We start from the raw sequence: 72,089 nt of genomic DNA, 5'->3' as shown, positions 1-72,089 counted from the left end.
CAGGCAGGTCAGTAGTTGGAGTAGATACAACAAGACATTCCCCACTCCATTCCTTTTCAGAGATGAAAAGTCTTTGGATATGTTACAGGTATGTCCTCAGAAATCTCATTTCCCACCCATCTGCACTCATTTTTGACTTGTTTGGCTTCTCCAGCATGCCCCTAGTAAACTCATCAGTAGGCAATCTCATCATCTTGAAAGATCCCAGCCTTGTTACACCTCGTCAGTACCCTCTACCCCTTTGCTGAAGCCATTAACTCCTCCATTTAAGGAAAGGGAACAGGACTGGCATCTCAGACATCTCATTTCCTCCTGCTGCTCCCCACATTGATTTTAGACTTCTCTGGCTTCTCTGGCAGTACTCATTTTGGACAGCATTGGCTTTCTTACCATTCCCCCAGTCTGAGTCTCCCCCACCCCTTTTCAGCTTTGTGTGTTGTCTTCCTCCATTAGATTGTAAACTCCTTGAAACCAAGGACTTTTTTTCATATTTGTATTCCTAGCACTTAGCACAGTGCCTGGCATAGAGTGCTCAATAAATGTTTATTGACTATTAGTATATTGTACCTGTTTCCAGAATTTTTCCAACGTACTGATCAGTTCTGCTGCTTTTTCCCCTCTTTTTTCTTTTTTTTCTTTAAAAAAAATATATCACATGGGATGACTTTTGGGGAGAAATGATGGGAAAGGATACAGGGACAAATGTTAGTGAAGTAAAAAAAAAAAGATCAATAAAAATTTTTTTTAAAAAAAAATCTACCTAACTACATCATCCAGCCACTACTCTTAGCTCTGCCTTCAGCCTTCAGGCACATAACAAAACAAATCTAATCACTATTCTGCATCACAACAGTTCAAAACCTTGAAGACTGATGCCATGTCCCCCCATGTTCTTTCTCCTGGCTAAAAATCCACATTTCTTTCAACCTTTCTAAAATATGCCCAGAATTGAACCAAGTATTCCAGATGTGATCTGACTATAGTAAAGCATAACATAACTATTTATCCTTCCTAATTCTGAAGTTTACCTAAATTATTTTAATTCTGACATAACCTCATGTGGGAGGTAGGAATTTCATTTAATACTTTTTAATAATAACAAATATCAAACTGGAATAATGTGTTTGACAAAGTCCTGAAATTACTAATGGACTTCAACATACATATTGATGTTCCCTCCAACACACTAATTTCCCGGTTCCTCAATCCACTCAATTTCTGTAATCTACTCCTTTCACTCTACTTCATAGAGATGGTCTTATCTTTGATTTTGTCATCACCCGCAAATGTTGCATTTTCCTATTCATGAAATCCAGAAATCCTTTTACCTGATCATAATCTTTTATCATTCCATTTTTCCCTTTGTTTTATGGCCCCTAACCCTTTTCTGTATCTTCACTATGACCTTCAATGCCTCAAACCATCAGTACTTTCCCAGGCCATCACTGTCTACATTCTCCTTCCTTCCTGATTTCAACCCCATGGTGAGTCAATTCCACTCTAAACTCAAATCCATTGTCCCCCACCCTCAATTATCAATTGCCAAAAAACCCACCCCAGATAGTTTCCACTATCTTCCTCCTTCAACCTTATTCACATGCTGCTGAAGAGAGCAGGAGAAAGTCACAAAACCATGCTGATCATTTCCACTATAAATTTTGTGTTATCTAATCTCAACTGGAGGAAGGCAATCCTTCTACTTCTCTCTAATTGAATCACTATTCAGTATAGCAGATGTTCCAAACCTCTTATCTCAAGCCACCTCATCTCATATTTCACCAAAAAATTTGAGGCCATCTGGTGAGAACTCCTCCCCATCACATCTCACATTTCTTATGAAGAAGCAACCTATTCCTTTGTCAATGCCAATCTCTCTACATGTCCTTTTTTTTTTTTTTTGGTGAGGCAATCAGGGTTAAGTGACTTGCCCAGGGTCACACAGTTAAGTGTCAAGTGTCTGAGGCTGGATTTGAACTCAGGTCCTGCTGATTCCAAGGCCAAAGCCCTATCCTTCCCTGATTACAAACATGCCCATGTCTCCTCCATTCTCAAAAAGCCCTCACTTGATCCTAAAATCACTGTTAGTTAATGTCCTACAGCTTTCCTTCCTTTCTCTGATCAATTCCTTTAAAAAGTCATCTATATTCAGTGCCTATACTTTTCCTTCTCTCACTCTCTTCTAAACCCATGGCAATCTGGCATCCAATCTCAAAATCCAACTGAAACTGCTCTCTTCAAAAGTATCAATGATCTCTTAATTGCCAAATAGAATGGTCTTTTCTCAACACTCATCATTCTTGACCTCTCTGCAGCATATGACACTATTGATCACCTCTCTTTCTATATATTCTCTCCTCTCTGGATTTTTGTGACAGTGCTCTCAATTCTCATTCTACCTGCCTGATCTCTCTCAGTCTCCTTTATTAGATTTTTATCCTTGTCATTTGCCCTAATTATAGACTTCCTTCATTCAAGGTTCTGTCTTTTCTCTTCCATATCATTTGGTGTTCTGATTAGCTGCATTATCCTTTCTATGCAGATAATTTCTCAATCCAGCCCTAGTCTTCTCTTCTGAATGCCAGTCCTGTACCTCCAAATGCTTGTTAGACATTTCAAACTAGACTACAGGCATCCAGACTTAACATACCCAAAATACAATTCCCCCAAATATTCCACTCTTCCAGAGGCATGGTCTCCAGAAGAAAACAATGTATGCCCAACACACTTAAGTTTAATCTGCATTATTAACATTTTCTCCATCACTTTAAGTCTAGATAATAAAACAATAAATCAAGCCATGATTTATAGTGTTTACCTATTTCCAAAGTGCAAATGATCACACTAAAAAAACTTAATCAGCTATCGTAAGCCAGTACAAGTTGCCTACAGCACACTCCTGCCCTCTTCTAAACTTCTCTATTACTGTTGAGGGTATTCTCTATTCTCCTAGTCACCTAGGAGGTCAATATCTTTGATTCCTTTCACTCACCCCACATAAGCAACCCCAATTATGCCAAATCTTGTTCATTTCTATCTTTACAATGTAATTCATATACTGCCTCTCTTTTCCATTCATACAATCCCCACCCTAGTTCAGGCCCTCATTACTTCTTGCCAGGACTATAGCTTTCTAACTGGTTTCTCTGCCTGAAGTCTTTATTTACCCTATTACATCTTCCACACAGCTGCCAAAGTGATTTTCCTTAAGTTTAAGTCAGACCCACGTCACCTTCCTTCTTTGCTCAATAAACTGCAATGTCTCTAATATCTCCAGCATCAAATAGGAAGTTTTCTGTTTGGCACTTAAGACTCTTCACAACATGGCCCTTTCCTACATTTCCATTCTCCATTCCCTCTATAGTCTAATACTATCAAACCTACTTCCACTTCCTCTCACATAGCACTCCAACTCCCAACTCCATTCCTTTGTACTAATTGTGCCCCATATCTGAAATGCTCTCCCTCCTGATCTTTGCCTCTTGGCAACTCTGGCTTCTTCTAAGACTCAGCTTAAATAATACTTTGTACAGGAAGTCTTCCCAGTCTCCCCAGTCACTTGAGCCTTTACCCTTTAGGTTACCTTCCTTCTACCCTGTCTATATTGTGTACAAACCTCTCTACATATTGTCACACACATTAATACAATGCCTGACACATATTAAGTGTTTAATATTGTTAACTGCCTGACAAAATATACAAACTCCTTGTACTTTTGCCTTTCTTTGTCTCACCTTCTGAAGACTGGCATATCCCCTTCTTCTCTATAAAGCATTACCAGGAGAATATTGGAATTAAAGAAATGAGCTTTTTGAACAAATGATTAAAGGACAATGGAAGAGTTCATTATGGTTTTAGGCAGGTTGTAGCATCCTATGAAAAACAATAAGTATGAAAAGTATGTAGTGAATGGCATCATTAAAGATGTGTGAGAACTGAAAAAAGATGGGCTATTCATATGACAAAAATTATTAGAGAAAACAGGTAGACAGTCTGAATGTCATATTGGTACTCTTACAATAGTAAAAGGACTAAAGGTCTCAAGTGTATTATGTGACTCCTCTGTGGAGGATTTACAGAAGAACATGGGAGAGAATCACACAGGTTGGGACAGCAAGATGAAAGCAATATGTACACATGTACACACATGTGTGCTTCTAAGTATTTAAATAATAAGAATTATAAAATAAAAAAGAACTAAGTAAATTTCAGTATTAACACTCTAGAGTTGTATGCTCAAGTGTGAAACAGACATTTTACCAACTGGACTGTGTAATTATCAATCCAAATTATAATTGATAACCCTTACTAATTTTAGTCTCAATATAATTTCAGTTAGAAATTTGGTTCTCCCAATCATTTCAATAGAGTTAGATTATTAGAAGGTTTTCTAAGAATTTATATAGTTTTAACATAAAAGTGCTCATGGTAAACAATGTTATTAACAACCTTATTGAATATTGAACAAGACCTAACCAGAAATTCAGAAAATAAGTGAATTATTGAAATACTTTTTGTTGTTCTTAAGTCTTTGGAAGCTAATCCATAAGAATTACTTCTTTTGTCTCTACTAATGCAGCAATAATTCTGAATAGTGACATGAAAAGAACTGAAATTTTCTGCCTTTTTCCCACAAAAAAATCTTTATCTATATAGTAACCAATGAAACTCATACACAAAGAAGATATTTTCTGGTTCTGTTAATTTGTATACCATAATTCAATAAAAATGAAATCGAGTTTGTATACATCAGTGTTTTAGAGGTCAAAGGAGAGGGGAGATGATATGCTGAATAAGAAGTCATGCATTTGTAGAAGTTAGAATTTTGGCATGTTTCCTCCTGTCTGTCTCCCATAGCTACCAGTGAGAACTAGATATAAAGTTCTTACATAAATCTATGGTTTTTTCAATGCTACTCTTTGGCTTTTGAAGGCTATGATGGTGGTCAAGGAATAATGGCATCAAAACACTAATTTTTAAAATAAACCCTAGTAGAACACAACATGCAAAAGTATAAATGGCAATGAAATAAAATCCAACATATTTCTGCCTCTTGATTTGTAAACCTCATTTTTCTATTTAATTAATGTTAATTATTTTCATTCCAAAGTACTGATGACAAATGACACTGTCAGGAGGAATCTAGAAAGCATTACAAAAAAATTAGGATGCTTAAGGCAGGAAACTGAAGAATTTAGAAGCACAGGTGGTGTTTTCATCACTGCTGCCAATCAAAGCAAAGCTTTGGGTGGGGGGGAGGATGCAGATGTGCAATATGAACAACTAGTTAAGAAGCTGGTGTCTGAAAAAGAGATTTGGATTTCTGGACTACATCTTAAACTCTCTGAGCCTCAATTTCCTCATTTATAAAGGAGGTAGGAGAGAATAATAGTACCTCACAGAATCATTGTGAGTCTCAAATGAGATAATAGACATAAAACATATGAATATCAGTTATTATGTGAGGAAATTCAGGAATCAGAAGGCATGAACATGACAGAAAATATTTCATTGAAGACTGTCAGAGTCACAAACAGAATCAATACTGTCTTCAGAGACCACCTAGCTAGAAATAGGAAATACATAAATAATTTAGGAAACAAATCATATTGTCAGCATGGAATTATGCTATAAAAGTAAAGAAAGGCTTCAATTATCTAGATATGTGCTGGAGCAAATAAGGTCTCTCTGGCCAAAGTGGAATATCTAATAATTTCTTGACATATTGTAATGAAATTTCATCCTTCAAAAGGTGGAGGAATCAATAAGGGAAACTTCTTATTCTCATCAATAAGGAAATGATTGCAGCAGTGGAAATGATGAGAACCTTGAAGAGAAGTAACCACCAAAACTTAGAATTTGTGATACAAATAGAAAGAAAGTCAAGCACTGGTTGATACAGACTCTAGAGTTTGGGAGAACAAATATCAAAGTGTTCAAAGAAAGAACACCATGGAACAAAATTCTATAAGAAGCCATCATGTCATAGGAGGGGTGAGAAGTTCTCAATGATAGAGAAATAGTAAAGTTAGGGAAGCAATTCTGAAGAAGATGAAAAGGAGGAAGTGTCTAAATAGACAAATTTAGAAGCACAAGGAACTCATCAAGCAACCTAGATTTTTTTTAAAAAAATGTAAAATCAATCAACCAACAAGCAGTTGTTTACTACATTCTAGACACTGTATAGATTGAGCTCACCATCATCATCACCAGTGTTCTATATCCATGATCTGAACCTCAAATTTCTCTCTGACCAGGACCACTTATCCCTTCTATTTCTCCCTTTGCCTTACTTCCAAACATATTCTTGATCCTCACTATGACCACCAGCCATTCCACCCCTTACTGTTCTAGATAAGCCTCCTGCTTTCTTACTTTTCCTCTTTAGTGAATTTGACCCTATAGCTATCCAGTTCAACTATATATAGTCCTCTATGTTTGAATCTCTTGCTCCTTTTTTCTATCACTATTCATGTTTTCCCAAACTATAATCAACCCTGAGTTACCCCACCATCCACCTTCTCTACTCCTAACTGAATGCTGCTGAATACTACTGGAGAAAGTTGCACAACCATGCCAACTGGGCCCACTATAAATTCATATTATCTAATCTCAACTGGGCCATTGATGCTGCACAGAAATCCTGTTATTCTTCCCTAATTGACCATCTTACTTCTCCTACAGTGGCAATTCCAAACATCTTCTCTCAAATGGTTCAATATCAGATACATTAAAGAAAGATGTATTACCATCTGTTTTGCCACTACACACCAATGACATAAAGCCTTTATACTTAACTTGCATCTGAAACCTGCTATACATGTCATCTCTCGCTGTGAGAATATAATTTCCTTGAGAACAGAGAACATCTTGTTTTTCTATCTGCATCTCCAGTGCTTTGTACATAGTTTAATAAATACATTTCAATTATTCATTTCCCAGTTTTCCTAAACTATTGGATCCATTTTTCTCTCAGCAGAGGTCACAGCCTATTTTATCAAGAAAATGAAGGCTATCAGTCATGAATTAGTTTTGGATCATTCTAGACCTTATAACCCATTCAATATTACTATCCATTATTTCCTTTTGTGTGCTAGTCCCTGAAGAAGAGTTGGATTTTTTTTTTTTTTGCCAATGGCCAACCCATCTACTTTATACTCTTGACCCCATCAGACCAGCTGACTCTCTCCAATTGTCACTCTCTCATTCTCTCCCTTGCTACTGGCTCCTCCTTCCCTGAAGACCACAAAAACAACCAGGTAGCTGTTCTTAAATAACCTTCACCTGACCTTGCCATAAGCTGTTGTCCTTTTTCTTCTATTTCTCAAAATTGAACTCTTAGGTGGGGGGGGGGATGCCTCTACTTTGTCTCTTCCCCATCACTTCTGAACCCCTCATAATTTGGGTTTTGACTTCATTACTCAACTGAAGCTTTATTCAAAATAACCCAAAATTTCCTCATTGTTGAATCCAATGGCCTTTCTTCAGTCCTCACCCTTCTTAACCTTTCTGAATCATGAGAAACTGTTGAACCTACCCACCTCTTCCTCCTGAGTACTATCTCTTTCCTCTGTTTTAATGTCAATGATATCTTCTGGTTTTCCTCCTGCTATCAGTATTCTCCTGCTGTAGGTATCCTTAACTCAACATATCCCAAACATACTTCATTATCTTTCACCACAAATCCATCACTGCAACTATATTGAGGGTGTCAGCATCCTTCTTCCAATACTGGCATTTGTATATTTTAAGTTATCCTCAACTCTTCCCTCTTCCTCATTTCTAAATCAGTTACAAAGTTTTGATTCTACTCCCATCATGTAATTTGCATCCATCCCCTTCTCTCCTCTCATATAGCCATTAAGCCCTTATTACCTCTTGCAGAGACAACTGCAGAATTCTAATTAGTCTCATTGTTTCTAGCCACCTCTTTCTAATACAGCCTTCACAACAGACAAAATATTTAACCTTCCTGGAGTACTGTATATCTGAAAGTGTCAGTACCCTGCTCTACAAAATTCAATGGCTCCCTATTTATATACAAACTCCTCAGCTTAGTTTTCAAACTACTTTACAATGTAGCATCATCTTACCTTTCTAGTTTTTTTAAACCTTAATTCCCTCCATGCATCCTATATTCCAGCTAATCTGTCCTATTTGCCATTCCCCAAATTTGTTATTTCATATCCCAACTCAGTCTTTGCACAGACCATCCCTTGTGCCAGCAATGTGCTTTCAGTTAGCCTCAACCTGTTGGTATCCCAACACACATCATTCATTCCAATCAGGTTGGTCATCATATTGTGCTGCAAAAATAGCTCATTGTTACCTCTGTTTCTTTACTCAGGGTTTTTGCATCCTACCCAGATGCTCTCTCTCCTACTTTTACTCTTATCTTTTAAGTTTTACTCAGTTCATGTCATGTCTCTTTGGATGATGTCCACCCACAGTGATAGCTTTATTTTTAATGCCTTTTACAGGTATTTCTAGACCCAAACAATAATACATATTTTACTACATGTATGACTTTGGGCAATTCACTAATCACTGACTGGACTTCAGTTACCTCATTTGTAAAACTAAAGTTTTAGACATTACTTCTAAGATCACTTTCATCTCTAGACCTTTGGCCCTGATTCTATTCTCTAGTAAGACAATGGTGTTCAACATAATACTGGCTTATTCACTAATTATTTGATAGGTGCCTCAGTGGCCCAACTATATTGTAGATTCCCTGTGAGCTGAAATCTTGTCTTTTTCTTCCTTTGTAACTCAATACCACTTAGCAGCAATAAATACTTAGCATGGAATTTTCGAGAAGGAAAATGACTCATTGATAACGTTCTTCAGATTTGTGTAAGTATCTCAGAAACCTATCAATTGACCTGAATACATTTTGCCTGTTTGGGGTAAAGCTAAACCAGCCTGCCACCCTGGGAAACGCTTTGCTATTTATGCTAGAGACATAGCCTGCTTTATTTAAAATATAAAAAACAAGCCTGTTTGTAAGAACGTTACTTAATACTGAATAACTTGCATGCATATTTGGAAACTATCAGTGAAATCACAGGTCCAGTCCCTATCCCTATGCTAACAGTGAAAAATTAGTGAAAGGTGTAGGAGCGGATTTGAATCAGAGGACCTAAATTCAACTCAATTCTGCTTCCTTTGTGACCTTGGATTAGCCACTTTCGGCCTCAATAAAATGAAGAGGTTGCACCAGAGACGAAATGATCTTTAAGGTCTCTTCCAGCTCCTACAACCTACGATCCAATTCTGAGTGATCCATCTAATAGCATATTATGTTGTCTGAGGCTGGACCGGCAAGAACCAGGAGCCAGAATCTGCCTTACAAGAAGGAAATTGAGGTCTTGCATGCATGTTCCCGGGTCTGCTCAGTTTTGCTTTTTCTCTCGGAGAATTCTTGGCCATTGGGGACTTTCATGAAACTAGAGATGAATCAGAAAAGTTTTGCCCTTGTTTTGAGAACCTAGATAACGGCATAGACACCAAAGTCCCTAGTCCTGCTCTGGCACCGGGAGCCCCCAGAAATTAGCCGGGACCCGCCAAATCCTGCCGAGGCTCCCGGAGGCGGCGAGGGGAGTCCGGCCGGCGGCTCGGAGGTCAGACAGACCGGCGAGGCGAGGGAAGAAGGAGGGGAGCGTGGGGCCGGGCCAGCCCGCCACCGAACGGGGCTTTTCCCCAGGGCCTGAGGCCGGCGGCCGCTTCTCCGTGGGGGGATGGAGGAGATGGGGGCGGAGGGGGGGGGGGGCGCGGCTGTGACTCTTGTGCCCGGGAATGCTCTGAGTGCCTCCGCCGGAGCTCGGGCCCTGCTCTGCCGCTGTCCCTCAAGAAGGAGCTATCTGACCCGTGGAGTAGACGCGCTGAGAAGAGAACCCGGCGCCCGCACGGAAGGCTCTGGGGGCGGCTCTCCGGGCCGCGACCGCCAAGGCAGCGACTTTGCCCGGCTGCCCTTAACCCTGCGGCGCCCGGAGCAAGAGAAGGGCGCGTGACGGGATATCACCCCTCCCCCACGCTCATCTCCCTGTGCTAACGGTCAGTCGCACGAGGCGCGGAGGAGCGTGAGGGAAGAGGACTCCCCCCTCCCCACTCCTCTCTGCCATCTAACGTGTACATACACACTCACACTCACACACACAAACATACACTCACGCACGCACGCAACTCGGTGAGATAGGCGGGAGTGGAGGGGAGAGGAGGAGACTGGAGGGAGGGAGGGAGGATAATAAGCTAACGGCTGGCTAGGCGCGAGGCGCTGAAAGGCTTTATTTGCCTGGAGAGGAGCGCGCGGGCTCGGAAGGCGGTTGGAGGGGAGGGGGAATTAACGGAGGAGACCAGAAGTGGCTAGGGGAGGGGGGAGCGGAGAGCGGGGGAGGGACACATGCGCAGAGGTGGCATAGCCGGCATGCGGCGCTCGCGCTCACCTCTTAAAAGAGCCTGGGCTCGGGGTGACCGCCGCTTCATTCCAGCCCGAGCGGCTGCTGAGTAGGGAGAAGCTCCAGGGAGTGCTAATGCCCGAGTAGGACCTGCATTGAACTGACGCTCCCTGGGACCTACTGGAGCTCTTAGCCCCCTCCGGCTTACCCCCTTGTAGCCGCTCCCCGACTCTAGGAATCGGCTCTTCTGGTCGATGGGACTGAACGCCGCGGAGCCGGAGGTGACGCCCGTCGAGGGGCTCCGGCGGCCCCCTAACCTGCCGGGAAGCCCAGGCATGGCTGGTCCGCGAACCTGAGGACTGGGGGAACGGCTCCGCCCGGCAAATGGGGAAAACGCGGGGCTGCCGCCGGGCCGGGCCGTGAGACGCCTTCTCCCCCAACGGTCCTCCCTCGTCCCCTTTTTAGCCCGGGTCCCGGCGCTGGGGCTTGGCCGGGAATATGGCCCTGGAGAAGCTCTGCTCCGTCCTCAAAGGTAAGAGCCAGCCCGCCTCGCCCGGGCGGGAAACGGCGCCCCCTGCGGGCCGGGCTGGGCCGGGGCCCCGCCGCCGGCCGCCGGAGCTGTCCAGGGTCTAAGGGACCCGTCCGGGAACAGGTGCCTCCTCTTCCCTAGCCCGTCCCGCCTGGCAGCCCCGGTCCCTGCCCGACCCCCGGCTCCTCCGCTGCCCCTTCCCAGACCCCCGACTCCGGGCTCGCTTCCGTGGCCCTGGAGCGCCCGAGCTCTGCGCCCATCTCCGCTCCTGCTCTGCGCCCATCTCCGCTCCTCCTCAGCGCGCACTTGTCCCCGCTCGCTCGGGGAGCACTGGATGCCGGCTATTCTCTCCTTGTCCTAAGGGAGGGACGGCGGCGGCCGGCCCAGCGTACCGAGACTTTGGACTGAGCTCCCCCTCGTTCTCCTTTTCTCCCTCCCTGCCTGTGCTGCTGCTGCCGCCGCCTCCGCTGCCGCCGCCGCCGCCGCTGCTGCTGCTGCTGCTGCAAGCCGCCTTTGTCACTCCTAGTGCATGCAGCCAGAAAGGATGCCCAGAGCGGCGCCGCTGGAGCTACCCTGAGCGAATGCACGCTTAAGCTGCTGTAGCGGCACCTCCAAAAACCTAAAATGTTTGCTTCTTTAAAACCACTTGTACCAAAGTGTCTCAGTGTAATTTAAAAGCAATCATTTTTGAACTCCTAGTCTAGAAAAAGATTATTTTGAGGAAAGCTAGATTAGTGATTGGAAGTGTCTGTCATTCCACGATTTACCATTAAGAAGTGGGTGTTTAAAACTCCTTTCAATGTCTTTGATTTTCATGAGATTTCTCATTTGAATATACAAAAATACTAGGAATATGTGTCTCAGTAATTTTAGATATTCCATTTATCCTGATTGTTGATGTGCCTTTCAGATCACTGTTCTCTGTGTTGTCTGTATTCATACTATCAAAGTAATTCTGTACTTAACACACAGTATTTGTTATAAAATCAAGTGCAATACGTATATGTATTTTTTCTGTGGTCACTTCTCATCCAGAGCAAAACCAATAAACACAATTCTAAGCAATTTTCTTTAAGAAAAACATTTCCATAGCACTACTTTGCTACATAGATAAGTCATTCAAAAAAAAGTAAGCTTCCTAGTTGAGGTTTAGAACATGGCATTGATGTTCTAAATTCATAGTATTCAGAACGTTCTTGTATTTGTGTGTAAAATGCTCATGTGTTTTACTTCCAGCCAGAAGCAAAATATGTAAAGTCAAACCTGTAGAGCTTATAATTTTCAGTCCTCTGCTTCTCAATTCTGAGTGTCGTATGTTGATGAAAGCCATGCACAACTGACAGACAACAACATTTTCTGAGACTGATTTGAAACCCAAGTCATATTGTCACTTGTGGCTTATGAGTATAACATTAGAGAAGCTGGTTGCACTTTAAAATGTGAGGGGTTTCCTATTTGTGTTTCTTTGTCCTTCCTCTTCATGTCTCTAATCACAGTAATACTCCTTGATGGTGGTGGTAGCAATAGTGATAGAGGAGGAGAGTTGGGAGGCTGCGACACCACTGCAGGCTTTCCTGAAGTGGAGCTCAGCCAACGCTGACCCGTTTTCTAATGAGGTACAATGTCTCTGGGGAGTGTGGCTTCTTTCAGTCTTTTACACTGGACTTTTCCATGGATGCCATCTCAGTTTGACAAAGTGATATTCCTCCCTATATTTTGAGTGAGATCTTAAAACACAAAGCTGTTGCTGTTTGGTTGTCTTCCTCATTTCTGACACTTAGAATTAAAATAGTCTCCTTGCCAAAACTAGTACACTCAGACAAAACATAGTTATTTCGAATTTTCCAAGAGGTAAAGGGTCTGTGTTATGTGTTTGGTTTTTGTTTTTTTTTTAATAATTAAGGTTGTTCCTCAAAGTTGCTTATGAATTTCTTTCTAATTCTCAGAGAAAAACAGCACAAGGAACCAAAGGGTTTCTCTGTCCCCCTACTTCAAGTAAAAAAGTGGATTTTGCCTTCCTTACACTGTTGTAACCTTTTTACATTTCATGAAAAACTTGAGCATTATATCAATGTTTTCATCAGTCTCTGTTTCCATCAGAAGCTTGTGCCAAATTAGGAGGATTTTTCTTTCCAAGTCAGGTCACAGTGAGATAAAAGTTAGTTTGTAATGAAAACAAGATAAATTTTCAATTAATGACCTTCAAATTAGCAAAACTTTTGTCAAATTGATATTGAATAATTAGCAAATTCAGTGTTTTAACGTAGTTAATAATTTAGGTACCTAAAAGTTTCCTAAATTAACAACTGAAATCTCTTTACCAAATTTAAATAATTCCATTTGATTTCTTCTTGCACAAGCAGTTTGCAATAAATTAACAAGCAAGACTTTTTGGACAATGAATATTTACTTATCTTCCATAATCAGATTTTCAGAAATCTGAGAGCATATAAACCATATGTTCATTTCCACTCCCTAGATTCTGAACTATTTCTTATTGTGTCTTAGCTATAATAAATAGAATAATCACTTGTAATTTTATTCTGTAGTTTTAAAAATATGCTTAATTTCTTATTAATTTAAGTAGAAGTTATATATATAAAAGTGTTATAATTTATTTGTATTCTTTTTATAATAGAGGCTGTGAACTTAAATTCTTTACAAATTTAAGGATAGATTAATTTCAACAATGTCTTTTGATAATCATCTTAAAGTAATTAAGAGGCACTATAGTACTCTTAAGGCAGCATGGGACAAGTTCTTGAAAGATTGAAACAGTATTAATAACTACTATTAATTTAAATTAATAATAAAACATTAAATGAAGAGTTAAATCATTGGCCTGGAAAATTAGGAGTGGGTACAAGATAAGATGGAATTTGATGGGCTAGTAGTTAATTTGTTATGCTCATTTTCTAGGCATGTTATATGTGTGTGTTTACACATGTGTATATATATGCACATATATATGTTTACACCTCTATATGTATGTATATATATGAATAGGCATATGTGTATATGTGCAATATATATACATGCACACATTCCATATGGTAAAACCTAATGTGGCAATGGTATTCCTTGTAAATATCAGGAAATATTACCAGAAAATAAAATTCAGTCCCACCACCAAAAAAATAAATTCTTAGGTTTTCTATAATGCTACCTGTTTTAGTTTTCCATATTTCAGCGATGCTTTTACCTTGTGCCAATGCACTTTGTCTTCTTGGGCCACTAGAAAAAAGAGGAGTCATTATCAGTTATCATACCTGTTATTTCTTTTAATTACCCATTTTTATTTAATGTAGGCTATATGGTAGAGTAGAAAGAACCCTGAGTTTAGAGTCAGAGGACCTGAGTTCAAATCCTACCTCTGCTACTTTCTTGTCCTTAGTAGTCTATGTATGCTCCAGTAGATTCCCATCAAATATAGCAAGTCAGCCAAATTCTAGATTTCAAGTTATAAAATTGTAGTTGCATTTGTGATGTTGATGTTACAGAGGAAAAACAACTTTTCACTGGCACTATTAAAACACACACACACACACATACACACACCCCTACCTTGGAATGTGATAGACAATCAACTTTTTATTCTACAACCTTAAACCTTATTTAAAAAAAGAAAAATTTAACCTGTCACAATGACTCAGAAGAGTAAATCAGCTATATAAGAGCAATACCTAAAATGAAATTGTTGGGATACAACTTCAATTAAATAATCATTTACTAAGGGCCTGTAATTTGCAATACACTGCACTAGACCCTGGTGTATACAATCCTGGTTGCCTTGGTTGAAAGATGACCTGTTAACATTGTTATGCTATAGGTAACAAGAGCAGGAAAGAGATTAATCTAAAACCTCAACTTTTCTTCCCATTCAAAATAACTAACATTCATTTATATATAACTTCTGTGATTTGACGGAAAGTATAAAGCTGGAGGTTGAAGGAAAATAGAGGCAAATGTTATCTAAAATATGATTTAGTATCACAATAATGAGAAGGTAGTCCACTCTTGACTAAGGGTGTCTGAGGAAGAATCTGTGGTAATTACAGTAGGAAGACATGCATAACTGTCTTCTCAGGAGCACTTTTAATTTCCTACAGTGGGGTTTGACAAGGAGGCTGTCAGATTTTTCAGAAAAGAGAAGGCACCACTGCTACAAGCTACCTTTTTTTCCTGGAAGTGATTGGCAGTGTGATTAGCAAGCATATGCTGGGATTCAGGGATTTACAAAGTTCACTAAGCTTTGTATACTTCCTGACAAGTAGATGTTTAACTACCATAAGGAAGATTGGATGGTAAGGTTAAGCACCTTCTTGTTATCAGGTACATAGTAAAACATTTTTGGACCAATATCTCCTATTATTTAAAAAAAAATTACTACAATGACTGAATATCTGCAGCTCTTGATACTTAAAAATACAGACTGGGCTATAGATGGAATCTCCTCTGTTTTCCATTGAAGATCCCTTTTTACATTCTGGCTTAATAAAGATTTAAAAAACAACAACAACAACAACAATGAAATCATGTTATGGAAAGTGGGATTGACCCAAAGCTGTGACTAGGCAAATGTTGAGTGATATCTCAATTCCTTTGCTCTCAACCCTCTTCATTAAGTTCTCAAAATAAAAAAAAAGAAATAAATATGCCTTCACTGTGGTTCCTAGTGGCTTAGTATTGTGTGCTAGGCAGTCAATAGATATTGACTGATTTAAGATAGCATGATTGTTGTGAGAAATAAAGGCAATTGACTAAAGGAGGTAGATTGAAGTTGGTAGGGACTTTAAAGCCCAAGATTTGCGGTTTAAATTTAATTTGAAGAAAATAAATTTTACTTTTTTCATTTAGTATAATTGGAAAGAAGAACCTTTAACTGGAAAGCCTAAATAAAGACCTGAAGAAAGTAGAGTTAAAAGCTAATATTGGCCATTTTGATGGGATGAGCTGGAGGTATACCTTATACCTACAGCAGCATAATATAAATTCATATCCTAACATCCTTCTTTATTAGAAAGAAGTGAGCCATAATTAAGAGTATTATTATCCTTCACATGAATTCCAGAGTCAAAATGGCTAAAAACATTGCTTTTCAACTCAGATGGTTATTAAAAATTGAATTCTTCCCTTTCAACAAAACTGAATAGACCTACATTTTACCTCTAAGGTTACAAAGTTTGAGAAACATGGTCTAGACTTGATCTTCAACCTTAATATAACAATAATTTAAATCTATATAGTGCTTTGGAATTTGCAAAATATTTTATATACATTATCCCATTTGAACCTCAACAATTCATGAGGTTGGTATGAAAAGCATTATTCCCATTTTCCAAATGAGGAAATTGAGGACAAGAGAAGTTATATGGCTAGCCCAAGGTGATAGAGATGGCCAGTAAGTGTCAGAGGTGGGACATGAACCTAGGTCTTCCTGACTCCAAGTCCTTTACTTTGTCCATTATGTCATGCTGATGGCTTTATGTTTTGCATGCTCTTTCAAAGCATGGATTGTCTTGGGTAATCTCTGGATTTGAAAATTCATTTCAAATGACATGTACCTAAACATCTGTTACAGACAAGGCATTATGCTAGGTACCAGGGATACAATGATTTTTAAAATGGTACAGTCCTTACCCTCAAGAAGCCTGTATTCCACTGGGAATGAATACAGAGAGCAAAGTAGAGATCCAGAAAATTTGAGATAGAAGGAAACATCCATGTCTGGGACATCCATAGCAACTGAATTACCATGAAGGAAAAGACATATTCTGAAAGTTAGAGAAGAGGAATGCATACATTTCAGGTGTGATAGAAACCTACTCAGATGCTCAGATAAGGGAAAAGGTATATCAAATTTGAGGAAGAGCTAGTAGTCCAGTCAGCTAGAATATGAGTATGTAAACGATACATAAGAGTGTGTGAAGGGAAGTAATGTGAAATAAAGCTATAATGGAGCCAAATTTTGGAAGATTTTATTTTTTTAATTGGAAGATTTTAAATGCCAAGTTAAGAATCTGTATTTTATCCTATAAGGAACAGAGAATAACTAAAAATTTTGAGCAGATAAGTGACATAGTTAGAACTGTGCTTAGGAAGATTATTTTAGCATCTGTATGAAAGATGGTTTGGAGAGAGAAAGAGACTGATGACGCCACTCACTCCCATGAACATTTCAGCCTTGAGTCACCCTGTGTCCCCTTCCTCCCACCTCTACCCTATGTCCCAATGATATTTTCCTAGAACTAAACTAAGAGGAACTTAGAAACCCACAGAGTTCAACCTGAGACAAAATCTGATTTGGCAGCCTTTTTATCACAGTTCATTTCACTGGTATCTACTCTGTATAGGAGGGGCAGTTGAGCCTAAGTTACTTGTTATCCTGCTTTACCTTATTGGTCCCTCTCAGAGCAAGGCTTTAATGAAAATCTGAGACTTCCTAGCTATATGCTTGCTCTGGCATTCAGCAACTTAGTCATACTCTCCAATAAACATTCACTAGATTCTCTCTGAATTCCCTCAACTCCAAGCTCCCATGCTTACATGGGACTACGCTCTCCAGTACTGGGACTACTTCCTGATGTTATTAAAGTATCCTGAGGAAGAGTAAGCTACCTTCCTTGCCACCCACACTCAAGGAACACTCTGTTCTCAATCATCCTCAACACTTAAAAGACAATGAAGTCTATTACAGTATTACAAGTAAAGACTATTACAGTAGTACAAGTAAAAGTACCACTAAAGATATGAAATAAGGCAGCTTGTCAGAATGAACAGAAAGAAAGGGAATATGTGAAAAATCTTATGTTAGCAGAACTAAGAAGACTTGGCAACTAATTAAATGTGAGAGATGACGGGGAAAAATTAGTGAATCATTTAATCAGAAGGCAGGAAGAGCAATAGAAGTTTTGATGAGACAAAGGGCAGGAAAAAAATATAGAAGTGCCTTGTATGTTAAATAATTCCATTCAAATTTTATTTGTTCAGTATTAGGGTTATAAACAACTTAAGTGCTATTAACTTGTCATAATGTTAAATTGCAGCAGGGAGATACATCTTCACCTAATTGCTCACTGGTATTCCATGATGTTGGACATTCATGACATTTGTTTTAATAATTCAGCCTGATTATAGCCCAGCTTCATTATAAAGAATCTATTAAATTCTCAGCCAGACTTACATGTTTGTTATGACATGTTACTAGGATGATTAATAGTCACTGCTTTACCACTAGGAGAAAGAGAAGCAGATGTTTCTAGGTGCACTACAGAGTCCCTCCTTTCCGTATTTTTATAGTATCTTTGTTTCAAATGACACAGTTTCAGAAAACTAATTTGTGTGCAATTCTAGAGATGTAGTATCAAATGTAATAAGCATTTTATGCCTTTGAAGCTTTAGTTATAACATTTTATCCCACTTGTGAATAATATGATTGATACCACCAGTAAACCAAATTTGTGTACAGCCAGATCTTTATTAGGCATTGTCTATAACTACTTAATTCATTTTCTTCAGTTCATTTTCCTGTCAGTTTTACTGGTGGTCCCCTGGTTTCAATTTACTCTTTCTTTCTCGCATCATACTTACTTATACATCTGCTATGTGTTGTGCATATGGAAGTTGTTTATTCATAAACATGCCCACTTGCCTCCATCATTCATTAGCTAAAATGAAAAGAATACAACAACTAAAAATTTTACTTGTCTGAAAGGTGGTGCCTCTGCAGCAGAGTTTCTTGTAGCATGGGAATTCTCTGATTATTACCATATTTCCACTGTGAATATACTTGTCCTAAGAAATGTAGTGATATCTCTACCTCAAGAGTCAATCCCTCTAACTCAAATACAATTTAGGTATTTGGGGAGTTCACTGAAAGATTAATTCCTTAATGGCGTTTTATGCCTTCAACAACAACACTGATTGCCCCCCTCCAACCCCTCTCCCAAAAAAAGAATAAAAAGAGAGGAAAAAATTTAAAAAACTGAGAAGTGAGCTAGAGTAGGTCAGCAAAACTACAAAGGCTAAAAATTGAAAAGGATTGTTAACAAGTAGATCACAACTTCCTTAATAAGGTCAGAGACTATTCCTTAAACACTCTTGTATCCTCCAAACCTAACAGTACCTTCCACATAGGTACACGCTTAATGTTTCACATTAGAATGGGCCTTAGAGGGAATCTAGTCCAATCTCTCATCCTTGCAGGAATCCCCATTATGGTTTCCCTAGAACTTGGACATTCAGCCTCTTCTTTAATATGTCCAGTGGTGGAGAACTCTTTCATCAAGAGGAAGTTAATTTCATTACCAAACGACTTTAACTGTAAGAGTTCCTCCTTACATTAAACTAAAACCTGCCTCCTTGTAACAACTTCCAATTGGCCCTAGTTAAGTCTTTGGAGCTACATCAAATATATCTAATCCCTTTTCCAGTCACAGGCCTTCAGACTGTTTTAAGACAGCTATCATATCTACCTAAGTCTTCTCTCAAAGCTAAGGATCCTTAGTTCCTTAAATTTGTTTTAAGTATGTTTATAGTATGGTATTCAAAATTGAATAGGGTTTTTGGTGGATTCTAACTAAATAATAATACAGAAGGACTAGATAATTATTTTAATGCAAATTAAAAAGCATTTAGCATTGGCTTTTGGCAGCCACCTCATACTTTTCACTCTTGTTGAGCCTGCAGGCCATCAAAACCTCTTAAATCTTTTGCACAGTAACTACCATTATGTCAAATCTCCTCAAATCTATTTATACATTTGATTTTTTAAAACTTCATTGGATGGATGGAAGGATGGATGGATAGTTGACAAATAATATAAAAACACGTCTATATATGAATGTTAGGTTACAGGGATAGAATTTTCCATTCAGGGGAAAATTATCATGAAAGATAGCACATAGATAGAAATAGAAAATAAAGGTGACTATCATAGAACTTCACATTACAACAAAAAATCATCTCAAGGTAATGTAGTGTCATTTTGACCTCTAAAATGTTCACTTGTACTATAATGAAAAATTTGTTAGGTTTCATTTTTTAAATATAGATTGTTTTGTAGCATAGAATTCTGCACAGCTGTGAAACTTCTTTAATTGATTTCTTTGAGGCTGCTGCCCCCTTTCTGTTTTTATCATATAGAAGCTTGGATGTCAGAGAATCCAATTGAACTTTCACTGACATAATACATTCATGAGTAACCCACTATGCATGGAAAGACAGTATTGTAATCCAAACTTTAAAATTAAATTTAAATGTAAAACATTCTATTTTAAAACCTGTTTGAAATATGGTAGACTTGATTCAAGAGTTTATTGTATCAGCAGCATTTGTTTTAAAGATTTAAAACTTATGCTTTTTCTATCCATAGCTAAGGAATAATCATTACAGATTCATACTTCAAGTGCAGATATAAATAAGTACAAATCAGATTTTTTTTAGTGATTTTTCTAACACTAAGCAACCAAGGTAGGATTGTTTTTTAAATCTTGAGGTTGAAGGCCAATTAAGAACAATGATTTTATTTCTCTAAGTTTTGCCATTGATTTTTCCTTGGAAATATAATGCATCTTCAACTATAGTTTTATTTTAATATGTGTTTTCTGTTCTTTTACTAGTGTTGCTAATAACAGTACTTGTAGTGGAAGGCATTGCTGTGGCCCAGAAGACCCAAGGTATGGTATTTATAGTGACATTTTATAGTATATACAAGATAGTGGGATAGGCTAATAGAAAGTAATCTAGCTACTGAATGTTATTTCCATAATCCTTCTGGCTGGTTCTAGTGACCTAAAGCATTCTGTCAATACATATGCCTCAGTTAACTGAGTTCAGCTGCAGTTAAGCAAAGTAAATTATCAATAGCTATTCTTGCCCTGGTTCGTTCGATAGTCTGCTATTACTAATAGCTTCTGGCTCACAGTGGGATTATGCACAAAACTGAGTAAGATTCATGCTTAAACATAAAGCAGGAAAAGAAACCTGTTTTTTGCAATATAAGCAGAGAGGCAGCATGGTATACTAAAAAGGACTCCTGATTTGAAGGCAGTGCTCCTTTTAAAAATTCCAACTCTCCAACTCCAAACTGTTATTTACTACCTGTGTCACCTTGCGCATGTCATTTAACCACTCTGGACCTCAGTTTCCTCATCTGTAAAATGAGGGGATTGAATTAAACTCTTGCTAAGATCCATTCCAACTCTCAGTCCTGTGACTACAAAAGAACTCCACAGTACTCAAACCTTGTAAACCTGTTCAAATCTTCCTGGATATGAAAGTAAACCAGCTAAATTACTTTAGGTCAGGTTTTCATGACAGAGGGCATGCCCTTTCCTATATAAAAGCTCTTAATGTTAATTTATTATTGAACTATACATAGGAATTGTATATGAAAATAACTGCAGAAAACTTTAGTTAAATTTCTGAACACTGAACTGTGTTGATACATGAGTTGCCTGCATAGGCATCATAATAATGTCCTTAGTGACTCTGCAGTTATTTTTTTTCTCGAGACTGAGAAAAAAATCAAATATTTCTCAAGACTGAGGATAGCACACCATCAGGTAAGTTAAGGCAATGCCTAAGGCCCCAAACATCTTATTTTCCCTTTCTTCTATGCCTATGGTACATTTCAATCCTCCTAACATAATATACAGAAATCTATATTCCCCTCACTCCTGCTAAAGTATGTCAAATTTGCCAAGGATTATATTAAGTATATTTATAATACTCTGAATATACAATGGTTGAAGTTCTGTGTGTGTGTGTGTGTGTGTGTGTGTGTGTGTGTGTGTGTGTGTGTGTGTGTGGTATTGGGTCTCTTTGATCTGCTTTAATTCATAGGTTTTAATAATTTTTTTCAAGATGGGCAGAATATTGGAATTAAACATGTTCCAGCTACCCAGTGTGGAATTTGGGTTCGAACCAGCAATGGAGGTCATTTTGCTTCTCCAAATTATCCTGAATCATACCCACCAAACAAGGAGTGTATCTATATTTTGGAAGGTATTTTTAAATGTCTTTTTCCCTTTTGAATTTTACTATTGATTATAAAATTAAAAGAACTGGTGATGTAGTTTTAACAACTTTGAATCAAATTAATTTTTAAATATTGATCAAACAAGTAAAAATAAATGCCTCTGAACTTTAAACATTCATAAAAATGTAATGGTAAGCTAGGTGGTATAGGGGGTCAGCTAGTTGGTGTAGTGAATAGAGTGCCAGGCTTAGAATCAAGAACACTCATCTTCCTGAGTTCAAATGGAGCTTCAGATTAGTTGTGTGACCTTGGGCAAGTCACTTAACCCTATTTGCCTCAGTTTCTTCATCTCTAAAATGAGCTGGAGAAGAAAATGGCAAAACCACTCCAGTATCTTTACCAAATGGGGTCACAAAGAGTTGAACATGACTGAAACAACTGAACAACAACAGCAAAGAAATGTCTAGGTTTTTTTAATTCCTTAAAAGAACTTTCAAACGAGTAAAAGTATTTGTTTCAACTTTTTATCTCTTCAAGTATCAAAACTAATGGGAAAGGTTTCTGAGAAACTTCCTTAAATATTACTGAAATAATTTACTGGAGCCTGTGCAAATTTCTGTTTATAATCCTCATTAATATAACTTTACTTTTCTTGTTCATCTTTTCTCTGTTTCTTTTTCATTGATCTGTTATGTTTCATGAATTGAATATTTGCTTCTTGAAATCTTGATTCCAATAAAATATGTGTTTAAGCAATGTAATAAATAATATATACTGGGGGTGAAATTATTATTGTTCTACAAAGAATAATGCTATAGTTAATATAATATAAGCTATGTATTCTGACCTATATTCTTTGTAATGTTTAAGTTATTAATAAATTCAACTGTGGCTCTGCCAGTTCCTCTTGATTTATTCACATTGGCTCCAAGCATGTTATTTCATTCATATTGATGTCCTTAGTTGTAAAGTATTGACTCAGCAGTTATTTCCATTTTTTTTCCTCTTTAGACCTTTTCAGTGTTTGTACATTACATAGTCTCTTCTTTAAAAAACTTTTCCAATTGACTTTCTATGTTACAGCGGCTCCACGTCAAAGAATAGAACTGACCTTTGATGAACATTATTATATAGAGCCTTCATTTGAATGTCGGTTTGATCACTTGGAAATTCGAGATGGGCCATTTGGTTTCTCTCCACTTATAGATCGTTACTGTGGTGTAAAAAGCCCTTCATTAATTAGATCAACAGGCAGATTTATGTGGATTAAGTTTAGTTCTGATGAAGAACTAGAAGGACTGGGATTTCGAGCAAAATACTCTTTTATTCCAGGTAAGAATTTATTTTTTCAGATAAGGCTTTATGTTTTTTGAAGACTACCTCAAAACAGAGAATTAAAGCTAGAAAGGAGATCAACTAGTCAAGCTATATCCATTGGCACAGATGCAGGGCTATAAAGACATTAGGCAGAACCTAAAAAAAGTACTCTGCAAACAGAACCTTAAGAAAAACTACCATTGATTCTATACTGCTTCAAAATTTTGATATTCTTTGTCATTATAAAATGTTATTATAAAATGTTATAAAAGTTTCCCTGGCTCTTTTCATGTATTCACAATGGCAATCTAGATGAAACAGAAGAATTCACCCAACTAATGCCTTTATCTAGATTAATTGATGTTTTTTTCTAATATATGAATTGACTACTGTCTTTGGGATTGATTTTTCAATAATAACTATTGGTCATTTATTGTACAAAGAAAAGCACTGTATTAGGCATGATGGAGATGTAAAAGCAAATGAGAACCCTGAAATCAAAGGATTTACAATATAGTATCATTTAGAGACTTATTTTCAAGGTATTAAAAATTTTTAAGTCATTGGCATATTGCAGTTGGAATACATCTTAGAGGTTTTCTTGGCCAATCTCTTCATTTTACAGATGAGAAAACTGAGGCACAGAAAGGTGAAGTAATAGCTAGTTAGAACTGGAATTAGAATCCTGGTTTCCTTATTCCCAGGTCAATACTCTTAAAAGGACAATATTTTCCCCAAAACTGTAGTCTTTTGGTATATTCTATAGGCTTTTAATTTTTTACCTAATGACATAAAATCCTATGTTACAAATGGGAGAAAACTTTGGGTAAGAAAGCGGACAATAGAAAACAACTAATTAGAGATATTCACTTTTTAAAGAATTAATGTATATAAGAAATTTCTAAGTTAAACAGTTCTCTGGAAAGATAATAGATAATCTTCTAACATAGTAGGTACCTCACAAAACAAAGAATGATTCAGAATCTCTCCACATTTCAGAAGGATACCACTAAAAGGAAGAACTGCAGGCCAATGGGGTAGAATTTAGTGGATTGAAGATTCTGAAAGTGTTGTATGAACGACATTTTAAATGACTTTTTCTGCTTGATTAATTAAAACTCAACTAAACTTGCACCTGAGCTCTTTAACTCTGTTTTATTTTATTGTAGAATTTTGTCTTTGTTTGTGAATACTACAAATTATAACTTGAAAGTGACTTTTGGGAGAGAGATTTTCTAAGGTAGGATAGATTTTGCTTTCTTTGGATTTCTCTCTCTAAGCTGAGATGCTTAGAATTATAATAATTTATTTAGTAAAATTGTCTCAGGTAAGTTTGCCCCCTCTCCAAAAAAAGTATCCTAGTTATTCCTAGTAAATAGAAATGTATTGGGGGCAGCTAGGTGGCATAATGGATAAAGCACTGGCCCTGAAGTCAGGAGGACCTGAGTTCAAATCCAGCCTCAGACCAAATACTTGACATTTACTAACTGTGTGACTCTGGGCAAGTCACTTAACCCCAATTGCCTAAAAAAAAGTGTATTGGGAGAATCTGGGTCACAAGTATCATGAGTACTTTACTACATAAATTCAGATATCCCTTTAGCTTTGGAAAAATTATTTTATAAAATAACATAAGCTAATGCCAAATGTATCTTATAGAACAAAGTTTTCTTTACAATGTCTTTTTGAAAATCTTCTTGGGGCACAATCATATGATGCCAGATGACTTGAATTTGGCTCCTATTGTTCTTTTAGTGTCTGATAATTCCCTGTCTAACTTTGGGCAAGTTAGTTCACTTCTCTGAGACTCAGTTTCCTTATTTGCAAATTAAGAATTAGATTAGAAGTTCTCTAAGGCCCCTTCTAACTCTAATAATTCTGATTCTTATTCTAAAAATTGTGTTTTACTAATTATTCCAGAAACTTTGTGTTTGTCATCTCCCTCATTTTGTTAAAGTTTAGCTTTAACCCACATAAAGTTGTTCTTATGATATGGGAAACAACAGAGGGAAGAGCAACTATCCTCTGGTTCTTTTCTAATTTTTTTATGATATGATCTTTAATAGTCTGGTCACATTCACTTTGATTTTATTGTGGCATATTCAGCAAACTGTTGGTCTAAACCCAATTTCTGCCAGACTTCTTTCTAGTTTTCCCAACAATCTTATCAACTAAGAAGTTCTTTCCTAGGTAATTTATGTTTTCATATTCTCAGAAATAAGTTGTAGTATTGCCCACTAGATAAGAGAACTGGCCTTGGATTAGAAAGCTCTGAGTTCAAGTGCTGCTTCTGCCATATACTGTCTGTGTGACCTTGGGCAAGGATTTGACCCTTCAGTGCTCCTGGGAACTCTCTAAGACCATAAATTGCATAGAAGCTGACACCTATATTGGTAAGAGTTTCCTTATCTGGAAGTTCCCTAACTCAGTGAAGTTATAGGTTTAGCCCCTATTCCTATTCCATGTAACAATAATTTATACAAATGAAGTTAACTGATTGGGGTTTCAAATAGTGTGGCTTGTTAAATTGATAGCTTTGTTTATTGATGCCTTTTCAAAGTAGTTTAAATATTTGTTCATAAATATTTGGTCTGTGCATAACCAAATCTGTGCCTGTGTCGACATGGTTCCAAACTATCTACCAGTTCAGACAATTTATTTAAAGCTTAGTCATTCATTTGGGTGTTTTATCTATAAGATACCTAACAACTGGTTTGATTACATTGACCGGGTATGCTGTGTCATGTAGAATAGTGGTTCTTAGATGGCAGCTAGGTGGCGCAGTGAATAGAGCACCAGCCCTGAAGTCAGGAAGACCTGAGTTCAAATCTGACCTCAGACCAAATATTTGACACTTATTAGCTGTGTGATCCTGGGCAAGTTACTTAACCCCAGTTACCAAAAAAATATATATATATATATGTGTATTTTATATATATATGTGTGTGTGTGTGTGTATATATATATATATATATATATACACATATATATATATCCTATGGATCTAGGTTGCCAACTTCTTTTTACCACTATAAAAACAAACAGACACTTCGCCAGAATGAGATGTCTGGTGCTTCTTTTGCTGAGATGCCAAGAAGATGCCATGTTCTACTAGATATTAATTAATACCATGATCAAAAAATGTTATTTTCATTAAATAAATACTAATATAACAAGGTACCAAACTACAGTAAATGGAAAGGATGCTCATAAATCACTAGTAGTATGCACTGATCATGCTTTGAGAACCACTGGTACAGATAGACCTTGTTTGAAATGGATCCTAACTTCATGGAGCATAAAATATAGTTATGAGAATGGGACACGACAAAACAAAATAGCACAGAAGCAATGCACAAAAGTGATACAAGCAAACTACTATGTGAGGTCTAAGAGGGGAAATAATCATTATCAACTAGAGGGATGGGGTCAAGGAAAGTTTCCTAGATGTGGGCCTTAAAAGACAGATAAAATTGAATCATGAGAACAGGGAAAGGGAAGGTATTTCATGTTATAGAGAACAATGTAAGCAAAGGCACATATGCAGAAAAGCATGGGGCATGTAAATAGATCAACAAAGCTATGTCACGAAATTTGCTAAGCCTTGAACCAACTCTAAAATCTTTTCAGTACTACTGATTGTCTTCTTTTTTGTTGCAGATCCAGATTTTACTTACCTAGGAGGTATTTTAAATCCCATCCCAGGTCTAGTATTATATTGTCACTTTTTTTCTGATGACATTTACAATGAGGCTTATTTTCCATTGACATCATTTATGTGTCCCCTCTAGATTGCCAGTTTGAACTGTCAGGAGCTGATGGAATAGTACGCTCTAGTCAAGTAGAACAGGAAGACAAAACAAAACCTGGACAAGCAGTTGACTGCATATGGACAATTAAAGCTACTCCAAAAGCCAAGGTATTTGTATGAAATCAGTCATTTTAAGTGAAATACATTAATTAGGATTTACATTATATGCTACTTTGGTTTAAATAGGCTGCTTTGGACTATTATATCTATTAATATGTATAACAACTTTTTTAAAAAATCAGTTCAACAGATATTTATTGAGCACCTATCATTGTTATCATAAAATTGTCCTAAATGTAATGTTTGAAAGTTAAGGACTAATACAAATCCACTATAATTTTTAAATTTGCAAATTCCCAACTTTTTTTTTTTGAGAAAATTGGGTTTAAATGACTTGCCCCGTATCACACAGCTGGTAAGTGTTTAAGGCTGAATAGGAATCCAGGTCCTCCTGACTCCAAAGCCAGTGTTCTATCTACTACACCACCTAGCTAGCCCCCAATTTTTAAAGTATAAATTAATGAACCGCATGCTAATCATGGATCATTTATTAGATATGTTACAGTCTTGAAACTACTCTAGGTTAAAAATGTTTTCATTTCTAATTATGAGTTTCTTTCATTCATACTTCTAGGAATATGTGAGTAGTTGAAATTATGTCTAACAGTATTTGTTGTCTCATATAAATCACCTTTTAAGAGCTTATGTATATTATAGATTTTTCAGCAATTTATCTGTTTAGAATGTGCATTGTCTTAAAGAAAGTCATTAAAAGTAGGAAGCTTATTATTTTTCGTTATTTTAATGAGTCTTCATTTCAAACTGAAATGGTAATCAAGTTCCATTTTTTTTTAAATTTAAAGGATAAAATGCCTCCAATTACTCTGTGTTTTTAGGATGAGGCAAACTACTTAATCAAAATAAAGATAGAAATATTGCCTTCATGATTGATGTTCAAAAGGCCAAAGAGAGGGAGATTTGATAATAATCCAACTAAAATTCAAGAAACTAGAAAATACCTGTTTATAAGCACAAGAGCAAGAAGAACACAGAAAAATAGAAGAAAGTACATCCTTGGGGAATGTTAGAAGTGGAAGAGAGTACAAAGACCATTTTACAAGTGAGGAAACTGAGGCTTAAGGAGGTTGTGACCTGCAAATGGTTGTTGTAGTTAGTAAACAACAGATCTAAGGCTTTCATTGGGCTCTCCCAACTGCCAGTACAGCACTGCTTCCAGTATATTATTCTCTAAGGCAATATTTAATTCCATATTTTAAAAGTATAACACCAGCATGCTAGGCAAATTGGGAGCTATACGAATTGCCCTTTCATCTATACTGATTAGCTTTATTCTAAGGATTTCTTTTCATTTCTATTTGTCATTAATCATACTTATTTTTAATATTTCCATATTGTTATGAATATTACCTGAAGGTATGTCCATAGCTAGGTTATAACTTTCAAGATTAGTTTAGCAATACTCAAGTGGAAATAGATTATCTTGTTCTCATGTGCCTCAACATGTGTCTTTATAACTAATTTCATAAGGATTATGACTCTAACTAGCATTAACTCTGTTTTGGCTCACTGGCATATGTTTACTTATCTTTGATAACAACATAAAACAAACATTTTAATTTTCATAATTTTGATTTGTTGATTTTATTCTAAAGTATAATATCTTACATCACCTAATAATGGACACAGATAACACTTTTATGAAGATATGTACCATTTTTCAAGATAATCAAAGCATTAGATTTTGAAGTAGACAACCTGTTGCACTACAAGATTATCATCTACCACCACTGTCATGCATCAGAGTAGTAAACAGTTCATTAGCATTAAATAGAAACAAAATATACCTAATCAAAATAAACTCTTCAATGGGGCAGCTAGGTGGTGCAGTGAATAGAACACTGGCCCTGAAGTCAGGAGGACCTGAGTTCAAATCTGGCCTCAGACCAAACACTTGACATTTACTTGCTGTATGACCCTGGGCAAGTCACTTAACCTCAATTGCCTAAAAAATAAATAAATAAGCTCTTCAAGCTACATCCTTTTAATTCATAGAAGTTATTTTTCCATTCCATTAAAATATACTTGGGGAATGAAATACCTACAGTTTTGTGGTATTTGTATTGGTAGATTCATTTGAAATTTGTGGGTTTGAAGTGGCATTGGTATGCTATCTAAAGAAAATAGGATTGTATTCTAATTAATCAAGCAGTGAGTAAAACATTGGCTATCTACTCCATTAGAATAAAGAGAATTTGTTTTTAACTAAAGCATTTTCTAAATTAAACCATCTGTAAGTAAATCATAATCTGAGCTGAAGCCATGAGGATGATCTATTCATAGATTTTTAATCATATCATTCTATGTAATAATTTGTTGTAAGCTATACTTTAATGTGCATAACATTGAAACTGGTCAGACTGCTTGTCGGTTACGAAGGATTTTCATATGTGCAAAAACCAAAGTACAAAGAATTATGCCTGGCATAGACAGTAACAGAACTAAGACGTTCATATTCCTTTTCTTGTAATGTATCTATAACCTTCCCAGTCTATTTAAGTAGTACCATTCAGAATTAAGAATGTCTGAAGTTGCAGAAATTCCCCATATCACCTCTACATCAATAAGAAAATTTTATGCCATATGTAAGCCTCCTGGAGAACAAAGTAGAAAACTCACAAACAGAATTGAGCAACAAAGCAGGTATTTTAAGCAACAAAGTGTCAGATAACAAGCAAGATGTTAACAAAATTAGAAATATGAGGGACATGGGGTATTTAAAAGACTGCTAATAGCAACTACTTTAGTGTTACAGATCAAATCTCTCTCCCATCTGGAATAAAATTAGTGGGATCAAAAGTCAGTGGTTTTATTCAGTTCCACAAGGTACTGTGTTTCTGCAGTTAATCAGCTAGATTATTCTAAGGTACAAGCACTAAGTTTAATTCACTGCTCAGACTATTAGTTAAGACAACCAAAATAATTAGAATACAGATTTCAATTATTTTAGCAGTTGGTTGGCCATTCAGTGATCAGAACCATTCACTGCCCTCAACTATTACCATGTAATAAGGAAAATCAAATGGCTTAGGTTAGTGATCAGTTCAGTGGAACTCACTGACATCAGAGTTAGACAGAAATACGTATGTGAGCAACTTCAGTCAAAAGCAAATTTCATCTATTTCATTAACAGATTTATCTGAGATTCCTAGACTACCAAATGGAACATTCAAATGAATGCAAGAGAAACTTTGTTGCAGTGTATGATGGGAGCAGTTCTATTGAAAACCTGAAGGCCAAGTTTTGCAGTACTGTAGCCAATGATGTAATGCTTCAAACAGGAATTGGAGTGATTCGAATGTGGGCTGATGAAGGTAGCCGGCTTAGCAGGTTCAGAATGCTGTTTACATCATTTGTGGATCGTAAGTAAAGAATACATTCCCAGAAGCAAAAACTATGTGAGAGATTTTTCATATTCTTTGAACAGTCTTATATATGAGCAGATTTTCACTAACTGGCCATTTAAGAAATCTAGATGATCAATATACCAAAAATTATTTTTGACCTGGTGTGATTCCACCAGCTCTTATATTATTTTTTCTTATTATTTGTGCATAGCCCCTATGGGAATCTGACCATATCTAAAAGTGATGAATCATAAAACGTCAGTCAAACTCACTAGGATGATTGGTTCTGATATTGGATTCATAAGAGTATTCAAATCAACCCACTAATTCTGTCTATTCTCTTTAAGCAAAATTTTAAAGCCCAAATGCCTCATGAATACCTCACAAGGTTTCATTGACATTATAAATAGATCTTTGGAAGAAATGACATTTCAATTAACCTTAACATTTAATGTTGTCTGGTTTTCTTTGGGACTAGGCTGATAAATCTACCTAAGGATGATGATTTTCTGTAGATTATTGGCTCAAAAATAGATTGGACAGAATAAAAATTTAGCTTATGCTATGCCAAATTATGTTCTATAGCAAAGAATATGTAATGAGGTTCTATCATATTACATTCTCATCAAGGAATGCTGGAATGAAGCGGCATATAATAAATCAGAGAAACAAATATTAACCTCTGTCTTCTGCCTGTTTCATGAAGATGGTGTGAAGATGAACTGCATAGTTTCTGTAAAGCTATTTGAGCCCTCAGAAACAATAAAGTTGTATACAGATATAGGTCTTGTTTATGAAATTTTAGACAATAAACCATTTTTGATTGGTAGTTTTTGCCTTCATGTGATACTTCTTCATTAATAGTGACTTTGGGTTTAGTAATTTCATGTTGCTGCTTTATGATTGTATATTTATATGGCAAAACATATTAAAATATGGCTGAATTATTAAATCTGGCAGTTTAAATAATCCCTTTGAATTGCCACATGGTGATTTAGGCTGTAATGTTTCTGAATAAATAGTAAAGACAGGATATGACAACCTGAACTAACCAGTTCTGTCATTAATACATATCTTCATTCAACAAACACCTATTGAGAAACTATTATATTTTAAGGCATTATATTCAGCATTGTGAGGGATCTAAAAATGCACATGGCACAGACCCTGCCTTTAAGGAGCTTTTAGTCTATTGGAGGATATAAGTCATGTATATAAACAACTATAATACAGGGTTGAATCAGTGGAGTCCTGGATTAAATTGAAGAGTTCCCCTCTCAAATTCCTAGGATTACAGGGAAGTGAGCCATTGTTTCCTAATTCAAATTGCTGTGCTCTGGGGCCCATTTGTCCGTGAACCTAAACCCTGGATAGCTTCCTTGTGACTGAGTGAGGCTCTGTTCACTATCCATTAGGCACAATTCTTCACTGTTTCCACAATGCTACACACTGAGTTTAACAATGTCCATGATACAGAATTTTTAGACTCTCCAAAATTTATGTATTTGTGAGGGCCTAGATTTCCCATAGCTGATTATCCCCTTAGAGCTTACATTCACCCCCAAAGTATTCCTATAGCTCATACCTGTGTTGATACTTGTAAAGACCTAGCCCTAGCCAAAACAATTTTAAGAGGATAGGGGCGGGGGGACAGGTTTCCCTGCTCAAAGAGGAAGTCTAATCCCAAATGATCTCCCAAGATACGTGGGGCAGTCCCCACATATAGATCTGAAACTTGGGGTTCCCTAGAGGTCAACCCCTTGACCCCAAGTGAAAAGCCAACTTCTCCAATAAATCACTGCAGTACTTAGAGCAATACAAAATGGAGATCTAGAGTGAAGTTGGGGTTGATGGGAGATCAACCCTTTACTCTCCAGGAAAAATATCAACAGATCAATCTGCTCCCCAGAAAAAGAAAAGAAAGTACTTGGGGTTTATAGACCATTAGGCAAAATGCACACTATGGACATGGAGGCCATAAGGATCCTGGAAATGTTATCTTGACTCATGCCACAATCAGGCAAGCAATTCTGCTCAAAAATAAAACAATTGATGAGCTCTAGAGATGTGTGGGGCTCCCAAAAAGGAATTAGACACAGCATTAATTGGAAACCACCTCAAACAAATTCAAGAAAGCCCTTAAAATGTGTGGCTCCCACAAAGGTATGTGGCATTTGAGGACAGTTGGAAATCAATTACTCAAGTCCCTTTGGCTTAATGAAACAAATAGTAACTAACTGCCATTGATAAATTCAGATCATCTGGCACAGATGGACTATTTCCTTAGGTATTTAAAGAATTGGAAGGGAGGGGGTGTTGATTGCTGAGCCACTATCAGTGATCTTTAAAACATCATGTAAGGATGAGGTACTGCAGGATTGGAGGACTAATATTCTGATTTCTTTTAAAGGGGTGAAAAATGGAGTCTGTAAATTATAGGTCAGTAACCTTGACTTCAATTCCAGGCAAAATTCTAAAATGTATTATTTAAGAGAATGCTAATTAATAAACAGAAAAGGAAGTGATGATCATAGAGTGTGGTTTCATAATGAAGAAGTCATACTAAATCAACTTTATTTTCTTGTTGGACGAGATCTCTAAACTAGTAAATGAAGAAAATGTTATAGATGTAGTTTATCTTGATTTTAGCAAAGCCTTTTGATAATATCTCAGGCTATTCTTGTGGAAAACATAGAGAGCTTTAGATGAGCTAAATTATAGTGTATTTAAGGTTAAATAGTTAAATGGCTAGACCCAAGGAGCAGTCATTAAGAGTTTAATGTCAGAGAGAAAGGAGGTTGCCAGTGGAGTCTCCCAAGGATCTCTGCTTGCCCTATACTATTGAACATTTTTATCAGTAACCTGGATAAAGATATGGATGGCATTCTTATCAACTTTTCAGGTGACACCTGGGAGAACATTGAACTGGATGTTGGAGTCAGGATATGAAAAGATCTCAACAGGCTAAATTTGAACTAAATTTAATAGAGATACATAAATGTAAAGTCTTATGCTTGATTTTAAAGAAACTCTAATTCAGAAGTACAAGATAGAGGAGATGTGACTAGAAAGAAGTTCTTCTAAAACACCTGCAGAGTTTAGTAAATTGTAGACTCGATAAGCGTCAACAGTATGTTATAGCAGACAAAAACTAATGTGATGTCAGACCTAATTAAGAGATGCATGATGTCCAGGCCAAGGGAGGTGCCTGATAGTCCTGCTTTACTCTACCATGGTCAGACTACAACTGTATTATTGTGTCCAGGTCTGAGTACCACATTTTATGAAGGACACTAATAAACCAGAGAAAATTCAGAAGAGAATATCCATGATGGAGAAAGACTGTGAGATCGTATCTTATGATGACTTCTTGAAGCAAATGAAGATGTTTGGCCTAGAGGAGAGAAGATTTAGACAGAACGTGGTAGCTATCTTCAAATATCTATAGGGCAGTCATGTAGAAGAAGGCAGGAATTAGGCTTGTTCTACTTGGGCTCAAAGAACAAAATTAGAAATGCTGGGTGGAAGGATCATAGAAACAAATCTAGATTTGATGTAAAGAAAAACTTCCTAACAATTAGAGCTATGAAAAATGGGAAACTTCCTATCCCAGGAAGTATAGTGGTGTGGAAATTAATTACTTGAAACAAAATAAAATAATTAAGTGTATTGATCTATACATTAAGCCCTACAACTTTTTACAGTTTAAAAAAACCTTCTAGTAGGGGCAGCTAGGTGGTGAAGTGGATAGAGTACCGGCCCTGAAGTCAGGAGGACCTGAGTTCAAATATGACCTAAGACCTAACACTTGCTAGCTGTGTGACCCTGGGCGAGTTACTTAACCCCAATTGCCTAAAAATAAAATATAAATATATATTATAAAAAATAAAACAACCTTTCTAGTATAAAATGTGCCCTTTTGCTCCAATAATTTTCTTAGATAATTTGGCAAGATTTTGGCATATTCCTTAATTCTTTATCATGAAATCATATTTTTATAACATTGAATATTAAGCAATACCTCTACAGACCCAGTTTTCTAAGTCTAATCCTTAGATTTGCATTGAGAGTTAAATCAGATAAGTTACCAGTCCACTGAAGCACATTTATCTCCATTTTTGAGATGTATTACTTAGCATTTTGTGATGTGTGGCATGGTGCAAGATCACGTTGTAGTATTCAGTCTCCATTTGGAAATTTCTGTAATACCAGAACAATTCTTCTTCTCGGTTTACCAATATATTTATCAGAATGAATCATTTCTTCAATGGGCTCAAGGCATCCAAGTACTAAAATAAAAAATCTTTAACACAAACACAGAAGAGAATGACTCCAAGACATCCACAAGCAATGCTTCAGAGAAAAACTTAGCTAGATGAAGGCAAGAGTTTTTAAAAGTTTAAAAATGTTTTTTATAAATGGAATGAGAGCACTTGAGGAAATTTTTGGAAAAGAAATGAGAACTATGGAAGAAAGAATTGAAAAGGGAATTAACAGCTTGGCATAAGAGGTTTAAAACCTTGCACAAGCAACAAACTCTCTGAAAATTAGAATAGGCCAAATAGAAGCCACTGACTTCATGAGACAATAATAAATATTTAAACCAAGTCCAAAGGCTAAAAAAAAAAAGAAGAAGAAAATATAAACTATTTCATACAAAAACAACCTGGAAAACATTAAGGAGAAAAAAATTAAGAATCAATGGATTATATGAATGCTATGACCAAAAAAAGAGCCTAGATACCATATTTCAAAAACATCTTAAAAGAAAACTGCCCAGTTCTCTTGGAATCAAAGGGCAAAGTGAAAATAGAAAGAATCCACCATTCACCTCCTAAAAGAAACTCTCAAATGAAAACTCCCAGGAACATCGTAGTCCAAATCAAGAGCTTCCAGGTCCCCCTACCAAAATATATATACATAGATAGATAGATAGATAGATAGATAGATAGATAGATATATTACAAGCAGTTACAAAGAAAGAATATATATTATATATATATATATATATATATATATATATATTACAAGCAGTTACAAAGAAAGAATTTAAGTACCAAGCAGCCACAGGCAAGATCACACTTGATTTAGCAGCCATTGCTATAAAGGAATGGGGAATTTAGAATATGATACTCTAGAAGGCAAAGAATATAGGCTTACATCCAAGAATAACTTACCCAGCAAAACTGAATATAATCCTAAAGGGTGAAAAATGGATATTTAATGAAATAGAGAACTTCCAAGCATCCCTAATAAAAAGACCAGGGCTGTGGGAAAACATTGAAATTCAAACATAGGAGTAAAGAGAAACATAAAAAGGTAAACATGAATGAAGAATAATAAAAGACTAAACAAGAATAAACTGTTTACATTCAAATAAGGGAAGATCATGAATGTGTCCCCTTTGATTCCTATCATTATTGGGGTTTGTAGGGGAAGTTCAAATAGACAAGGCCTGGGAGTGGTTCTATCATGTCTTGATGATCTTAAGAAAAGAGTGGAAAGAAAATGGAAGAGGAAAACACTTGGAGGGAAGGTGTAGAAAGGGAAAGTTAGGGGAAATTATCTCAAATGGTCAGGTATACAAGTAGACATCTATTACAAACAAGAAGGAGAGTGGGAAGTGGCTGACACTTGAACCCTACTGTCATCTGAACTGGTCAAAATAAGGAAGAGAGAGAGACTTGGATACAGAAATACATTTCAATAGGGAATTAGGAGGGAGAGGGGAAGAAGGTGGAAGGAAGACTTGGTGGGGGGAGGGACATAGATTAAAAGGTAGAGTAGTCATAAGCAAAATAAACTCTAAGGATGTACAAAAATATTTATGGCTCTTTATGAGGTAGCAAAGAATGGGGATCTGAGGGGGTGCCCATCTGAAGGGGAGTGTTATGGAAAGTTGGTACATAAATATAATGGAATACTACTGTGCTGAGCACTTATCAGTATTGACCAATAAGGATTCCAGAGGACTAATGAAACATGCTGCCCCACCTCTTGATAGAGAAGTGAAGGACTCAGGATGCAGAATGAGACAGATTTTTGGACATGGTCAATGTAGAAATTTGTTTTGATTGCCTATACATGTTCATAATAGGTTTTGTTTTTCTTGTAGTCTCAATGGGGGGTGAGGAATAAGATAATGGATAACATTTATTGGTGAATATTTTACAATCTAATGAAGATGTTCAGATTTTACAGACTTACCTGGACTTCTTCTTTCAATGGTTTTGGGAAGGTCTTAAATGAAAATGTGAGTTTCTTCAGTTAAAATTATCTTTTTCTAATCTTTAGCACTCCAGTTTTTGTTATCTTGCCCATGACAAACATTTTTTCTTCTAAGAAAATCTTAGCAGGTTTTTTTTTTTGGTGAGGCAATCGGGCTTAAGTGACTTGCCCAGGGTCACACAGCTAGTTAAGTGTCAAGTGTACAAGGCTGGATTTGAACTCAGGTCCTCCTGACTCTAAGGCCAGAGCTCTATCCACTGCGCCACCTAGCTGTCCCCTGTTCCAACTTTAAGGAGCCTACACAATGTAAAAAAAAAATTGCAACTTCTTAAGCTTCCAGGTCCCTGAGAAGGCTTTTGATTGTTTTCTGGAGGATTGATCAGATTTTTACAGCAATAGTTTGTCAGTTCTTGGCATTGCTTTTTGTTTTTAACGGCATTTTCCTTTGCACTTCAGTGCAACTGACAATGTTTCATTGTAGGATTCAGTGACTCTTGAAAGACTTGACTTTCTCACACCAACTATTGTAACATTTCTAACCTCTAACACACATTGAAGTGTGCTGTTTAAGAGCTATACCTTCTGGGGCAGCTAGGTGGTACAATGCATAGAGCACCGGCCCTGGATTCAAGAGAACCCGAGTTCAAATGCAGCCTCAGACACATAACACTTACTAGCTGTGTGACCCTGGGCAAGTCACTTAACTCCATTGCCTAGACCAAAAAAAAAAAAAAGAGAGAGAGCTATACCTTCTACCCACTCCTTAGAATAATATCCATTCTTTAAAAACACAATTGAAAAGACAACAAAATAAAGCAATGAAATGTTTATATGTCATGCTTGCATCCAGCATGCAAGTGATAGAAAACTATCTAAAGGTGGGAAGAAAACTCAGTCTGGCTGAATGTGGTCCAAGTCAAATGTTCTGAGTCAACCTAGTATCAGCAGAAACATACAGAAATGACCAATCCTATCACAAAATGAAACTATGTACATGAAAATAATTGATTATTTCAAGTAATTCTTACACCACTGTAATAGGTTCTGTCCCTTCCCCAAAGGCTGGATAATCATTTGTTGTGTATGTTGTAGAGGAAAGTCTTTTTTCAGGGCTGTCCTAGATAGCCATTGGGTCTCCTTCCAACTCAGAAATTCTTTGAACTAGTAAAAAATAATTCTGAGAATGGAAGTTGGGATAAGGTTGTGGTAGGCCTTGAATGTCAAGCTAAATAAAGTATTCAGATTTTATTCAGCAGGAAATAAAGGGCCACTGATGATTTTTTAATATATGACTGATTTTTTTTTAATAGATGCTTAAAGTTGTATATCCAGCAATGGTGTGCAAGATGGATTGTAGGAGAAAAGAACTGGACAAGTTTGAGACTTTTGGAATAATCTAGACAAAAGACAATGAGGTCTGAAATAGGGTAGTAGCAGTGGGAAGCAACAGACATTACAGAAGTAGAATTGACAGTAGTCAATTAGTAGTTGTAGGGGAAATGGAAAGGTAGGAGGTAAGTAAGTTAACTTTCAGGCTTCTAGTCAAGGAAAATGGTGTACCTGTAGAATGGTCAGGAAGATCAAGGGGTAGAAGCATGTTTGAGAGGGAGGGGAAGATGATAATTTGGATGTGGAAACTTTGAGCTTAAAGTGTTAGTGGATATATTTGTGTATTTGTGTGTGTGTGTGTGTGTGTGTGTATTATATATGGAAGATTCAGGTGGATATGCTAATCATCAAATTTAAACTCAAGTTGTCAGACTGCTACTGATTGAGCATTTGTTTGCCTTCTAGCTTGAAGCTCTTAGACTTTTAACAGAATAATCAAAGGACCAGAAAATGAATCAGATAGGGTGCGTAGTAGCAGGGAAGAGGGAAAGAGAGCATGCAGTGTAGATCAATAGGAAATTTCATGGATTTTTATGAAACAAGACTTCCAGTTTGAAAATATCCATGTAATAAGCACCTTTCAAAGCTCCAAACAGTGAATTTACATGCTTATCATTATTTTCAAGTCACTGAGCTATTTTTAGACTTCCCTAAACTATTAATGATTTGTAATTGTTACGAATCCACCCATGAAAACAATCAATATTTCTGAAGAGGTTTATATAAATGGACTAATTCTGCATGACAGATTCACTTCACGCCTACCCATTGCAGATTGCAGATGTGACAGAAATAGCATAACAGCTAAGGGGACAATGCAGAATAGCAATCGATGTTTGGCTTCTTCCCAACTCTAAGAAAGGATACAGTATATTAGGAAAATAATTTCTAGGACTTGAACTGTGAAAGCAGCAGAAGACATTTTCATTAAAATAAAATCCATAAATATGATTTTTAGTAGCATATTGCCTGAGGGCCCCCCTGAAAGTCCAGTTGAAGGGCACAACTATCTCTCAGCCTTGTTGCCACATTTTGTTACAGGGGAACTAAAACAGAAACCCCAGTTTTACTTTGCTCCCTGATCTTGTGACCCAGAAATCAGTGGAAAGGAAAAATAGGAAGTCTTGAACTATAAGGAAAGAATAATATATCACTGTCATTGGTGTTTGCTGGTAGTATTTATTTATATTAAAATATGGATTTATAACTTAACCATAATATATTTGGTTTGAGGTGAAACATCAACCTCAATAATTAATGTTGTTGATCTTACAAAAATTAATGCCACCAACTGTAAAGTTTAGAAGGCATCATTGTGATTCTAAAATTCCCAGATTCCAACAAAATTTGTCAAAGAATATATGATGTTTTTTAATTATTCTTATAATTCTCAGAGTGGTTAAAGAAAATTATGCAATTAGAATGCTATTCCTCCCAATATGTGAAATACAGTGGGAAAAAAATTAAGCAGAGAACCGCTCTTAAAGGACAAAAAGAAAGAACAACCCAGATCAAGTTTATTTGAGATTGTTACATATGGAAACTGGATGCTAATGATGGTTATATCACCAGAGCCTTGCCCCATAGTAGGTACTAACTTTATGTTAGTTAAATTGACATATCAAAGCACCAAGAAGATATCCTGCTGTGTTACATCCCCAATCAGCACATCTTGGAAAACAGCTTCTTGTCTCTTCATGGAAATAAATATTTTACATAGTGAATATAAAATTGGGTATAATTAAATAACAGACCTGTTATCCAGACTGCATAGCATAATTTTTTAAAGTATAACCATGAAATGTTCTCAACCTAAGTCATGGAAAAGAAATACTTCAGTTTTTAGGAATACCCTACTTAAAAATGTTTGTGTATTTTTGTCTAGGTCAATTTTTATCCCCACCAAGTACATACATTATGTAACTTGGTTTTACAATATTTATGTCACACCTAAATAGGATTAATGAACCAAATGGCTAAATGTCCATCAATGAGAAAAGTAATAGATTACATTTGTGTTGAAACTGTGTGTTTAGTGGTACTACATGTATTTATCTAAAGCAGGAGTTCTTAACAATTTTGTGTTAACAAAATATTAAAAAACAAAACAAGTTCATGGACTCTAGGTTAGGAGCAACTACTCCAATTCTTATTAAAGAATATTATTAAAGAATCAAGGTTTTTAACAGGTAAAACAAATACTTTTTATCACTTTATTAGGTTATTAGGTTAAACAAGCATCATTTTGCTACTCTCACAACCCCTAGTAAGGACAATAGTCACTAGTTAAATAAAATATTAAGTTGAAAAAAAATGTCAAGATAGATACAATGATAATACCACAGAATTGTAGAATTTCAGAACTGGAAGGGATCTTAGAGGACATATAGTCTACCCTTCATTTTACAGATGGAGATACTGAGGCCCAAAAAAGTGAGATAAGTTGGCAAAGGTAAATGACTGGTAGGATTGGAAGGTTCAAGGTCCCTTGTCTACTGGTGCCCCAGTAGCGTCCTTGCCATGAAACATTCTTCAGCCACAAGGCCTGTATCTGATCTTGCCTTGTCAGGCTCTTGAATTCAAAGCGTCTTTGTAATTCTAGTACAATGCTTAGCTAAGAATGAGTTAACCTATAGCTGACCAACAAAGTACTTTAAATATTTAGTGATGAAATTTACAACAATTTGATTCAAGGAACACTTAAGCTCTGCTACCAACTAGGTACTGTACTGTGATAGAAACTGGGAATTTATGAGACAGCTAGGTGGCACAGTGAATAGAGCACCAGCCCTGGAGTCAGGAGGACCTGAATTCAAATCCAGCCTCAGACACTTGACACTTACTAGTCACATGACCCTGAACAAGTCACTTAACCCCATTGCCTAACAAAACAGAAAAAAAAAGAAATGTAAATTTATTTGACAAAATAAATAGAAACTGGAAATTCAAAGAAATAGGAGCCCTCAAGGAACTTACTTGGAGTGGGAGAGAACAGCTACAATATTTACATAGATAAGTCAGCCTTAGGTAATTTAAAAAAAATTTTTTCTTTTTCTATGGAATGTATGTTTTTTTTTTATTTTCAGTACTAAATATTCTCTATCCTCCCATCCCTCCCCCAAAGAGATCAAAGAAAGAGAAAAAGAACCCAAGTGTACAGTAAAATATTTACAGCAGCTTTTTTCATGGTGGCAAAGGATTGGAAACAGAGGAGATGCCCATCAATTGAAGAGAGAATTCTTAAAGAGGAAGGAAGGTCAGGAAAGATTTCCCCTAAGAGTTGGTACCTAAGTTGAACTTTGAAGGATGGTAAAGTCAGTAAAATGAATGTGAGGGAAAAGTACATTCTGGGTGTGTTTTTGCAAACTTTGCAAAAGCATAGAGGTGTGAGTTTGGAGAATAGCAAGTTAGCCAGTTTGACTGGGAGTAAGCTGAAATAAGTCTGGAAAGGTACGCTACAGCCAGACTGTAAAGGAATGTAACTATTGATTTGCAAAGTTTCTATGAGGACAAGGTAAGTCTAAGGCTTCCTACTTGATTGTATGTCAATAAATGTTCAATATGTAAATTCAGGTTGACCCAGAAAAGAATTTAACAAAACTTGACTGAGAGTTAACTGCAAATATTTACATTTTTTTTTTACTAGAATCTTGGTATATCTTTAGGGTTAGTGTCTTAAGAAAGATTATACATGAGATTGCTTTGTTACAAGGTCGTTTTCATAAATTACTAAACTTCATCTTCAATGGGGTCCATGGTGGACCTACCTTATACCAAATAATGTTCTCTGTCAAATGGTTTTTAATGAGATTCTAGTATGAAATTATTATGTTTATCAAAGCAAATGAAATCAAGGAAAATATGAAGACCTTTGAAGGCCTCTTTTAGAAATGTCAGTGACTAGGAAATTTTAAGTTTCTTTTTGTTTTAAAATGATGTAGTAGAGAAAACATTTCAGGTTACGTCAGGTTCTGACCTAATACCATGTCCAATTGCTTTTATTTAGTGAAGCTGGTATTTTCTCTCTAGAAACAATTCTGCCTTTTTGGTCTTTTTGAGAAAATACATCTCACCTAATAATTTTCATGGAAGGTGCCAAAATGACTGGCTACTTCTACTAGATTCCTTTATGATATTTTTAGCCTCTATCTCAATTGGAAAACGCTTAAGCTCTCCCACTTCTTGATTTTCAGATTCTTTTGTCTCTTAAGCTGAGCAGGACTCCAAATTTAATAAACCAATAACTCTCAGGTCTGACCTTGGGCTTATCTTCCCAAAAGGAATTTTGTGTGCATTTGCAACACAAAATTGAATCACTGTTCACTTTAAAATGTGTGAGACCTTAATGATCCAGGTGTGGTTTGGAGTTAAAAAGAAAAAAAAAAAAACAGATATCCTCATATGAACTAGATGTCTCCCACAGTCTTGAAAACTTAAACATTGTTAGGTCAGTTCTAGACTGTACAACAAAAAAATCTACAGGCCCCTTACAAATTTTGGAAATAGTTCTGATTAAATTTCTGATAACCATTAATTTTAATGTCTGTATTTGCAATTTTCAGTGCCGTATTTTTATCTATACTATAGCAAATAATATTCTTCAATGTTTTTATGGAAAATGTGTATATGTGACTATATTTGCTCTGACTGTATTTTAGTAAGTTAGAGAATAGATTCCTGCCAGCATCCTTTAATAATATTGAAAAACTTTATTATGTTATGTATTAATGCCATTAAAATGATGGGGGAAAAGTCATACTGTCACCATGTCTAACAACAATTTACATTTACAGTGGTTCAGAAAAAAAGAATATTGGTTTTTACTTACTTAACTATTTGGCTGATCGAAAGCATGTTAACAGTGAAAGTAGGCAAATGGAAAAATATTTGTGGATTGTAAATGTTTGTATTCCTAGAAATCATATAATAAACACGTTCCTAATTCTATAGTGTTTTCTAGTAACATAGGCCATTTCTGTGGCTTATAATTTAAGATCCACAGAAATAATTATAATTACTTTTGCCAACATGATATTTTCATGCATGATGGTGGTTTTTTCCCTTGGTGTTTGAAATCAGGAACTGGTTTTAGAAGGGAGAAGTTAATAATCTGGACGTTCTCTGAATTTTCACGGCAACTCAGATAGCTTTCTTTTTCCCTACAGCTCCCTGCACAGGCAGCACTTTCTTTTGCCATAGTAATATGTGCATCAATAATTCTCTGGTCTGCAATGGTGTTCAAAACTGTGCATACCCTTGGGATGAAAATCATTGTAAAGGTGAATACAGTGCAAAGTCTAACCTCTGAGAGAAGAGTGTAACTTTAATGTGCTTAGCATAGCTTTTTTTTGGCAAAAAAGGAGAAATATGCTCTAAATGTTTTACTTTAATGGATCATTGACCTTCTCTGGGCTGCACTGGAGTAGAGAAAAAGAATTAATATTTTTGCCTTGTAATTAAAGCATTAATTACCTTTAAAAGAATTTTAACTAACGTACTTTAGAAGTATGTCACCAAATTGGTTTTTTGATATTAGTTATTTGTTTTCTTTAAAAGCAATCTAATTTTGTTCTCAAAATTATTTTAGAAGTAACTTTTTCTATCAAATTTGAATTTCTGAGAATAAGAATTTTTAATTCACAAATATAATAAAATTGTGAAAATTTTGCAAAATAAAACAACTATATTTCATTTTTTGTTTTAGAATTCTTTAAAATTCATTACGAGATTATTAGTCTGTGTAATTCCAATAAGTAATGTCTGAAATATATACAAATCTGGCTTACCAGATATTGGTCAGATGTGTGCAAGCCTACTGTCAAAATTATTTGCTTAGTGTTTTTATTCTAGAAGTACAGTAAATATCATATAATTATAAGGTGCTGTAATCTGATACTGCCATCTTGTGTGCTTGACATGAAGTACCATCAGTTAGTCATTGAAAAATATTTCATCCTGGTTTATATCCTAACATGTCATTCATAGTTCAACAAATGTAGGAACAAATCAGTCATTTGAGTATTATCATTAATGTTTAACAGTATAAATATGTGCATAAACTTTAGAGTCAGTGATATTTTTGGCCAAAGCTGTTAGTAATGTAAAGCAAGAAACTAGAAGAGATTAAGCAGTAACGTTGAATTTGGCACAATTTGTATCATTATATTTATTTAAATTTGCAAAATGTATGCATTTGTGCGCTCCTTCTAAGTTTAGAGACCATCATCTCCTTTGCCTATACTAACTGATTTCTGGGTATCTTGACAAATGCTTGTAGTAATTACTGTTCATGAGCTTCCTATCTTACTTTGTTTATAAATCTAAATTTAAATTGTGCCATCTGCAGTGTATTTTACCAAAGTATTCAACACTTTTTATTCAAAATGCATTACCAAATTTGCTTGTGACAAAGACATAGTCATTGATTTTAATAGTCAACTTTTCTCTTTCTACAGAGAAGAAAAAAGCAGGTCTATTTGAACAGATCACCAAAACACATGGAACAATCATTGGCATCACATCAGGGATTGTCTTGGTCCTTCTCATTATTTCTATTTTAGTTCAAGTCAAGCAACCTCGAAAGAAGGTCATGGCTTGCAAAACTGCTTTTAACAAAACGGGGTTCCAAGAAGCGTTTGATCCTCCTCATTATGAACTGTTTTCGTTGAGGGACAAAGAGATTTCTGCAGATCTGGCTGACTTGTCAGAAGAACTAGAAAACTACCAGAAAATGCGGCGTTCTTCCACTGCTTCCCGTTGCATTCATGATCATCATTGTGGATCCCAAGCCTCCAACGTGAAACAAAGCAGGACCAACCTCAGTTCCATGGAACTTCCTTTCCGTAATGATTTCGCACAACCTCAGCCAATGAAGACATTCAATAGCACCTTCAAAAAAAGTAGTTACACTTTCAAACAGTCACATGAGTGTTCTGAACAGGCCATAGAAGACAGAGTGATGGAGGAGATTCCCTGTGAAATTTATGTGAGAGGACGAGAGGATTCTGCACAAGGGTCAATGTCCATTGACTTCTGATCATCTAGAGATGAAGTTGATACGCTAGTATGTATATATGCAGCATACACAGCACACACACAGCACATATGTATGTTTTTAAGCTTTTCGGCAGTCAGTACCTTTTCCCCCCTCAAATTAGAAACATCTTCATTTGTCATTAATTATTATAATGTTGGAGATTTTATTCCCTTGTGCTCCTTAACCAATGTCAAATCAGTTGGTGAACTTAGGAAATTCAGTGAGGGTGGGGGAAACAGTCATCTGTTGCTTAGTGTCATATAAATAAATAATCAGTTAAATAACTGAATTCACTTTTTAAATGGTTGTTCTGAAGTTGTGTAAACATAGGCTTATAAGCTACCTGTTAAGTTTTACTAATGTAACTGAAGGTGTGCATGGGAACAATGACACTGACTTTTAAAATCTACAGATATACCAACAAGTTTTGATCATTGAATGAGTTTAAAAATTAGGTTTCCATCACAGTTTCACATTCATTCTCTTTTTCTTTCCACTAAGTATTTTCAAGTCAATGGTTTAACATTTCAATTACATAAAGGTGATTATTTCACTGCATATATTTTGATATGGGCATTTGTTATTGAATTTTGTCAAATTAAAACTAGAGTTACTGTGGTTCAGTGCCAGTTATGACCCAGAGTTATGTTGCATCCATTTGTTTCTTCTGAACTAATTTCTATACTGCTGTCTTTTAATTACTGGTTCCCTTAGCCTGTGTTTTCTGAGAAGTAGGTGAAATGGTTTATTGCCTTTTAAGAGTATTTTATCTTAGTTACTTTATTATAATAGAAGGTTTTAGAACCTTGAGATAGATGAGCCTTTGCAAATTATGTATAGACACCTGAAATTAAACAGGTCTTTGAAATTCCCAACATTGAGTCACATTCAATGTTTGGCCACCAATGGATGGCCCATTAATTTTGGTGAAGGGGAAATTATTGAATTCATTGTTGTGATATTTATAGTCTTATAAATGTTTTTAATTCTCCAAGCCTGTGCTCCTCATTTTTTTTTAAAAAGGTATCTCTGCTTCCTTACATTTGATTTCTCTTGCAGTATATAATAAACCCAGGGCTTCTCATCTGAGATAGTCACATTTTTCTAGAGCTAATGAAGAATTACAACCTTCAATTTTCTTTTTAACTTCAGTTTTGGCATTTTGTTGTTTTTTATGGTATATAAAATAATTTGTAAACATGATAAAAAAAATTTTCATTGTGGTTTTTTTAGACTTTTGATATAATTTGATACTGTACAAACTTTATTAAATCAAGATTAAAGACTTTTGTGGTCATTTTATTTGAGTATTCACATTAGCAGCTTGTATATATAACATTCTGTGTCTGAATTATTCATTATAATTTATTGTAAAGAATGTGGGAATCTGTATGTTAGTTTTTAGTTCCTTTTGCTGTTGCTTAGTTTATGATAAAACTTCTTGTAACATTTATTGTTATAAATCACTATACATATTTTGTATTAAAATATCCATCATCCCCCTAACCATGTTATTTTGGCATTGATTAGGTTTTAGAGCTTGAGTTGAGGTAATATAGGAAATAACTGCCTGCCATAATTTTATAAAATCATAACTACCATAGTCATATCCTTTAAAAATAAGAAAAATTTTCACTTTATATTGTTGATTTTCTTAAAAAATTTGATTAAATGGAGAAGTGAAAATCCCAGAAAACTTCAAAGTGTATTCCAGTCATGTTCAGTCTACTGAATGTTATATAGACATTTTCCCAGGGACTACATTTTTGGGGGGGGGGAGGGGAGGCAATTGGGGTTAAGTGACTTGCCCAAGGTCAACCAGCTAATAAGTGTCAAGTGTCTGGTCTGAGAGCAGATTTGAACTCAGGTCCTCCTGGTGGCAGGGCTGGTGCTCTATCCACTGCGCCCTAGTTGCCCAAGGGACTATATTTTTAAGGTGAACTATTAAGAGCTATACAAATGTTGAAGATGCCAAAAAGATGTTCATTATATATCCCATTTCTCATAGTAATAAAGTTGCATTATTCCTAATCTGTATTATATACCTAAGTTAATAGTCAGTGTAAATATTACTTTTTTAAGGTAAAACTTAGAAGAACTTACCTTATAGTATTCAATGAATAACAGTAGAGCTAGGATTAGATATCTGCATTCTAGTCCATGGATCTTTGAATCAATCAGTCAATGAACCAACATTTAATAAAAACCTCCTATGTGGGGCAACTAGGTGGCACAGTGGATAGAGCACCAGCCTTGAAGTCAGGAGGACCTGAGTTCAAATTCAGCCTCAGACCAAACTTGACACTTACTAGCTGTGTGAACTGGGCAAGTCACTTAACCCCAATTGCCTAAAAAAATAAAGAATAAAAAATAACCTCCTATGTAAAAGGCACTGCACTGGGAGCTGGAGATACAAATAAAAACTATTACTGCTCTCAAAGAGCATACATTCTAATCAAATAAGACAGTGCTTTATGCAAAATATTCGTTCTAATAATAGCAACTAATAATTTGCTTCAATGATGCTGGAAAAAAATTAGCATCTTTGAAATATGAGAATTTCATCTGTTATTTTTAAGAGCTACTATATGCATTATTAAATTTTTTAGACTTTAATTAAAAAATGGAGACTTCTTTCACCACCCTTATTCACATATATTTATATGTTTCACATTTGTGCTTCTTTCCTCCACCTTGAAAAGGACTTCAGAGGCTTACAGGCTAAAATAACGTATAGTAAAGCATTTTGGGTCAGCTGATCAGAGCTCCTCTGAAGAAAGCCAAAGGCATTGATCTTTTCAAGTCCTTAGGGTGAAAAAATGACACTTGGCCATGAGTTTCCTGGCAGGAAGAGGTTGGATTACACAGTTTTCTTTTCCTTATTAAAGAAAACATACAGATTTGTTTGTAGAGATGATGTTTTTCATGAAACTAAAATCAAGAATGGGCCCTTATGTAAAGGGCATTCTCTTCCTGGTTTTATAAAAGATATAGAAACATTTTCCATCCAGATGGTTCTCATTACGACCCTCTGCTAAAGTCAAAGAACATGAAACAATAACTCATTGGAGGTATTTCTTCAAGGAGCTGAAATAATATAGTCCAAGTACTTTGTTTTTTGATGTCCAAACTTAATCCAGGGATGGAATCTGGACAATCTAAATACAGTTAATACATTAATTAGACAGGCTCTCTCAAATATCAGGTGTCTTAAATGGGCTTTGGCTGAGGTATAGGATCTCATTTGATTCATGATGTCATGATCACCATAAAATAGAATATTAGACTTTTTAATTAAAATGAAAACCATAAGTAAGATTTAGGTATAAAGATAAGATAGAAATAAAGATGGCATTCTGGTATGGAAGTCATTATTGAGAATTTGATCCAACCCATAAAGAATGTTTACTGCCACCACCACCATGCCACATGTGCTGCACTTTAAATGCATTAAAGAGTTATATTCCTATAGTCAGGAATTCAAGTCATTTGACATAAAATACGAAAGAATCAGATCAAATTTATCAGGAGACTACCAGGAAAACATTTAGTGTTGTATTCTGCTATTGAATATCTTCAGCATCCATCTATCACCTACCATGCAATTAACCAAAATCTGACACTGAACATCAGTTCTCAGATCTTGCAGAATTCCAGAAGTCTTACTTATCAGAACTTACAATGTATGTGAAAATGCATGATATTCCTTTTTTGTGGGGGGAAAACTCAATTCAGTGTTTTATCAAAACCTAGAAGAGATCCTATGTTCAGCATGTTAGGAGATTATGAAAGCCCCTTTAACACTGAATGTTTAACAGCTCTTCTGTGGGTGTCTTTGTCGTGTTTCATATAATTGTCAGGCATTAAAAGACTCTTGTAAATGTCTGTGTCTGAACCTTTCTGTGATTCTGCTATTGTCTCATGAGAAAGATGCTTCCTTGTTTTACTAGCATGTCATCTATTGAGACAAAATGAGGAAAAGACTAGTTGCCATCCTAGAAATTATTCTGAATCAAAGTCGATCCTGCTGTCATTGTAAAACAGTGTATGTTATATTGCTCTGTTTACTTGAAGTGCTAAAAGATGGTGTGCCTTCACTGTAAGGCAAAAATGGTATCTTTTTTTTTTTTTAACAATAGCCACAAAAATCCCATCCAAGGGTTTTCTAAAAATTATTTGGAGATTTTTAGGTAAATCAACTCAGCCACTAATAGTTTTTATTCAAAAGTGTTACTTTTCATCTCTTTTCTTCATGGATTTAGTACCTTGTACTTTTTAAGTTTATTCCATAAAGTAGTTGCCATAAATTTTTAATAGACAAGTGTTTCTTAAGTTACATCCTTAGTAATGGGTAACAAAAGGCAAAGTTCTTGCTTTGGTGATATATTTTAAGCCCTAGACAGGGGTGGGGAACCTGCCCTAGAAAATAAATAGTGCGTGCCTTACTTTGGAACTAATACTAGTGTGTCTTTATCTTTTCTAAATTTCAGAAGGCTAGTTAATTTGTACAGTACCACAAGTAGAAAGCTGCTATTGGGTTTCTTGTTCTATAAATTGGAGGAGAATCCACTTAGAGAAATCTTTTTTTCCATCTGTTTCATATGTCACCATTAATAGCTCCCTCAGAATCCCAAGCTTTCCTTTATCCAGCTCAATATAATTCAGGTTGCAGCCACTTCAAACAGCTTAATCTCCTAAATCACTGTGATCCTCACGAACGGACTAAAGCCCATCCCACTAAGAAGTTCGAGATTATGTTGTTCCTCTGTATCTTTTAGGCTGGCTTTTTCTAGAGGATTTTTAAATAATCAATATGCCAAATGAATACAAACTCCCGGCTGCAGACCACCTTTCCAGCCTTATGATATCACACAGCACAATCCTGCCAAACTGGCCTTGCTGCTTTTCACATGATACTCCCTCTTCCATCTCCCAGCCTTTGAACTGGCTCTTCCTCCATGTACTCGGTCATCACCCCTGCCTCGGAGAACTCCTAGTTTCCTTCAAAACTCAGCTCAAGTGTCACTTTCTATGTAAGAATGTTCCTATTCCCTAATAGCTATTTGTACTTTCCCACCCCAAACTACCTTTTATTTATTTTATTTATACACATCCACTTCAATCGAGCCTAGCACAGTGCCTGGCACAGGCATTTTTAACCATCCAGATGGTCTAGCAAAATCCTCAATTCTCCTTCAAGGTGACTGTGCTTAGTCTAATGCTGGCAGTTTGTAAATGAAAAGCTAAATTTGATCCTTTGGCAAATTTGCTATGGAGCAACACAATTCCCTTGTTTGTCTGATTTACAAAACCTTTATGAGGATGGAAATATATAAACACCTTAGAGAAAGCTTTTGTTTTCCTCACAAATTTATTAAGCACTTGCTATATGCAGGGCACTATGCCAGGTGCTAGGGATACAAAGCCAAAACCAAAAAACGATCCATGCCCTCAAGAAGCTTAGATTTTAATGAAGTCTGTGAAGAATGAAAAGTTCAAGAGACACAATTTCTGGGTAATTAATAATTTTGTTAATTATAGCTAGCAAATAATAACAGGATGGTCATTTGGCTTTCTCTTGTAAATCGAAGACAAATCATGGAGGCCTTTCAATGCTTATATGCCCTTGGAAGAGTCAGCATTCCCCACAAGCAGCAATCAACTAATTGGTTAACAAAGAGAGAATGAATATTATAATGAAAGGTAGACCTATTCTATGAGGGATTGGGGGACTGATTTTGATTATGTCACCTCACTCCTCTCTACCCAGAACAGCCCCAGCCTTGGGCAATCACCCAGCTGAGTAGAGCTAGTAGAACTGAGTAGGGCTAGAATTCACCTAGATTAGATTCTAGTTGTAAGGTTTTCTAGATGGATGGGGTAACAATTCTACCTAGAGAAGATGGTCTAGGTGAGGTAAATTTTTGGACAAGGTCAGTAATGTCCTCCAAAGACTGGCTGTATAACTTACAAGGGGTTATTTCTGAATGGAAAATGGAGGGGGGGATCTTAATAATTGGTTATTAATATAAGAGATACATAATTTCCCTCAAGTAGACTACAAAAAGTGTATATTTTATATATACATACATATCTATATATATATATATGTGTGTGTGTGACATACATATCAAGTATAAAGTAACTTTAGAAGGGAAGGCATTAGCAATTGGGGCAAGCTAGAAAAGCTACCCACAGTAGGTGGTGCTTAGGCTGAATCTTGAAGGAAATCAGGGACTCTAGGAAGCAAAGGTGAGGAAGGAGAGTATTTTAGGCATGAGGGACACCCAGTGAAAAGGCCCAGAAACTAAAGATGGAGCATAATGTATGAGCAAATAGGCCAGGATGGTTCAACCATATAGAGCATAGAGATGAGTGATATAGAAGCAAACTAGAAAGATAGGAAGAGACCAGGTTGAGAAGAGCTTTAAAAGGAGACTACTGCAATAGTCCAGGACAGTCTAGATGAGGGTCTGAATTGTAGTAGTTGCTATGTGAATGGAGAGAAAGGGCCATATGTCAAGTCAAGCCAGCAAGCATTAAGTGTCTATTATGTGCCAGGCATTGTGTTAAACACTGAAGGTACAAAGAAAAGCAAAACAGTTATTGCTCACAAGGGGCTTACCATCTAATGGAGACATCTATGTATTAACAAGATATAAACAGGATAAATTGAAGATAATCACAGAGAGAAGGCATACACACACATATACACACATATATAAACGTATGTGTGTTATATATATCATATACACACTGTACATGTGTTACACATATGTGCATATACATATATCTGTGTTTGAGTTGTAGAAATAGAAACAAGATTTGGCAACTGATGGGGTTATATGGAGTGAGCATGAGGAGTCAAGGATGACAGCAAAGTTGTGAATTTAAGTGATTTAATGGGTAGTGGTGTCCTTGACAGGGATGGGCTTGGGAGGAAAGATAATGAGTTCTGTTTTGGACAAATTGAGTTAGAAATGCCTATAGAACATCCAGTTAGAAATATCTAATAGGCAATTTATAGTGCATGACTAGAGCTCAGGAGAGAGACTAGAGGGGGTGTGTGTGTGTGTGTGTGTGTGTGTGTGTGTGTGTGTGTGTGTATGTGTGTGTGTGTGTGTACAGATGATAATTGAACCTATGGAAGATGGAGAGGTCACCAAGTAAGATAAATACTTCAACAAACATTAAGTATCTAGTTACTGTGAACAGAGGATGCCACTAAGACAGATTGTCCTCAAGGATTTTATAGTCTAGTTCTGGGGGAGCTGTGGGCAACAGTAATGCTAGTATGTTATCTTCTAGTATGTGACAGAGCTAGGAGGAGCTCTTCCTCTTAATCACTTCTCAGAGAATTTTGGAAGATTACACAGAGGAGACACTGAATAGTCACTAATCTCCAAAATAATGCCAAGATATAATTAGAATTGTGTTAAAAACTCAGTTCCTTTGATGCTTGACAGTGACATTACTGCATGTAACATTTCTCTTTAATTGCCTCAAGTGCAAAAAATCATGTAAAATATAAAGGAGCCAGATCCATTTTGCAACAAGCAGGCACAGTTGTCTCCAAAGCATTCAGTCTACTGGGGTCTAATCACTGAAGCCACAATTATGTGTATTACACAGTGGGATGTCAGAGCTATTCAATCCTGTCATACTCTAGGCTATGGGAGATTTAAAAGCAAAGTTGCTGAGTGTAATAGCCACCGATCAGTTTGCAAAAGCCTATAGTGAGATCTGGTGAATGGAGCTGAAAAAAGATATGGGGGAGCAAAAGAAGACAAGAACTTCCCCCAAGGAGACTTACCTCTATTAAAGGATTTGGATCAGACTGCTAACAGGGGAGGAGAAACTACCAGAGAGCTCCCACCAGGCATGCGTTTGCAAATAAAAAGTTATAGGGCAGTTGTATCCTCTATATTTAGAATAAAGGAGAATGCTTTATTCTGAAATGCCTCAAACCTCAACTTCCAAACCTCTCTCTGCACTTAGATCATAGACCATAAAACTGGAAAGACAGCAGGTCCTATTTGAATGAAATATTTCCTGTAGTTGCTAATTGCCCGGTAAATTTCCTTTGAAAACTTTGTTTCTGAAAAAACAAATCTGAACTTTCATTAGATCCAAGCTTAGATGGCCTCTCTGAATAGTCACCTATGTCCAACCACAAAGGACGCACAAACACTGGAGAAGAGTGAGCTTGATTCTGGCTCTAATAACCAAGCGCCATTCCAGGGGGTTCTTGGCTATAGCCTTGTGAGTCACTCAATGGTGTGTCCATCCGCCGAGGTTAAATTTACCTCTGAAAGTTCTTGCCCTAGAAAGCTGTACTACTAACCCCCCAAGGCTCTCTTACAGCTAAATTCAGATACGGCCTTAGGTGATAAATATCAAGTGCCTACTATGTGCCAGAGGCTGTGCTAAATTCTGGGATTACGAAGAAAGGGAAAAGGAACACACAGCCTAATGGGAGAGACAATGTGTGAACAACTGTGTACAATTTACAAGGTTACTCAAATCAAAGGGTCTAGGAGGAGTGCGGCATTTGGAGTCAGAGGACCTGGGTTTGAATCCCCATTCTATTTAGTCCTTGTTGGACCTAGGGAAAGTCATTTAACTTTGCTGGAACTCAGTTTCTCATTTATAGAATGAAAGAATTGGACTAGCTCTAACTCTTACAATCAATAAGAAAGTGAGTCTCAAGTCAAGCAGCCTCCACTGTCATTGGCATTTGAGGAATTTGCTTTCAATACTAGCACTTTACACAGAGGTGGAAAAGCAAAAGAAATATCCCCACATCCCAGGTCATATTGTAAAAGTTCTAGAAAATCTGTTGGTTTTCCTATGAAATAATGATAGTTTACACTTATAAACTACCTTATAGATTACAAAACATTTTAAAGGCACATATCTTGATATTAGAATAGAAATGAATGGACTTGAATATATCTGCCATCTGTGTAGTTGGAGCAAATAAATGAGAATTCTTTCCATGTAGTTGCACTTTTCACAAACTGGTACCTTCAACTGCAAGTCTTAGTTTCATTGGCATTCCAACCCTAGACCAAAGCCCTCATATAATAAATTCCCCAAAGTTAACTCCAGAAAAGGAATATGAAACTACATTTTTTAAATATGAACGGTACATTAGATTAAGCTCTAATCCTAGAATATTTTCTTTTTTGAGCCTCTCACCAATTCTCCTTTGAATCTAATGAAATTATCTGCAAGGTAATAAAAGATTTAATTCATTCATACCTTAGTTGGAGTTACCACAATTAAGCCAACACCCCCCGCCCATTTCCAATCACACAGAAACAGAGCCCGCCTGACAGGTGATTTGCTAGATTGCAGTGTTGATTACAATTCCATTGTGGTATAAAAAGATGGTCTTTACCACACGTAATGGAGAAAAATCTGTCCTCCAAAATCTAAAATACCCTCCATAAAATCTGAAGAAATCCCACTTTCAGGATGGGGAATTAATCCCAACCTTATTCAATCACTGGAAAAAGAAGGGGCAGGAGTATATATATACTACAAGCAGCTCCTCCATGGTGAACTGGCCCAAGGGGAAGCAAGGAGATTTGTCATGATGAAAAATGATTTGCTAGAAAGACAATGGTCTATTTGCTTTGCTCTGACCAGAAAGATCAAAAGCCAGCCCAGACTGGTTTTAGATGTTATGATCCTATTCAGTAAAGATCTGACAGTCAGTCACAGTCATTCTTTTAAAGAAAAAAAAATGGTATCTTTAATTGTATCTTCACGTGTGCCTGTGAATGTGTGTATTTTCCTTAAATTTTTGAATTTAGCTATTACCCCTGACGTCATTACTCCTGTAATGACTTGGGTGAGTGACCTGAAAACTTTCCTACACTGAATTCTATAGCTATTTATAGGACATGTTGATTTTGCAGCTCTGCTTCCTTACTCATGGGCTCTGCTCTCAAGTGGGGCCCTATTTCTAACTCCTGGGTGTCAGGTCATCCCTTTCTAAGCTCTTGATTCCTAGCAATTAATGTCTAGTCTACACTACTTGAAATTCTTACCCTCTCTGCTTTCATTTAAGTTCTCCAAATGGGAGATGTTTGGACATGATCATACAAAACCCTTAGTCCTTTGGCAGCATTAAGTCTCTGCTATAGAATAAATGAATGAATAAATGAAAACAACAAAAGCATGCAATAAAGCTATGAGCCAAGCACTATACTGAGCATTGGGTATAAAAATAGAAAGAAACAAGACAGTCCCTGTTCTCAAGGAGTTCACACTCTAATTGGAAAGGCAATGAATATAAAAGGGTTTAGCTGAAAGGCAGCAGATAGAAAAACCCAGGACTCCTTTGGGATGAATCATTGGGTCAGATGACAGTGTCCAGGGTATTGGAGGGCATATTACTAGGGCAGGTGGTAAAGGCCTAGAGAACTTTGTAGTCGGGTAAGGCCTGGTGATCCTCTGTCTCACTGGAAGACTTGTGGCTGCTGATTTCTGCCTTATTCATTGATGTAAACAGCTGGATAATTCTTCCAGCCCAGTCTCACCAGGCATGAGATTGTAAGATACAAGATATTTAAGCCATTCCAAGTAAAGGATTTGTGGGGCACATATACATCTAGAGATTTTTGGAAAGACTTGGATCCCTGAGCAGTGTGGGAAGACTACAAGGAAGCAGGAGTGTTCACAAGCTTATCGATGAGAGGAAGGGATCATCCCAGAAATGGTCATAGGTCAGCAGCAAACACCTTTTTTATTTTTTTATTACTCATTAATAATGGAACTTCCAAGACTAATTTCAATTTTTGCAAAATACCTTCCTCACACAGACCCTGTGAACTAGATAGAACATTATTACCTCCATTTTATAGATGAAAAAAACTGAGGCTCAAATGGAATTGACATACCCAGTATCACACATTAAGTAAAATAACTAGGTTTTGAACCCTGATTCTTTTACTTCAAATCCATTGTTCTTTCTGCCACACTATATTGCCTTGCACAGATGAAAACTGTTTCCTACACAGAGGTCTTGGGTTAGTGTATAAGACCACTGGCATTTTAAACAGACTTTACTCTTCTTTCACTGCTTATAAGGCCACTTTTAAAAAGAACTCTCTTCTCTAACTCTCATCAAGAGGGCAAAGAACATGATTATCCATTGAGTATAATTATATGGTTACAGAAACATACAGGTTTGGAGTATTGATTTCCAGGACTATTGCCAGCACTTTCACACAACTGAACTACATTTAGGCAACGTGCCAGATATGGAACATCAGAATTTAATGGCAGCATTTCAGTAACAGCCCCAAAGTTTAGTGCAGTACAGTTATTGAATGCTAATGCACCATAAATAGGAAAACAGGAACACAGATATGGCTCCTTTTTCAGTAACTTTTTTTTTATTTTGTTCCCTTCTTGAAGTTGGAGAACCTGAAAACAATTAACTGCCCTGTGAAAAGGCTATCTCATAAAGAAACTCGAGGTAAAAAGAATCTACAATAACCAAGGCTCTGTTCTCATCACCTTATCAGTCAGCCAAAGGTAAATGAATTTTCGTAAGAGTTTTTTTTTAATATTAATAGCACTATGCATTTATGTGGTTGGTGCCTTTTCCCAAGAAGTACAAAGCTTTTTTCAATTTCATGAAATAATTGTGTACATGGGAAGGATATGAACTAAGCCACCATGGGGTAAGCCATCATTTCTGCCTCTCTTGATTTACAAAATGGATTTCAATTTCCTTCTTGAGGGAATGGGGGAGGAAGAGAAGAAAAGTTTAATTCATGAGGAAAATATATTTTCTAGAAGAAACTTTAAGAGGGGGAAAAAAGCAAGAAGCAAAAGTAGAACTCCCAAGTCAAAGGAAATAAAGTATTAAGTGTGGACCAACCAAGGCACCCATTGATTTCCACAGAAACTCCCCTAGGGTCTCTCTTCTGAGGAAGGAAGTTAACCTTTATTTGAAGGCAGTGCTTAGTGTGTGAGAGAATTCCTCTAGCAGCATCTCTTTTTGTTGTTCAGTCATTTTTTAGTCACGTTCGACTCCTCGTGACCCCATGTGGGGTTTTCTTGGCAGAGACACTGGAGTGGTTTGCCATTTCCTTCTCCAGTTCATTTTACAGATAAGGAAACTGAGGCAAACAGGGTTAAGTGTCTTGACCAGGATCACACAGCTAGTAAGAGTCTGAGATCACATTTAAACTCAGGAAGATGAGTGTTCCTGACTCCAGGCCCAGCACTCCGTGCACTATGGCACCACCTCACTGCCCTAGCAGCATCTCTTTAGAGCTATGCAAATCTCCAGTTTAACGAGATTTATTGCTCTAGCTGACCACTTCTGGGCTCTAGAAATGTCTAGGGAGGTTTAGGGAAGGCTGGAGGGTTTAATCCTTTAGCTTTGGTTGCTTATCAGATGACCAAATCCTACAGAGATTATGCTTCAACCATTGCTACTTCTGGGCAAGAGAAAGGCAAGGCTGAATACTCCTAACCCTACATCTCAGTCCTGGGGAAGTTCAGCCTCAGTGGCTCGGTGATGATAGTAGTGGGAATCGCCAGCACTCTCACCATTTGAGTTTTCAGTCAGCACAGTCACTAATTGCTTCTGGCTCAGATTTTTTTTCCCCAGAAAGGGAACAGATCAAGTGGTTCTGAACAATTTATAATAATTGCCCCCAATTCAGCACAGCTCTCTTCAGTCAAGTAAACAATGATATGTTTTAAAGTACACTTCAGAAGACAAACAGCCATTTCACTTTAAAAGCATTCATTCAAGAGCCCAGATATATCAGATAGAAAGAACCTTGATCAGCAAATTGACTTTCTATTACTGCCCTTCCTTGTCCAGTGTTATGCAGCCAAGAGCCTCTGGTTTGGAGACCTCTTAACTCCACTGCTAATATTAGGGATTTGTTTTGCAAATACCAATAAGGGAACATTTTCATCTGTGACTCTGTGAGTATATGTGCATCTGAAATGGGCACATTCACTCTTAGTTTCTTTTTTATGAGGTTTTGTAAAACTAATAAGATTATATGGGTCCCCACTCTCTCTGTCATCCATAGAGAGAGGCAGGCACGAGCAGAGACGCCTTCCTTCCAGCTGTTTCCTCATAATCAGGCCATAGCATTTATGGAGCTCATCCTGGATAGATAGAGATCCCAGGACTACATGCCTGGGGCTTAATGCTCCCACCTCCCTTCTAGGATCTGAACTTTTATAACCTGAACGTGTAAAAACCTGCTATTAGCAGCTTAGCCTTAGTGTCTCTGACTAGGGTGAAAGGATGGGAGCAAACGATATCCATTTATTTGCCACTTAGAGTCAACTAAAGCCATCAGAGTGTCTGCTGTGTGCCAGGGACTATTTGGGTTTATAAGGAAGTGCCCTCATATACAAAAGGTCTTCTCTATGAGTCTATTACCTTAAAATGTGAGAGGGAGACAAATTTAGATCATAGAATTTTGAACTGAAAGATATCTCAAAGACCATCTAATATGACCCTGTCATTTTACAGATAAGCAAACTGAGACCCAGAAAAACTTAAGGGACTTGTCTCAGAACCCCCAGGTAGGAAGTAATAAGAATGGCTCACATCGACATGTCTTATCTCCTCTGATTCTCACAACTCTCACTCCGAGAGGTAGGTGCTATTATTATCCCCATTTTAAAAAGAAGGAATCTGAGATTGAAAAAGTCTAAGTGACAAGAGACAGCTAGGTATTGCAGTGGATAGAGCCCTGGGCCTGGAGTCAGGAAGACCTGAGTTCGAATTTAGACTCAGACACTCACCTGGGAATTCTTTCACTCTTCATCAATGGTTTCCTTTAAGTCCCCACTGAAATCTCATCTTATCATAATAGTAATATAATACAAAAATACAGGAAGCCTTTCCCCACCCTACCCCCAATTCTAGTGCCTTTTTATACTGTGTATAGCTTTCTTATACAAATTTGTTTGCTTGCTGTTCCCCCCTTCAGACTGTGAGCTCCTTGAGGATTGAGCCTATCTTTTGCCTCTTTTTGTATCCCTAACACTTAGCACAGTACTTTGCAAATAATAGGTGCTTAATAAATGTTTATTAACTGACTATTACTAGCAGTTTGACCCTGGACAAGTCACTGTCTGTCTCAATTTTCTCAACTGTAAAATGGGGAAGACAATAATAACACCTACCTCCCAGGATCAAATGAGGTTACTATAAATGCTTAGGACAGTGCTTGACACATAACAGGCTTTTTGGTTTTTGGGGGTTTTTTTGTCCAAGTTCATCCCACTAGTAAATGTTCAAGGCAAATTTGAACTCAGGTCTTCCTGGCTTCAGGCCCAGAGATCTATCCACTATATCACCTAGCCCCTGTCCTCAAGGAGCTTACATTTTAACGGAGGAAGTCAACACATGCAAGATAGATAAAAATTAGATAGAAAAAAGAACCTGTATGGGACATGGTGAAGAACTCCAGCAAGTTAAAAGAAGGGCTAGCAGAGGAGTGAGGGAGAGAGCATAGGTGATCTGAGCATCTCCTCAAAAAATGGACGCTCCAGAAAGAACTCCAATTGGAGGAGGGGGCCAAAATGGTAGGGCATCTTCCACAGTGAGAAGAATGTTACATAATTCAGACTTTTTCTCTGGTACAAAGGGAGGGCCAAAAAGTTTTACGCATATTTTTCCAGATCACAAGGGTGGGGGTAAGAGGGCCATGACACCCCTAACCCCAGTGATGTGGAAGGGATAACTGTATAGGCCATTATTTTTTAAGTTAAGTAAAGGACCTTATATTTATTCCTATTCATTTTTATCCTATTAGATTCTTTTTTTTTTTTTTAGGTAATTGGGGTTAAGTGACTTGCCCAGGGTCACACAGCTAGTAAGTGTCAAGTGTTTGGTCTGAGATCAGATTTGAACTCAGGTCCTTCTGACTGCAAGGCCAGAGCTCTATCCACTGTGCCACCTAGCTGCCCCGGGTATCCTATTAGATTCAATCCATCCTTTTAGCCTTTGAAAATTTCTTTGCATGATGATTCTCTCATCCAATTTATTAACTCTTTCTCTCCCAGATGTAGGTCACCAACAGACTTAATAAACTTGTCATCTATATTTTTATCTGAGTCTTTGCTCTATAAATATAGTGAACAAAATGAAGGGGTGGGCGGCTAGGTGACCCAATAGATAAAGCACTGGTCCTGGAGTCAGGAGCACCTGAGTTCAAATCCAGCCTCAGACACTTACTAGCTACAGGACCTTGGGCAAGTCACTTAACCCCAATTACCTCAAAAAAAAATCAAATAAGCAGAATGGGGCCAAAGACAGCAATGTGGGCAGTATGGGCTGACCACTGGATCTGGAGTTAGTACCTTGGTTTGAACATAGGATCTGTTATTTCCTGCCCTTCTGAGCTTGGAGAAGTCATTCAACCTCTCTTGGCCTCAGTTTCCTAATCTATAATCAAGGGGATTGGGAGAGATCTTTTGAGATCCTTTCCAGCTCCAAATATACGATCTCATGATAGATCCCTGAAGCCTGTTACTAGAGACTGAAAAAAGGTTTGTTTCAACACCCAGTCAAGTGCTTCACAAATAGCAGATGCCCAATAAATGTTTGTTGGCTGATTGAGATATAAGCCCCCTGACATCAGCTGCTCGAAATGGGCCCCCATGGTGGAGTTCTCGGGGGGCCAGCAGACCCCACACAGAGATTTCCAAGAGGCATGATTAAAAGGCAATCAGTTGTGTAGAGGAAACTTTCTCAGCTGGAAAGCAATGGGATAACACTCCAGTGGGGCAGAAAACTCAATTTTTAATATAACCAAAGGCAACATTCAAATTCTCATTTGTACCATCATGATACTGAGCGTTGGAAATAACATATGTCTGATATGACCAGATCACTCCAGCACCACAGAGGCCTACACAGTAAGGCAATAATCAATCAATAAACATTAATCAAGTGCCTGATATGTGCCAGGCCTCCCAATACAAGTACAAAGAATGAAATGATCTCTACTCAGAGGAAGCTTACATTCTAATGGGGAGTAGAGTTGGGAGTGGAGAACAACTAACAGGATTTATACACATATATATTTACGTATATATCACATATATACATGTGTGTATATATGGACATACATATGGCATAAATATAAAATTAGTAAATGCAAATTTATACAAAGGTGAATGCAACACAGTTTGAGAGGACAGGTACTACCTACCATTTGGGGGATCAGCAAAGTCTTCATGCAGAATATGGTTCATAGGCTGCCTCTTAAAGGAAGAAAAGGATTCTGAGTCAGAGGCTGGGAGGGACAGGCAGTGCAAAGACATGATGTTTTTAACATGTTGTTTTCTGTGATGTTATCAGACACCCTCAATGAGGATGAAAACAGAATCAAGGTCAGCTACCACAGGGATGGTAAATTATTTAACCTGAAAAGGCTATAAGCCAAGACTAAAGTGGAGGGACAGTGGGTGTATGATTTTCTGTTTGCAGATGATTGTGCACTCAATGCAGCCTCTGAAGCTGAGATGCAACAAAGTAGGGATTGATTCTCGGCTGCTTGTGCTAATTTTGGCCTAACAATTAACACCATGAAAACATAGGTACTCCGTCAGTCAGCACCACAACACCCATACATGGAACTATCAGTTATAGCAAATGGAGAAGTTTTGAATGCTATGGGTAAGTTTGCTTACCTTAGCAGTATACTTTCCAAAGATGTACATATTAATAGTAAGATTGATGCTTGCATTGCCAGACCTAGCTCGGTTTCGGAGGCTGTGAAGAAAAGTGTGGCAGAGAAGTGGTATTAGACTGACTACCCAACTGAAGGTCTACAGATCCCTTGTGCTGACCTCATTGTTGTATACCTGTGAAATCTGGACAGTCTACCAGGACCATTCCAGGAAACTGAATCACTTCCATTTGAATTGTCTTAGGAAGATTCTGAAAATCACCTGGCAGGATGAGATACCAGACACTGAGGTCCTTTTTCGAACAAAACTGCCAAATATTCAAACTCTACTGCAGAAAATGTAACTCTGATGGGCTGGCCATGTTGTTCGAATGTCAAACATAAGCTTTGCTAAAAAGACTATTTTGTGGAGAACTTGGAGAGCAAGCGCTCACATGGTAGTCAGAAAAAGCAATACAAGGACACTCTCAAGGTCTCTCTTAAGAACTTTGGAATTGATTGTGTGATACGGGAGACACTGGCACACGACCACCCAACATGGCATGCCCTCATCAGAGAAGATGCTATGCTCTATGAGCAAAGCAGAATTGAAATAGCTCAAAAGAAATGTGAGATGGGCAAATTTAAAGAATATACCCTCAATGTTCACATGGACCATTTGCTCTTGACCTGTGGTAGAACATTCCGAGCTCATATTGGTATGATCAGCCACAGTCAGACACACTGATCCTTTACTCTAGCATAGTGATATCATTTTGGTCCTCTTCAAGAATGAAGCACAACCAACCAAGAACATGTTGGAGGAATGGTGGCTTTGTCCTGGCCCCTGCCTCTCCCAAGATCAGGAGGGGTCCCCAGCTCAAAGATAGGTTTTTATTTGGCCCCCAAATGCCTCTTTTTTTTTTTTTGGTGAGGGCAATTGGGGTTAAATGACTTGCCCAAAGTCACACTGCTAGTGAGTGTTAAGTGTTTGAAGCTGGATTTGAACTCAGGTCTTTCTGACTCCAGAGCTGGTGCTCTAGCCACTGCCCCACCTAGCTGCCCCATCTTCTTCTATTCTTAAAAGCACAAATTTTTTTTGGATCAGACTCATCATAAGAATATTCCATTCTCTCTTTGAGATCAGCAGAAGGAAATCACATCCTCACATCCACCTTTTTTCTCAATGTTGATATAGACGTGCCTTATTCTAGGAAGAGGTCTGTCAGTTCCATGAGTGAGGGCCAAGTGAGCCCTCCAGGTAGTAGGAATGCTGAACGGCCAGAAAGTGGCTGAAGCAGCCAGTATTTTCTTGCAGAAGATGACTGCTTTTTTAATTTGGTAACTCTATTCGGAGACAGCAAGACAATGGAAAATGCATGAAGAGTGAAAGAAATGTATATGCTTATCCTTACTGTCTCACTAATTCTCTGGGTGACTTTAAACAATCAATTTTATGTCTCAGGGCCTCCCATTCTTTGCCTGCCTTTGAAATGTTAAAAGGCAGCATACAAACGAGGGATTAGATCCATTAGAAGGACTAAGAATAAAAGGCTTTGTTCTGTAAAACTTGGACTCAATCAAAAAAACCACCCAAGGACCTAGAAGGCCAAGGGGCCTCCGGACTGCAGGTTCCTCACCCCTGTCTCAGGCCTAGACTCCAGCATGGGACAGTTAGAGATTCAATGCCCCTAGCAAGGACTGTGGTAGAGAGATGGGAAAGCTAACTGGTGGACTTTACCAAAATGTTCTGAAGAACTAAAAGTGCAGTCAACAGATTTCATCTTAGAAACATCAATGACAGAGATAAAAGAATATTTCAAAAGATTTTCTTTGGAGTGTCTAAATTGGGATCAACTATCACCACATCAACAGAAAATGGTTAGAAAAAGGAAAATGGCCCAAAATGACTTTGTACCTTTCGTCAGTGCAGAGTGAAGTTCTTAATACCAAATCTAATTACTAGAAAATATTATAGAGCCATAATGAGATTTCTGACTGCACAGAGATGGTGATGAATGAACCACAAGCATCAGAAAGGCAGCTGTAGTCTTTTATGGAAGACAGTAACCACATTCTTTAATAAGGTATCAGTGCAACTTGGGAAAAGGACTGCCCAGCAATTGGAAGACTCACCAGTTTAAACATTGCTCAGATCTCACCTGGGCAACTAGGTGGCACAGTGGATAGAGTGCTGGGGCTGTAGGCAGGAAGGCAGGTACCCAGGAACTTCCTGGGTTCAAATCAGGCTTCAGACACTTACTAGCTGTGTGACCTTGGGCAAGTCACTTACGTCAATTTGCCTCAGTTTCCTCATCTGTTCAATGAACTGGTGAAGGAAAGGGCAAACCACTCTAGCATCTTTGCCAAGAAAACCCCAAATGAGGTCACAATTAGCCAGACAAAGAATCGGCTGAACAACAACAAGCCTTACCAGCAAAAATAATTTCACACACTGAGGTTCAGCCAATGACAATAACATATGTATGCCCTTCAAATTCTCATTCAGATGGAGGCTGATGAGCTGTTTCTTTTGATAGAGGTGGGGCTACAAAGTAATGTGATTGGTTTATTTTTAACAGATGTCAGCACTTAACCACTCCAATATTCATTTGCAAGTTTATCTCTGGCTGCTCTACACAGAATCCACTGATAGATTCCTTTGCTCAAGACATTTTTGGAAATATAATTCAGAAGTGATGACACATTTCTTTAAAATTATCCTTAGTGGCAGCAAATCTTCATTTGTAAAGGATAGAGTTCATTTTTCTCCTTGAAATGACAAGTTATTGAAATCTGGTGAATAAAATTGGTAATCCACCCATTTGGCATTAAAAATGAGGAGTGATTATAAAGTAATGGTGTATAGATATTTTTACATAGCTCTGAAGGAACTTCCAAAAATGTTTGGATTAATGACATCACTAAAGTAGACTGACAAGGTAATTATTTTGAAAGATAATTACTTTAGAATTTTGTCTCATTATATTGTTGTTGTTCAGTTGTTTTTCAGTCATGTCTGACTATTTGTGAGCCCATTTAGGGTTTTCTTGGCAAAGATACTGGAGTGGTTTGCCATTTTCGTCTCCAGCTCATTTTACAGATGAGGAAACTGAGGCAAACTGGCTTAAGTGACTTGCCCAAGGTCACACAGCTAGTAAATGTCTGAGGCCAGATTTGAATTCAGGGAAATGAGTCTTCCTGACTCCAGGCCCAGCACTCTATCCACTGTGCCACCTAGCTGCCCAACCTCATTATATTAGTCCCCATGTACATATATACCTTCTTCTTCAGCATCCTATGTGTCTTAATATTTATGTTATATATTCAATACGCATATAAAAGGTATGCAATTATTGGGTCTTGTTTTCAAAAACAACGTGCAATAAATTGCATATGACTAAAAAAAAGAAAAATGAAAAAAAAGTTAAATGCCTGACTCTGAGATTTGCTGATTAAGATCAATGGCCCCCTTCACAAGATCTTCCCCACCATCTTTGCCATTTAACTCATTTCTATCAAATCATCATCTACTCTCCTCATATTTCCATCTCTCCCCAAGTCAGTCTTTCCCCTCTCCAACCCTGTCCACTTCTGCCATCTCCCTCTTCTGTGCTCTTTCAACCTGTGCTCTATTAATTATACCTTCCTACTTCATCCTAACCTCTTCACACTCTTTCCATCACTCTGTTACCCATGGAAACAACCGGGTTTTTTTCCTGAATATATTGCCTCTTTCAACTCTATTCAGTATTGGCTCTTTTCTCAGGCCCTACTTCCTGACAAACTAGTCTAGGCAGAAGAATCAACCTACTCCTTGCTCTCTACTGCCACTTCCTGCCACTATCTCTGCCACCATCACTTTTCAGCCTCTCCTCCTTTGAGATTCACCTCATCCATTTCCATCATGACACTCAGAGCATTGTTGCTGGGATCTACCAGCCTCCACATCATGCTCCTTTCTTTGTCAGTGTTCAGTACCTGATCAGTCTTTCTATCCCAGACCTTCTCCTTTCCTTGAAGACTCCAATATTTGAGTGGCTATCCCTTTGAAAAATCTTGGCCTCCAGGTTCATCAACCTCCTTAATCCCTGTGGCCTACATCTCCACTCTACCTAAATCACCTGCTGGGATGGACATATCTTAAACCTCATCATCAAAACTCTTCTCCCTCCAAGACCTTGAATTCTGGCATTCATCTCTATTATCATAACCTTCTGCCCTTCCATCTGTCCCTCTGCCTTACTCTTTCTATTCCTGTTCTTTGTTCTTGCCCTCAATCCATTGCCAGTCTACCGGTTCCATCATCCCTATTCTGATTTCAATTTCCTCCCATGACCCATAAGAACTGAGTTAAACCAGGGGTGGGGAACCTTTGACCTCAAGGCCGAGTGTGGCCCTCTAGGTCCTCCAATGCGGCTTTTGACTGAATCCAAACTTCACGGAACAAATCCCCTTAATAAAAGGATTTGTTCTGTAAAACTTGGACTCAGTCAAAAGGCCAAATTCAATGATCTAGAAGGCCACAAGTTGCCTCAAGGCTGCAGGTTCCCCACCCTTGAGTTAAACTATTCACTGTCCTCTGCCTTTGGATTCCTTTCCACTTTTGTCCTACTGATGTAAAAATATCCTGTCAATTCCCCAAGTTGAGTCACTCCCCTCATTTTCCATTTCTCCTTCCATTCAGAAAAAGTCAAGACATCAGTTAATATACATCAGTCAATTGGTCAATAAACATTTATTAAGTACCTACTATGTGTCAGGCATTCTGGTAAGGGCTTGGGATACAAAGAAAAACAAAAGACAGTCAGTCCCAGCTTTCAAGGACCTAACAGTCTAATGGGAGAGACAACATACAAACAATCACTTATACTGGAGAAATTGGAAATAAACTACAAAGGCATTAGAATTCAGAGGGATTGGGAAAGACTTCCTGTAGAAAATGCCTGTAGTTGGGAGGTGGAGTCTCCCATTAGAGAGAGGGACAGCAGAAAAGCCAGTATCATTAGATTGGAGGGTATTTGGGGCCATGATATAGGGGAGAAAAAGACTGAAAAGGTGTGAGGGGGCACGTTATGAAGGATTTTGAATGCCCAAAAGAGAATTTTATATGTGATACTGGAAGTAATAGGGAGATTCTAAAATGTATTGAGTAATGACAGGGATAGTGACATGGTCAGGCCTGCACTTTAGGAAGATCATTTTGGCTCCTGAAGGGAGGATAAACTGAAGTTAAGAGACTTGGAGCCAGGATACCAACCAGCTGACTATTGCAATGGCCCAGGTGGGAGGAGATGAGGGCCTACACCAGGGTGGTGGCAGTGGCAGAGAAGAGCAGAGAGCATATGTGAGAGATGCTACAAAGGCAAAATTGACAGGCCTTGGCAAGTGTGTGGGTTATGGGAGAGTGAGAAGGAATGAGTCGATGACGATGCTTAAGTTGAGAGGCTGCATGTAAAGGAGAATGGTGGCAGCCTTGACAGTAATAAATAAGTTAAGAAGAGGGAAGGATTGAGGGGAAAGATGAGTTCAGTTTCAGACAATGTTTAGTTTAAGATATTTACAAAACATTCAGTTCGAAATGTTTAATAAACATTTGGCGATGTGAGACTGGAGGTCACAAAAAGGTTAGGGATGTATAAGTATATGGGAATCACCAGCAAAGACATGATAATTGAATCTATGGGAAAATGAATGAGATCACCAAGTGAGATAATAAAAAAGAAAAAAGAGAAAAGATCCCAAGACAAGTTCCTGTGGACACTCATGGTTAGACCTGGTTGAAGATACAGCAAAGGAAACTGAGGAAAGGTCAGATAAGCAGGAGAGTCAGCAAAGAGTAGCTTCCCAGAGTGGAAAGATTATAAAGAAGAGGATGATCCACAGTGCCATAGGCTATGGAGAAGTCAAAAAGGATGGATTGAAAGAAGGTCATTAGATTTGACAATTAAGAGATCTTTAGTACTTTGAAGAGGGCAGTTTTGATTAAATGAGGTCAGAAGTCATACTGTAGAGTTAAGAAGAGAATGAGAAGAAAGGAAGTGATCTTAATTACAAGGGAAGGCTCAATAAAATACACACATACACACATATGTATGGGTGTGTGTGTGTGTTTTGGGGTGTGGGTGTGTGTATGGGTGTGTGTGTGTGTGTGTGTGTGTGTGCGTGTGCGAGTGCGCATGTGCGCCCGTGCATGTGTGTGGTCTAGACTCATTCTTCCAATCCCCAATAGTACTGGTGATTGGGTTCCAGAGCAAGGCCACTCCTTCATATCTTCATCAGGGCTCTAGAGATAACCCTGAGTGTTTAGGTATATTTATACTATTGTTATTCTCTAGCTCCCACTTGTGTATTTCCCCAAGGTCAATTGATCACTTGCCAGTTCTTCAGTATCATCCAACCACTGAACACTTTGCATCTGCATCTCTGTCTAGTTTCAGCTGTGCTGCTAACTCAAGCCTTGGATACCACCTCCCTCAGCCTCCTCTCCCCTCTGATTGGAGGTATGGAGTACCCTCCTGTCCAGTTCTTGGCAAATAGTTGTTGTTCAGTCATGCCTAACTCTCATGACCCCATTTGGGGGGTTTCTTGGCAAAGATGCCGGAGTGGTTTGCCCTTTCCTTCTCCAACTCATTTTACAGATGAGGAAACTAAGGCAAACTGGGTTAAGTGACTTGTCCAGGATCACACAGTTAGTATCTGAAGCTGGATTTTAACTCAGGAAGATGAGTATTCCTGACTCCAGGTCTGGAACTTTATGCACTTCACCACCTAGCTGCCCTGGCAAATAGTAGGTGCTTAATAAATGTTAATTGACTTGAATTGGGCTTTTCATGCACACAGTCCTGGCTCAGCAGCCAATCAAAAGTCTTTTCATCAAGGTAAGACACTGAATGAGTGTGATATAAAATTAGGGGAGGACCCCTGTCTCATGCAACTATAGGCGTTTCCAAAAGCAGACTCCTTAAACCTCCACTCAGATAGTCTGCAGGCAGATCATGTCGCGGGTGCTCACAAGAACCAGACTTCCATAGCTAATCATTCCTCCAAGCCCTCAGACGGAAAAATAAGAAGTCTCCTCTGGGTACCAGGTAAGTTGCAAGTGCTCACCTTTGGCTCCAACCCCTCATCTTTTTAAGCCCAGAAAGGGCAAGAATGAATAAATGATTACATGAATGAATGAGCATTTGTTAAGCTTTATGATCCCCAGGACTCTGCTAAGCAGTGGAGATATAAATGCAAAAAGCAGACGGTTTCTGCCTTCAAGGAGCTTACATTCCTGAGGGGGAAACAATATGTAGGAAAGTGGAGGCCAGGGAGGGGCCAGGGAGTTTCTGAAAAACTACTGGAATGGGTGAGTGGAGCCTAAGGAGAGTATTTAATACACCTAGTAGTGTGATGGCGCTAGCATGCCAATAGGCAGCTAGGTGGCTACATAGTGCATGGAGTACTGGTCTTGAAGTCAAGAAGACTCATTTTCCTGAGTTCAAATCCAGCCTCAGACACTTACTAGTTGTGTGAGCCTGGGCAAGTCACTTAACCCCATTTGCCTTAGTTCCTCATCTGTAGAATGAGCTGGAGAAGGAAATGGCAAACCACTAGAGTATCTTTGCCAAGAAAATCCCAAATGGGGTCTCAGAGAGTCAGACAGGACTGAACAACAATAATAGTATGCTGGTAAATGTTTAATAACCAGCTCTTTGGGGGAGAAAAAGTATGCATGACATGCTTTTAATTTTAATTTGCATTATTATAATTTTCTTCATCACTTTCTTAAGTCTAGACAATCAAGAAAACCAAACAAGTCCTTTTGTGTAATGTTTGCCAGTTCCAAGGTGGAAATGTTCATACGGAAAATTTAACAATCAGATCTTGCCAGCCAAGAAGAACCGGCTCAAACCCACCTCTGCTGGATGGAATTCATCCCATCCAGGAACAATAGAGCTAATTTGATCACGTTCAGGATTCCAGAACTGGAGAAGGGGCAGACAGAAAAGGATAAATGCTGCGCAGCATTGAGGTTCTTGGCAAGCAGGCTACGGAGGAGGTGGCGAGAGAGAAGGGAGTGAACACTGTGTCAACAGCAGAAAGCAGCTGCAGGCAGAGTCCTAGTCATTGTCCATAGTCTGGTTGTTAATGTGTATCTTAATAGCTACTATCAATGGTAACTAAGTTTAGCATAATTTTTCTTAAGTAACTGGTATCAGGCCAGCATTATGCAAAGATTGAATAGGCAGCTGCCTGCATAGTATGACTCAAGGGGCTCCCTTGTCCATAAATCTCTAACCCTACTGCATACCAGTGCCTGAAAGTCTATTAGGAAAAGGAAACCAGTTAGATCTGTGGCCCACCCCTCTCATATTTTCCCTGGGCACCAGCCCCACTACATCCACACTGGGTGTTAGCAGAAATGTGGCCTAAAGCTAGCTTTCCTTGGGACTATCGTCCAGACCTTCCATAGAGCCAGCAAGTGATCCCCAATTCATAGCCCCACTGATTCAGAGGGCTGTGAGCCAAAGAGGGTGTACCCAGGATAAAAGCCCAGAGCAGCAGCCCCGAGAGCAGAAAGACACTCCAGGTCTCTCTCTCCAGCTGCATGTTCTCAAGCCCAGAATCAAGAGGCTATTTCTTTCCTCAGTTGGTTTTGGGGAAGGCTGGGTATTATCTTCCATCTGCCTCATCATTTTGTTCCTCACTAGATCATTTTACAGCTGCATGTTGTCACTGCAGGGTTGGGGGGGGCAGGTATTGAGAACATTACTATTAGAGCAAGAGACTGAGGGAAGTGGTATCCAAGGCTTGAGTTAGCAGCATGGGGAGATTAGAAATGATGCATTTATCCCAGGAGGGGCAGCTTGTTCCAAGAAGTTGAAACCAGGCATAGCTGCAGATACTTACTAGCTGTGTGACCCTGCTTAACTTAACCCTGCTTGCCTCAGTTTCCTCATCTGTAAAATGAGCTGGAAAAGGAATGCCAAATCATTCCAGTATCTTTGCCAAGAAGACCCCTAATGGGGTCACCAAGAGTAAGACACAACTGAAAATGACTGAACAATTAACTACTTGGGGAGGCAGGACATAGATATGCATGAAAAGTTAAAACAAGACAATGATACAATTAGCACTGGTTGTCAAATGCTTAGTATTACAGTAAGTCTGAAAAAAGTGAACAACAACTATTAGAGCCTTTGGAACAACTAAGATCAGGGTGAGCAAAGTTGTTTGGGGACGTGTGAAGTTGGACCACGGGAGGCGGCCTCTACACCCATCCTTCCTTCCAACTATCCCTTTGTAGCCCCTTCTGACAGCCGAGCTAAAGGTGGCCCTGCCCTTACTCAGCCAGTCCTCCCTCCCCCTCGTATTCAAATACAGTCCATTCTGTGTGGATCTTACCTCCTTATCTTGAAGGTATTGTCCAGGACACCTTTCCTAATTGCTTCAGTCCACACTTATCTCACCTCTCCCAGAATTTCTACAGGGCTCACTGTCTGTATCACAGAGTACCCATAAGCACATGCACAGCTTTTTCACTCTCTAAATGTTTTATGTCTCTAAATCTTATTTCTACAACCACAGAGAAAGGTCGTTACAGAAAGTGAACCTTGCCATAACTCTTAGGGGCCCTTTCATTTACTTCTAACTGTAAGTGATGTGTGGAACACAAGAAGATGAGAACTTTCTTGTCATTTGGGAGCCTTAAAAGTCTCTCCCAAACATGGGCATAGTCTGACCCCATTATGAGATATAGGTGCACGGTGTCTACATCTCAGTGCCTCTTACAACCCTTCCGTTGAATCTCCCTCCATAAGGCAAGGAGCAGAAAGTGATGAGGATGGAATCTAGACCCCAAAAAGGAAAAATCCTGGTCTTTCCCACATGGCCAAATCTGGCTATAATCCCATCAACCAGCCTTTCATTGTGGCTATACCCTATCTCCTGATTCTGTTACCCTTAACCTAGCCTAGCCCTCCATTGTCTTATCTCCCTACGGCCACAGGCCACTTCCCACCCTTAATCCTATCTAGGTTCCATTCTCCCTTGGCCACATGGTCCAGGTCCCTGGAGTTCTATTATCTCATAGACTACTTGGCCATTCCTAGATCCTCCCATAGTCTTTCTATATATAAGGTGCATCTTGTCTTCATTAAGATGCTCAGATTCTTATGATCTAGCCAATAGCTCACTAATATTCAGACTCCTTAAGAGTCTGCCCAATATGACAGATATTCTATTAAACCTTGTCTTTGGATGAAAGAAGGTTTGGGTCGAATTCTTTCGGGCAGGACCTGCATGTTGTGATCTT

The 72,089-nt window shown here is 37.7% G+C and overlaps 1 protein-coding gene across 1 annotated transcript; it reads left to right on the top strand.

The window, feature by feature from the left end:
• The first annotated feature begins 12,431 nt into the window (after positions 1–12,431).
• NETO2 (neuropilin and tolloid like 2) lies at positions 12,432–46,118 on the top strand. Its single transcript, XM_027868012.1, has 9 exons — positions 12,432–12,539; positions 20,537–20,600; positions 21,790–21,930; positions 22,988–23,236; positions 26,882–26,926; positions 27,013–27,140; positions 30,244–30,472; positions 43,240–43,353; positions 44,530–46,118. Exons 1-9 carry the CDS (start codon positions 12,432–12,434, stop codon positions 45,108–45,110), a joined length of 1,659 nt encoding a protein of 552 aa, XP_027723813.1. The 3' UTR covers positions 45,111–46,118.
• Positions 46,119–72,089: the final 25,971 nt, after the last annotated feature.

This window comes from Vombatus ursinus, unplaced genomic scaffold, assembly GCF_900497805.2.
Source record: "Vombatus ursinus unplaced genomic scaffold, bare-nosed wombat genome assembly UNPS02014786.1, whole genome shotgun sequence".
Classification (NCBI taxonomy): Eukaryota; Metazoa; Chordata; class Mammalia; order Diprotodontia; family Vombatidae; genus Vombatus; species Vombatus ursinus.
Note: the sequence above shows the minus strand (reverse complement) of the source record. Positions and strands in the feature narration are given on the sequence as shown.

What these genes read in the sequence shown, in the direction of transcription:
- NETO2 (XM_027868012.1), top strand. Translation starts at nt 12,432, where the DNA reads ATGGTGGTGGTAGCAATAGTGATAGAGGAGGAGAGTTGGGAGGCTGCG. An exon ending in TGTGGCCCAGAAGACCCAAG is followed by an intron (nt 20,601 to 21,789) that starts GTATGGTATTTA and finishes ATTTTTTTCAAG; the next exon opens with ATGGGCAGAATATTGGAATT. An exon ending in AAAATACTCTTTTATTCCAG is followed by an intron (nt 23,237 to 26,881) that starts GTAAGAATTTAT and finishes TTTTTGTTGCAG; the next exon opens with ATCCAGATTTTACTTACCTA.